General features: G+C 37.6%; 4 protein-coding genes and 1 pseudogene across 5 annotated transcripts in view; 2 read left to right on the top strand and 3 right to left on the bottom strand.

Annotated features, from left to right (window-relative positions):
• LOC144633913 (uncharacterized) overlaps positions 1-3,158 on the bottom strand; it is a 16,495-nt gene extending 13,337 nt beyond the window's left edge. Inside the window, exon 1 of the mRNA XM_078492842.1 lies at positions 3,104-3,158. The gene's annotated coding sequence lies outside the window, so the exon portion shown is untranslated. The remainder of the gene's footprint in view (positions 1-3,103) is intronic.
• LOC144633926 (uncharacterized) overlaps positions 1-22,329 on the top strand; it is a 22,773-nt gene extending 444 nt beyond the window's left edge. The window contains exons 1-6 of the mRNA XM_078492858.1: positions 1-17; positions 116-207; positions 20,608-20,667; positions 21,200-21,521; positions 21,672-21,746; positions 22,218-22,329. The exon at positions 1-17 is cut by the window's left edge and continues 444 nt beyond it. Coding sequence (XP_078348984.1) covers positions 20,641-20,667; positions 21,200-21,521; positions 21,672-21,721 — 399 coding nt within the window. The 5' untranslated portion in view covers positions 1-17; positions 116-207; positions 20,608-20,640 and the 3' untranslated portion in view covers positions 21,722-21,746; positions 22,218-22,329. The remainder of the gene's footprint in view (positions 18-115; positions 208-20,607; positions 20,668-21,199; positions 21,522-21,671; positions 21,747-22,217) is intronic.
• A 20,812-nt stretch (positions 22,330-43,141) lies between these two features.
• LOC144633057 (uncharacterized) lies at positions 43,142-46,636 on the top strand. Its single transcript, XM_078491830.1, has 5 exons — positions 43,142-43,254; positions 43,990-44,130; positions 44,456-44,665; positions 45,486-45,632; positions 45,969-46,636. The coding sequence occupies exons 1-5, from the start codon at positions 43,215-43,217 to the stop codon at positions 46,523-46,525; spliced, it is 1,095 nt and encodes a 364-aa protein (XP_078347956.1). The 5' UTR covers positions 43,142-43,214; the 3' UTR covers positions 46,526-46,636.
• An 8,040-nt stretch (positions 46,637-54,676) lies between these two features.
• LOC144633901 (uncharacterized) lies at positions 54,677-58,267 on the bottom strand. Its single transcript, XM_078492828.1, has 5 exons — positions 58,029-58,267; positions 57,720-57,940; positions 56,397-56,484; positions 56,105-56,254; positions 54,677-55,209 (listed from the first exon to the last, which is right to left on the bottom strand). Exons 1-5 carry the CDS (start codon positions 58,141-58,143, stop codon positions 54,677-54,679), a joined length of 1,107 nt encoding a protein of 368 aa, XP_078348954.1. The 5' UTR covers positions 58,144-58,267.
• Positions 58,268-62,007: 3,740 nt separating this feature from the next.
• LOC144633915 (uncharacterized) lies at positions 62,008-64,654 on the bottom strand (annotated as a pseudogene). Its single transcript, XR_013567118.1, has 5 exons — positions 64,543-64,654; positions 64,228-64,451; positions 63,724-63,811; positions 63,427-63,567; positions 62,008-62,533 (listed from the first exon to the last, which is right to left on the bottom strand). The product of XR_013567118.1 is annotated as an uncharacterized LOC144633915 (transcript).
• Positions 64,655-72,089: the final 7,435 nt, after the last annotated feature.

Below are 72,089 nucleotides of genomic sequence, written 5' to 3'. Positions count from 1 at the left end.
CTTGCAGCTAATTTTGGGTAAGTACGCGAAGATATTTAAAAAAATTCATGGCTGCGTAAAACATGATCTTGTTCAGATTCAAGAAAATGTAATTATAGATCGCAATTTTTTGTAGAGAATGAAATGTGGCATCTGTGAGTCTCCACTGTTTATAACTCAAACGCTCCTTTCACCGCTTTTACTGTATCTACCGCAGCAATATAAAAGGTAAGTGATCTTTTCAGTAGGGATAGAAAAGGAGTTCAAGTTTAATTTAGTGTTAAGCACAAATTTAAGGAAAACCAGAGTTTGCAGCTTTTATGCGAATGCGGCCGTTACATGTAACATGTCATCAAAACGGTGATATGCAAATTAGTTCAAATTTTAGTTAAATTACCCAGATTTCGATGGCGTTTTAAAACGCGCTCGCTTAAAAACCCGAACCAATTTTTATATGTAGATAAAGAAGAGTCTTTGGGCATTTTATAGCCATAAAATGAAGCCGATTAAGCCGATTAAGTAATGTTGTTATTATGAGATGAAACTGTATTTACTAAAGCAGTTATAAAATTGTTATCAAAGAGCGTTACTTTCGCTATGAAAAGTATAATCTAGAACCAAAACACAGGCATGTAAACATTGCTAAATACTTCTACTTTAAACATATGTTTCTAATTCTCGATGATATAACTTCTACTAATAACGCGAGAACGTTTTTGCGAATGCTTAATTTTGCTATTTAATTCGGCTATTTTTAGCCTTCAATAGTGCGAAATCGATTTTCTCAAATATTTCCGAAGAAAGTCGGCGGTATTTTGAAAAATAAACCTCGAAACCTTTAAAAACTTACTTAAACCTGTTTAAAAATTAAAAATAAAGGAGGGTTTTATTTTTGACCGTGGACAAGGTTTGCTTCAAAAATCTGTGCCTTCGCTCTTAAAATTTGGAACATCTGTTTAAAAAGAGGTGTTATATTTGCCGGTCTTTCTACTGCCCAAGTGAAGGCTTACTTAAGATGGATTGGACAAAACACCGATAAAAAGCTCAATCAAAAAACTTATGATGTTTGAATTTACAACACCGATGGTATCGAAAAGCCACTAATGGCTTTTCATTCACCTGAAACGGGTCACGTTTTGTCCTGTTGTCATTGAACCCGACAATAACAAATCTTCAAGAACCTTCTAAACAGTGCTATGTCGATCGGTTCCTTTAGAAGAAAAACATGGCAATATTCATTTTTTTTTACTGCCGGCCAATGCATACTTCCCCGAAATTAAAAAAAAAATGCTCATTTTTTTTTTAAATAAAGGCAGGGAACGTTTCAGCTTTAACGATTAATTGACTTCTAAGAGAATCGACCGAGCAAGACGGCTTACTGAGCCTGACTCTGGGAATTAATTGGAATATGAGGTCAGTATATCTATAATGTTGGTTATTCAGTTTTCGAAAGTTGATTGGTCACTTTTTTCAACCCGTTGCGAAGCGAGTGTCGTTTCTTTTAGACAATTCTCTAAAGGTGGATTTCCACTGACGCGTAATTTTTTACGTGCGTAAAAAAATTAGAGACAATGTATGAACGGCTTGCGTACACGTTTACGCAGGCCGTTCATACATTGTCTCTAATTTTTTTTCATGCACGTAAAAATTTACGCGTCAGTGGAAATCCACCATAATGGCCGATTTTTTAGTTTAGACCGGGAGACAAACGCACTGGTTAAATGTCTTTTTCTAGTTATTTTACAATTACTAAATGTTTACCAGAGTTGTATGCGTGGCTTTTATCCTGACTTCTGTTGATGAATAAACCAAATAGCAGAGTAAGTCGCAGGACCAAGCCTAAGAATTGTAAGTTTTATATTTTTTTTTTCGGGAAAGCGAGTCTATAACATCTGCTTACGTAAGTGAATAAATAAATAAATAATGTCATTTTACGAAAGATTTATTTTTACTCACGTTAATATCGATGTTCTTCCTGAATAGTACTGCAGTCGTATGGAAAAATACTGAAAATAGAAGGTTATATACCGATACAGTAGAACCCCGACAACTCGAACTCTGAAGGGAAACGAAAAATAGTTCAAGAAGATCAGCACACAGTATAGTGCAAATAAAACTTATCTCGTCAGAAACTCTCACACGATACATATTTTATGATAAGAGTGGAAAATGAGTGTCAGATACGTGATTTAATTAAAATCAAATTGCTGTAGTATTCGTTTTAGTGTTTAAATCCGATTACACGACAAGAAGAGCTATAAGATATCAATGGACTGATACGTGGCGAGTTGCAAGAACCATAATTCGAGTTATCGGGGTAAATTGGACCCAATTTTGTTCAAGGGAAACGAAATTTAGTTCGAGTTAGCGGGGTTTCGAGTTAATCGAGTAAAAATGACTGAAAAGTGGGTTCAAATCCAAGGGAAATGGAAGTTTGTTCGAGTTAGCGGGGTTGTTCGGGTTATCCGAGTTCGAGTTACCGGGGTTCTACTGTATTTGCATGTCTCAGTGTTTAATTTACCACCAGTGATATCTAAAAAGGTTACTAAATAAATGGATTTTTCCTTGAACGTTCTCATATTTCACAAGGATTGAGTTGAGTTTACTGGTACTCATTGTCTTCGAGTAAAGCCATTGTCTCAAAATCAGCCAAGGAAGAATAAATACCCTCTTCGTCAAGCGGAAATACTCCAGTTTATCATTGTTTTGGTTTAACACCTACCTTAGTGGTAGTATAATTTGTAGTCGCGTTGTTTTACATGCATGGAAACGCATACCGCGCAACCATTCTTCCCCGGATAGAGTGAAATATATATTTTGCCTTCGATGAGAATTACCCGACAATAAAATTTAATCATGTCCTGAAACAAGCCTTGTGGTCGCATTATATTCATGCCAGAATGTTCTGTGATACTGCACTCAGACGGCTAACAAGGTACAACATTGACGTAAAATATGGCCTTACACAGTTTCAAACTTTAGTCGAGGTAAATAAAAACTGCATTTCAAAAAAAAAAAAGAACGAACAATGGAAATTTTACCCCACAACCCAAAAGGAATAAATTTTTAGCCGTTACTGATTAAAAAGACTTGTATGTAGATAGAGACATGGATAATAACTTACCGTTTTTTGAGAACTGAGTCAACTTTTGCTGATGCTGGTAGATCGAAGGAACGCTTTGAAACTGTGGATCACTGAGGATCTCCAAAAAACATGATGTTTCATGTGGTAATACAATTAAGGACAATGCTTTATTTATTATTGACTAGTGGTAACCACAGGTTAGAAAGTGCGGGCCTAGATGCACCTTTCTTCACCTTTACCTTTCATGTGACAGAAGCCTCGATCTCAGTTGACAAACTTTTGTGATTGACACTTTCTTCGCATTCTAATCGTTATTTGTGGAGGAAAAAAACTCAACTTCCTGTTTGAACGACGCATTTTCGGATACTTTTGCATTGTAACTGTTCATGATGGAAGAACAAATAACTTAAGTCACCGCATTTTTACGGCAATTATTCCAACTGATCGCGAAAATTTCTCGGACGATGTAGACAGTTAAAGTAACGCGTCACGCAAGGAATGCACTGATTTAATCGAGCACGCGGTGTAATCGAGATGTGATCTTGCTCGGTCAGTGAACTCGTTATGTTGTTAGTGTTGTAAGAAATGTTTCGAGACTAACCGTTGGTGAAATTATTCGTTTTGCCTTGGTTTAACTGTGATACAATCACAGCAAATCTTCTCAAAAGCAACGCCTAGACAACGTCTGCAAAACGTAATGTTTCCAAGGAGCCTCGATGTGACAAACTGTTGAGATTGACACATTTTTTCGCATTCTAATCGTTCTTGAACAACAGATTTTCAATTTCCGGTGTTTCGACAAACTGTTGTGATTGACACATTTTTCGCGTTCTGATCGTTCTTGGTGAAAGAACAAAATTTTCAACTTCCGCTTTGCAGACGGTCTTCTATAACCGTGGCGCGCACTCCACCGCGGTCAAACGACAGAAATATGCAAAAAATAAGAAAAGTACTGCAAAGATAAGGTTTTAATTTTTACAGTTCAAAGTTCGATACATAACCGGTATCCTAATTTCGGGTTTACTAAGTTTTTTGGAGCTTTACTAAAAAAGTTTTACGTGTTTGAAAACAGCGATATGCGGACTTGTCGGCGCCATTTGTCAAAGCAGCTTTGGTTCGGATGCGAAACATTTAAAAAGTAAAAACACTGGTTTACCTGAGTGAATGGGATTATGCTTGACCTGTATCCTTGCTCGTAATCACTTCAATTTGAACAAAAAAAAAAACAGCGAAATGGAGAGAAAACCCGCCTGAGACGTTTGACCGCGGTGAAGGCGCGCACACGTTATATGCAATCAGCTGGTCGCTGTCAAGATTAGGGTTGCGGGTCCCTCTTACATACATACAAATTTTATTAACCCATCCCTGATGAGGCTTTTCAGAGTTAATATTGGGCCCGCACTAATAAGACAAGGAGTGTCGCAAACGGGGACAAGAAATGAAAACCATTTGGCTGTTGTTTAGGATTAAAAGTATTTATTTATTTTTTTTCATGTATTTATTTTACAAATTCGCCCTACGGCAGGTGAGCTCACGAAAGAACACTAAGTCCCCTACAAGGTGGACCCACCACCAAATCATCCCCCTAAAAAATCTAACCATAACCATATTAATAAACAGCACTCCCGACATGCAATATTATTTTATCAAAATGGCGGGTACCTACATACACCTACACCTAAAGCCCGTTGACACTTCCTTGTTTCTTCGCTTTACCCACGATTTCTCGTTTCTCCAATTCATACCTTTTGTTTCACATTTCGCTTTCAGTTATATCGCAAATACTTCGGGAAAAACTTTTTCTTCCCGGATCAGTGTATTGGAGAAGGATCCGAATGGATTTCTTAATGAAAAGCTAATGCAAAAGAAGTGCACCTCCCGGAAAGTATTTTCAAGGTTTTAAGGACTATAAACGAATGAGGTTATAGAACTGATGTTTCTTGCCCTCTAACAGGAGTAGCTGAGGGATAAAAACAGACTTATTAAGGCCTAAGTAGTATCCAAGCATATAACACACTGAAAACAGCAGATCGATGAAGATGACACAAAAGAGGGCTCCATAGTGGGAAAGGGCTCATAAACTGAGGGTTGTGAGGGTATGCGGAGTTCCCCGGCCGGTAGCGGTCGTCGATATTAGCGAGCATGGAATTGAGAGCGACCGAAAATAGTGTGCAGGAAGGAGACCTGTAGATTGTTATATGAATGTAGGCCGAACTCTTCCAACCAAAAGGGATATTATTTCTAGGAAAATACCAACGGGCCCTTTAAAAACCGAAATAATTAGTTGACCACATCTATTAGCAGTTTTAGACTAAATCGGCCTTTTTCGTCAGAGGAGCCACTAATGGCTTTCGCAAGACGCTGGGGTCAGTACCGTAAACACTCGCAGATAAATTGCATCCGCAAATAAGCTGCACCTTTAATTTAGCAACTAAAATTTAAGAAAAAAAGTTTTTCGAAAGAAATCAAAGAAATTCAAAGTAGAGTCTTTAGAAGTCTTCATCATCGAACGTAAACTCACTATAAACATTGAACTGGAAAATACTTCAAGTCTTTACCCAAAACTTTTAGCGCTTTATTATAATGAAAATTGTTTTCACCAGCTTTGAAATATGATTGATCTTTTTCTGGTATTTGTTAACAACTATTTCTTCGTTCAACTTAGTTTTTCCTTTGATTTTGCTCGACAACAAAAACATGTGTTTGTGGAACGTTCGTAGCTTAGTAACCAGGCATTAGATCGGACGCGAACTAACGGGGTTGGGACGTTTGATTTTGTATCTGCTGTTCGTGGCTATCATATTTAGAAATTAAAGAGGTCTGGAAGCCGTCTATCGGAGATAAACTTATCGCACGAAGATAGTTTCGTACTCAGTTCGACACATTTGCTATCAAAGTGCTAAACAGCGAAGAAACTGCGGGCCATCACCACGCAAACACTCCAGAATAGCGTAGTATTTTCTCGCCCGTGGAGGATCGATTGCTGTTGAAGTTCTAGACCGTCGTCGACGCTGCAAACAACTTTTTTGGGTGAATGGAAATGCCGTGCCGTAAGACGGTAACCTGTTCAAGAAATTTAAGCGACCATAAGCCGATTAAAGGACCTGTTAACGAAGAAGGTTTATATTATTTAGCGGCGAGAAGTGTAATCTCAATAATAAACTTTCGGCTACCGATCAACAAAAGCTCTTTTAGGAGCCAACAGACTTGCAAAAGCAATGACCAGGACTCTCTTGCTTGTAGTTTTTGTGATATTTATTTGCGTGGCTTTTCATTAAATTGTCAATTCACGGAAATTTGCGGCACTTTTTCTTAATGTTCCCGCAGATAAGCCACATTGCCCTGTTTTTGAGCGAGGTACTCGATCACTATATTCTTTTTCGACTAACATTGTCTTGAGTTCATTTATACCAACCTGCTGTAGTGAAAAAGGCACCAGCGCTCTACAAGCACTTAACTAATTAACTAATTGACTCGTTGTTCTGTCGGTTAATAATCCAAATTAACAACAGCAGATCAACCAGGGAAGGATGGAAGTAGTTTAAACGGAAAGCTAAGAGGAGAAGCGGCCACTGCATTGCTTCTGTTAATTCAGACCTCGACAGCCATTTGACAGTTGATAAGGCGAATAACGGAAGCTGTGATACATAACCGGTCTCTGATCGCGCTTCCAGTCAAAATACTAGCACCTGCGGTACCTGCATAGCTGTAGTAAATGTAAATTTTGTTAAATTTAGTTTGATAAATCGTTAAGCTCTGTAGCTTAGGGGAAACGTAATAGGATATAATAAATAAAGCTTTCGTCTACGTTTGTGGATTTGTTCACTAAGCCGTTAAAGTCACTTATGTTCCACTCAGTTCTCCGCCTGCTAATTTTCTCTGACCTTCCCTACAGGCCATGGATTTTCACCTCCATCAGTCTGTTTTTAGGAAGGGTTTGGTGTTTCGGATATACCAACTCTGAGAAACATTGACCCTTTAACCCTCGGACGTACAAGGGGGGGGGGGGGGTGGATGCCACCCCCCCATAAGGTTTTTTCCAAATTTTGAGAAAACGATTTACTCTACAGTACTGAAATTTTCAGTAGCTGTTCATTCATCCTTTGCCGAAATTTTGATATGTCAACCATGTGTCCATGATATTTGACGTTGTCATGGCAACGTCATAAATACAGGCAGGTCTTGCCAATAATCGTCATTTTTAACATTTTTCTTTATTTTTTCCAGTTTTTTGAAACAGATTTGCACGATTTGTTTATTTTAACATTCCATAAGTATTCTGACTTGATTTTGCATCAATTTCTGTTATTTTGTGACTTTCTAAGAAAATGTTGAAATCCAAGATGGCGGATCCAAGATGGCGGCTCTGATGACGTCACGTTACGTCATATGACGTCACAGCCAATTAAAATTATGCCATCTTGTAGAGTAAGCTACGGGCTTTCTTCTGAGAGCAAAATAATTTCGCTACGCCTTAATATAACGAAAACTCCGGGGAGGGGTTCCATCCACCCCCCCCCTTGTACGATGGTGGGGGTATGAGTTTGCTTATACGTCCGAGGGTTAAAGCATAAATTATGAACGATAAGTCCGAAAGGGATTCTGATTCGCATTGATCGCGACGTTTCGACTGTAATACTCTGCTATTAATACTCTGCTAGTTTTCATCAGACGACTAAGGTCGATGTTTGCGTGTCGCTATTTGTAGCATATTGGTTCGCTGCCGTTGATACTTTACAGCATTTACATGGAATCTCATACGTCACCGTCTTGTTTACTTGGTTCTATGGCGTCTTTTAGTCGAATTAAATTAGACCTAAGAGTTGTATCTTGTTTGAAAACGGCGCGTACGCCTTGTTATTATAAAAAGCGGCAAAGAACTTCTGATACACCTTTAATGTAGGGCAATTATAAAACCGCAGTAGAATTAAATTCCTGCGTGGGTTCTGTGTTGGCTGTGGGTCTTGATGTCTTTTTGAGTTTTCGTATGAACAAAACTGCGCCAAATTTTAATACACAGGCTGACTCTAAACGTGCTAAACTCTTTGACATTTTTCCTGTTACTTCACAACTTTTATCAATTAATTTCTATGGTCTATTTTTTGTATTTATACCTCTTATCACATGTTTTTATCGAGTACACCAATATCGTATGAAAAACTACCCCAAAAATTGGATTTGTAAAAGAGGGTTAATTACCTACTTTTTCTTATATATATGACGTGCCTGATCAATTTACCACCAATGCCGGTACCTTTAGTGCGTCGATCTCTCACCTGGGAGGAGAGAGATCGAGGCCCTATGGATATCTTGCCTAAGAACCCAACGCAGTGACCCAGGCCTTGGCTCGAACCTGGATCGCTAGAAGCGGAGTGAAGCGCGCTATTAAAGCATTAGGTTACCGCGCCTCCCACGTGGAGGTCTTGAACGAAAACTGTGTGAAACAATTGCTAAATTATATTGTCAAATTTAGCTAATCATATTCGTGCTGTTGATATAGGCAGCGAATTTGGAGAGCTAACTTTTCGAGCGTAAAAGTTAACTATTACCTCTCATTTCCTAAGAAAATGAAAGTTAAAATATCTTGTTCATCAAACTTCATGATATATACTGTGATCTTTTTTTTTTTTTTTACGGTAACAATACTTCTTAAATTACAAGACAACATGGTTGTTAAAATACAATACAGTGACATTATTTACAGTAGAATTACTTAATAATATACTGTGATCTTAGCCTCAGCATGATGCCGAGAAAAATTATATTAAACTCAGAAAATACAAGAAACGTACATTAACACCAACGGGTTAACTGATGAACCATTTTTTTGTATGCTAGATGATCACACTCGAATAAATTCCGTTATTACTTTTTGAAGGAAATAACCTTCATGTATTTTGCTTTATTTAAGACATGCAGTTTTTGTTATTTTTACTAAGCCTTTCCTAGTAAGAAAACAAATGGTTTTCAGAATGCGCTTTTGTTATAAAATATGCTGCTTTCCTCTGAATAATTACGCAAACTGATAATTTTCATTAAAATTGTGACGTGTTTGAAAAAATAACAGACAGCTCTGTACAGATGTCATATTATTCAACATCATAAAGTCGCCATTTAAATTCAAAGCATGATCAAGTTTAAGCTTATGAGTTGCTGGGTGGATCTTGACGAAACGTCTGTTGTTAAAGCTACAAATGTCCACATTCTAAAATAATGACCGAAACTAAACTTTACCGGAGGGGAAAAGCACACTCAACCCGTTGCACAAATGCGATGTTCGCCTGGCTAGTCAGGTGGAATACACGAAGAGTTAATATACCTTTCAGCATTTAACATTTTTTATCCATTACTGCATTTCTTGGCAATACAGTGATCCTTGTGGCCCTTCGCAAGTATTCTTCCCTTCATCCTCCTTCTAAGCTCTTGTTTCGCTGCCTGGCAACAACTGATCTCTGTGTTGGTCTTATTGCTGAACCTTTAATTGTGACCCATTGGATGTCTCTGGTTCACGTAGAATGGAATCTTAGTCTGTACGCAAGCCTCGTATGTTATTGTAGGCTATGCTTTAGTTTCAGTATCTTTGCTTACAGTGACTGCAATAAGCGTGGACAGACTTCTCTCCCTGTTGTTAGGGCTGAGATACAGACACGTTGTTTAACTTTAAAGCGAACATATGTGATTGTAGTAATATTTTGGATTGTATCTATCGTCGTCTGGACATCGTGCTTTATAAATCACTTTATAACCTGTTGGTACGGCTATTTTGGTATACCGTTAGGGTAATTAGCCTCCATCGTCTCGTACTCTAAGATTTTTCATCATCAATTAAAGTAGTCTGTCCTTTACGGGGAGAGAAAACATCTCCCCTCCATGAAATGGTGAAGTCCTTCCGGCTGAAATACCAAAACTTCTTTAGATGGCAGCACACTTAGGATTTGATTTCTCAGAAGGGAAGTCATTTCAAGATATGTATTTACCCAATTGCGGTTCGGTACCACTATCATGCTTGCATTCGACTATGGGGCAACCAAAAGCAATAATTTAGTCCTGAAGTAGTGATCTTAGGTCCTAACGACTTGAGAGTGAATGTCGGTGAGAACAGAAGACTGCACGGTCTAAATCGGTAGTATCTCAAATCGTGCGGTGTTTTGAAAACGTAGATAAACCAGTATAGCTAAATCCAAATAAAAGTAAACTGTTGGCAAGACTGACATAATTGCCAGCCTTTCCTTAAAATGACGGCAAAATTCATGTGGACATGACCTAAAGCAATTTTGCGTTTCTACTTCATTCGTCGGGGTAAGAGGGCAAGTCAATTTGTTCTGCACGAAAGTGAACAGTCAAGTAGCTCGAGAAGCCAATCACGGCGCGCGAAATATACTATACGCTAGATTGGTATAGTAGATGCATTGGGTAGGAAAAGAAAAGAAAAGGTAATGAAACAAATGAAAAAAGGAATAAATGAAAGGAAGGAAGTATTAACCACATAGCTGCACAGATAGCGCCCTTAGACATCCGTTTTTTTTATTTTATTTTCAAACACAAACAAAAAAAATTCGTTTGATCTATTATCAACCTTTTATTCCATATGATGAATACATAATGCTTTCTTTAACATATTAGCTCCTTAAATCCACTTGGTATTTGTTTCTCTTAACCTGTCTGGAGGATTGAAACCGGTATCTGATGAGGCAAATAAAATTAAAAGCGTTATCTTCTCAACTCCTATATACACAATGATATCGCTGGATTCAAGTTAAATATTTTTCCTAATCTCTGATAACTTGCTTCATTACCTGGTAACATAATTGATTGAATAGTTAATTGGTGGATCACTTGCTCGGACTGATCGATTGATTGATTAATTAACGGATCAGTTGATTGAATGATTGATAGATGATGAATTAATGGTCTGACTGACTGACTGACTGACTGACTGACTGACTGACTGACTGACTGACTGACTGACTGTCTGACTGACTGACTGACTGACTGACTGTCTGACTGACTGACTGTCAGACTGATTGACTGACTGACTGACTGACTGACTGTCTGACTGACTGATTGACTGACTGTCTGACTGTCTGACTGTCTGACTGACTGACTGACTGTCTGACTGACTGACTGACTGACTGACTGACTGACTGACTAACTGACTAACTGACTGACTGACTGACTGACTGACTGACTGACTAACAGTAACAGTAAATCTTTATTGTGCCTTACACTCCAAAGGGAGGTATTGGTCTAGTTACAATAAAGGTGTTATAGCAACTATGCTAACAAATTACTTAATAACAAACAATGAAATTACAATGCAAACGTTTACGGTAATTATTGGATTATTAATTATACAACTATTTATTGATATGACTTTCAATTTAAAATTTCTTTTCTTTTTTGAAACATTAGGAAGATATATTTAGCTATGATTCTAGAGGTAGCATAATTATCTAGTTTAAGAAGGTACTTTATTTTTTCATGATCAGTTAAATCTACAAAGCGAGGATCAGTTTGTGACACGATTGAATGAAGCTCTTTTCTAATATCATTATACCCTTTGCAATACATTAAAAAATGCTGTTCGTCCTCTATGTGGTTTTCCTTACATACCAAGCACTTTCTTTCTTCAATTGGTATGGATGCTCCTGAATTTTCATATTTTCCAGTCTGTATGCGTAGGGAATGTACCCCTAATCTTAGTTTAGTTATTTTTATTCGATGCGCTGGATTTTTAACTGTAGTGAGATACTCTTCTAATTGGTAATCTTTTTTATCTTCTTTGTGAGTGAATTTTTCTCTAGAGCTAACTGACGCGCAATTTCGGACCTTTGACCAATTTTGGAAATAATTTTTCCTTAACCTATGTTTACTTTTAGAGCAAGAATTCGTTGAAAGTTGTGGGGCTGATGTGTCATTATCGGAGAGAATTCCTAATGCTTCATCATCATTTAATAAACTAACAGATTTAGTATGTTTTTTGGCGTAAAGAAATGCATCATTTAATATGGGATTGGTTATCTTATGTTCTAATCTTTGAAAATAGCATAAGATAGATGCTTTAATGTCTATTGCTAAAGGGTATCGACCTAGTTCTGCTCTACATGCTACGTTTTCTGCATACCATGGTACATTTAATGCTTGTTTGCAAAACCGGATGTGAACTTGTTCAATTGTACTTTTATCGAAATGTGTTTTGTAGGATAAAAGTTCGGGTCCCCATATTTCACAACCATATAAAAGTATGGGTTTAACTAAAGCATCAAAAAGTTTATTTCGTATCACAATTGTTGATGAATCAATGTTGGATAGAAATCGTTTAATGATGGAAATAATTTTGGTAGCCTTTTTGCTAATTATTTCTCTTGCATAGGTGTAACGACCAGAAGATGTCATTTCTATGCCTAGATATGTTTGTTTGTCGACAATATTTAAAGTTTCATTGTCGTATTTAAGACGGATTCCGCTGAAAGTTCGAGCAATGAGTGCAAAAATAAAGTACCAAAAATCTACTCATTGCACGGCAACAGTTTGTATACTATTTAAAAGATCTCATCGAAATTCATTTGTCTTAGTGACCCCGCAATTAAATTCTAAAGCATTCTCGAGAAAATTAAAGTCAAACCTCGAAAAAATGTATAAAACGAGCGCCATTTTGTTTTGAACTGGCACAAAACGTCCGTTTTAACTGAAATAAAGACAACTTCAAATCCATTTTTCTCTCGCGGGGTCAGCTTGAGTGCTAAATTTTTGGCAGGTTTTTGTTAGCTGTACTAAAACTGTTGCCATGCTAAGAGGTCTTTCTGGTAACTTTATTTTTGCCTGTATTGCTCGAAAATTGTGCGGAAACCATCTTAAAATCTTTTTTGTGTTTGTTCTGACCGTTACCACTAAATACAATGATGTTTGATTTTTTGGTGTTTACTTTTAGTTTCCGTTCTTGAGCGTGCTTATGAATAACGTCAAGTGATTGTTGCAATCCTTCTGGAGAATCGCTTAATATTAATAGATCATCTGCGTACATTAGGCAATTAAGTAATTGATTGTTTAATACTACCCCTTTGCATTTGTTGACTCTAAAGTAATCTGGTAAATCATTCATAAACAAAGAAAACAGAACTGGACTTAATCCATCACCTTGCCTTATGCCTTTTTTGCATGAAAACAGATCCGTTGTTGTGCTTTTATTTATGCGAACACAACTCTTAATCGAAGAATACATGGACTTAATGACATTTAGGAATTTGCCTTAGATACCGTAACGTTGCAAAAACGTTACTGACTGACTGACTAACTGACTGACTGACTGACTGACTGTCTGACTGACTGACTGACTGACTGACTGACTGACTGACCGACTAGTTTGTTGGTTGACTGACTGACTGAGTTCTTGATTTTTTGTTCTACTCACATGTAATTTTTGATAAGACTAGAAAACAGCCTTCCTTCTCCATTATGTCCAGTCCCATGGCAGTGCGTTTTTCAACTGCGAGAAGAAATTTCAAAGACGTTTGAAATTAGATAGCAATCAAAACCGTTTGATCAGAAGAGATTAAGTAAAGCATATATATATGCGAAAATTATTGGAAGCAGTCGACGTTTCGGCATCATCTTGACACCATTCTCAAGACTAAGGATTGGTCAAGGATCGGTCGCACCTTGCGGATAAAAGCACTCCGTGGACGATCACAATGTTTAAATGCCTGCGTCTTTGTTAAATCAATCTCACGGACTTGCAAAGTGTAAGAACAAAATGGATTGCCTAATCAAAAGAGATGCTTTTCATCCGTAAGCTGCGACCAATCCCTAACTGATAGTGCAAACTGACTCTGTCCGTGCAAAAGTATTTATCTAGGATTTTTTATGCAAATTTAGTAACTCTTTCACGACATCGCAAACTTTATTTTATTTTAGTCTTGAAAATGGCGTCAAGATGATGCCGAAATGTCGACTGCTGACGATTATTTTCGTATGTACATGTATATGCTTTAAAAATCTGCACTTTTTTGCAAGGTTTAAACTTTTTTCTTCCTTTCTTTATTGTGGCGGCAGTTTAACATATTCCCTTTCCTCCTTATCTGGTGCGTTGCAGTAATCACTGTCACAACAGCTCGACAAACAATCTTTAAAGGTATAGCCGCGAGTTTCAAAGATTGCTCTCGCCCTCTCACAAGCCACCGCCTCGTCGCAATCCAGAGCCGACCTGGTGCAGTTTGCTACCAAAACTTTGGAGGAGGAATGCAATGTAAAGGTTAAAATACCACATTTATCGTAGTCTTCGCCTTGAAAAATCCACCACTTCATCATCTGCGACCAAGTCGCTATAAAATGTCTTGTGGTAGCACCTTATGCTGTAACCTGGTGGAATAACAACGAGAAAACCACAAAGAAGGCATACGGCCTGCAACGAAAATAAGGTCATCTATTTAACCCACTGGAGATTTTTGTAAAAAAAAAAAAAAAAAAATTTGGACAGATTTGACATTTTTTTGTTCAGATAAGCGCTAAATTTGTTCCAAACTACTAAAAACGGTATTCGTTTGCAACATGCATGGAAAGCTGCCTTTCTCTCCGCTAGCATCGCATTTTATATTTTTGTTCGGGCTAACACACAAATCAAAACTTTAATGCCTTTTTGGTCATTTTTAGTCGAAGATGATGACGTCAGTGGTGGAAAAAAGGCAATGTTTGTCACGGCCAGTTTTGGTTGTCGAAGGCGCCCACTGGTTAAAGAATTGAAATCAATGGGAAATAATCGATCATGACAAGTGGGCTTGGTAGATAATATGGTTGCGGGACAAAGGAGTCTGCCTATTGCAAATAAAAATCAACAGATTGTTAGCATGGGTATACTATATTAAGTAGATAAATCGGAAAAAAAAATAAAAACAGAAGTAATTAATCAGATGCTAATAAGATCATTTCTAACACGATGAAAGAAACCTTCCCAGCCATTATAACACCTATGGCCTGTAAAACACTGAAATTAAAGTAAATTGATTATTATTATAGCAAAGATGCAAACAACGAGACACTCCGCAGAGAGGCACTATTTTTTAAATAAGAGGGAGAAAAAGATTGATAGTTTCATCAAATCACTGCGAGGCTGGAACTTATAGCTGCGACTAATTGTTTTGCTCCGTTATTTTTCCCCATCTTTTACCATGCTTTTAAGGTCGGGACACATTAGACGACAAGTCGCTGCAACATCTCGCGGCGAGAGGTTGCTGCGACATGTTGCCTCGTGTGACATGGTGCATTTCTGCATCAATCTTTGTCGCTGCGACAGAATTTTGTCGCTGCGATTAGTCGTACGAATTACAATAATAGTTTTTTTTAATCTCTTTGCAGTTAAAAGAAACTGGATTATCGAGTGACACTTACATTAAATGAAAAGTCTACTATTTACAATAAAAAATCTATCAAAAAAGGACTAATTACAAAAAGTATCGAAATGTGAAAAAGCTTTCAGCTCTCTTTGTCCTACATGTTATGGCATTATTATACAGGTAAAACTTTGGCGCTTTCTGCCTTACATTATACTTAGACTCTATCAGTGCTGGTCTCGGTAGCAGATGGTGAATAGGATGTTCATCTGACTTCATTTGATACCGCATAAGTCTTCTCTTCTAGTGTCCATTCTTAATAATTGAGCAAGCTGTAAGGCATGAGCATATGATTCGGCTTCAGGATAAATGATGTGAAGCGCCCATTTTTGTATCCGCTCTATTGCATCGGAGAGGTAGCCAGGGATGGCCTGCCAGACTGGGGCAGCATACTCTAAAACAGGCCGGACTTATTTGACGTGTGTGCTTAGTTTGTAATTTAACTGTTTGTATTTATTTAACGTTATTTTCCTTATTATTTTGTCTTGACTGTAACTGTGCTCACATCGTGAGTGGTTCCTTCTAAAATATTCTGCAATTAGCAGAGGATTTAATAGAGCCGAAACCAATTTTGGAATTGCTCGTATTTTTGGCATCTTACTGATGAACGGTTACGGCAATTAGATATTTTCAGGAGCGCCATTACGTTCATGGTATGTTCCCTTAGAATGATTTTCGAACACTTTCAATGTCTGAAGTTAAAATCAGCTGTAATTTTTTGCAAGTAATGTACTCGCAAAGCTTCAGCTTGAAGCAGAATTTCAGTATTATACATGTATCAGTATTGGAATTAAAATAAAACTCAATTATTCCTCACCTCGGATTTTATTGAACGTTAGATGTAGTACACTGCAGAATTTTTCTGTCAACCAATTAGCAAAACTTCGAAGACGATGTTGAATCTCCACATACACCTGATTGAAGAAACGTTGACCCGTGAAAAGCCTGAACGATAAACGATGCGACCCAAATGTTTACTGGGAAATCGGAAAAAGTAATCGTCTTCTCTGACAGAATGAACATAACCATACGACAGGTTGCATAAATCATGCTTTTAAAGAAAAATTGAAAATATTACCTTGATTATAAATAAATGGAATACTACTAAGCTTACCAATGCTGTCTACCCATAATACTATTCGGTCTTATCGTTCATAGTTTGAGCTTTTCACGGGTCAACGTTTCTTCGATCAGGTATATATAGACTGTTCTTTTTGTGCAAAATAATTAATCATACCTAGTGATTGTTGCTGAGCTACTGTGGACTAGCGACAACAATTTACCATTGAATAACAAATGATTGTTATTTTCCCTGCTGTAAAATGTGTCTTTTGTAAAAGGAATTGAGAAATGGTTTGATAGCCATTTAATTAACTGGGTCCGCCCAAGCTAAAAAAATGTTTTTCACATTTAATGTGTTAAAATAAATGAAGCTCAATCAAAATAAAATTCAAATAAAAAGTAAAAACTAGATTGATTTGGATTTTCCTTTATTTCATATTTATTACCATAATCCTTAAACAAAGAAAAATAGAAGGCAAACTAGTTAAAAAATAACTTATATTTGACAATATATTTTTAACTACAACCTATAAAAAGAAATATTTTTACAAGTGACACCACATTTTTAAAAATAAAAAGCTTTTGTAATTCAATGGTAAATTATTGTCGTAAGTCCACAGTAGCTCAGCAACCGTCACTAAGTATGATTAATTAGCGATCAGTTTCTGTTGATAAAACAGTTTATTTTGCACTAAAACTGAAAACAGTGTATGCGGAGATTCAACATCGCCTTTTAATTTTTGCTAATTGGTTGTCAGAAAAATTCTACAGTGTACTGCATCTAACGTTAAACAAAACGAGGCGAGGGATGTTTGGGTTTTATTTTAATTCCAATACATAATATAAAATTCAGGTACGTTATCGACCAGTTCATCGGCTACCTCTTCAAGCTTAGACTTCGGGAGTAGTATACACTTGTTAGGAAAGTAGAAATAGTCGTTTTCATTTCCAAACATGCGTGTTCACGGCGATGATAGGGGCCATGTGCCGACCGAGTCGAAGTAGATGTCATAGATTCATGTCTTAAGAAACCTCTGATTAATTTTTTTTAAAACACAACAAAGGTTATGGAGTGGGCTTGTCCAAAGTACAATTAAGGTAATACTGTGCTAAGAAAGTCATGTTTTGCGCAATTTCTCCTTACATGTTTTAATCCTTACTGCGCCCAGTCGAGTGCCAATTTGAAAACCAAATAACTGAAAGCATGGCACAAGATGGCAAAAACTAACTGAGCAAAATTGTAAGTCGCTGCTACTACGTTCCAACGTCGAGTCGTAAACGATTTAAATATGGCTGGAAAATTAAGTGTTTTTGATGGAATTATATGAACTTTCGAGAAAAGAGTATAAAACCAAATAAGGTAAAAGAACACATAGCCAAAATATGATAAAATATTTTAGGACAGAACAGTTTCCATCAAAAAATCTGCCTTTAACGTTTCCACAAGGGAACATTATCTTGTTTCGTTTTACAGTACTTTTTTTTTCGTGTCATGGTGAATTTCATTAGCCTGCTAGTGTCTCTCAAATTCCAAGTGTTTTTGCCTGTTGGTAAGTTGCAACCAAACATTATACAGTGCGAAAACAAGAATATGTATCATTTTTCTTGGTCAAATCTTTATAATAGACTGGAGTGGCGATATTAAATTAGAGTGAGCACAGGGAAATGTCATTTTTTAACGTTTGTTGCGTTCACGGCACAAGAGTTAAACTGCTTTGACTTTTCAAAATGTTTTAAGTTACAAGCTCTTTATTTAGAACTGAAAGAAGCTCATCGCGCAGCTATTCGTTAAAATTCTGGTGAATTTTTTCACCGTCGTAAAAGTAACATGCGCTCATGTGATCGTTCATTGAATTTTGGTCAGGCAGGTTCGATAATCGGACTATTGTGTTTTATTTTGGTCTCTAGTATCATTTGTTGCACATTCGCGTTGTCTTTGTAAAAGTCGAGTGAGTTTTTTTTTCATGCTTTCTTCATGCAGACAATTTCTATACAAGCTGGTTCTGTTTATTTAAGCGGAGGTTTGAAGTACCTACGGTTGAAGTCTTTTGCAATCCCTTTTGCAACCATTACTGAAATTAACAAAAACAACAACAACGACAGCAGTTACATGCATACGGCATTAAACAAATAAATAACTTTTATTGGTTGAAGTTACAAATAATTTTTCAAACAAAGTTATTTTTAACTTGTTTGCTTTGTACTTTTCTTTGTTAAGGTTCATAATCATTTTGACATGAACGTCATTTACTTTAACACATATCACCATATGTGATAAAAATATTTTTAGCTAGGACGGACCCATTTAATTAAATGGCTTTCAAACCATTTCTCAATGCCTTTTACAAAAGACACTGCATTTGAAAGCCGGGTGAATAACAATCTTTTGTATTTCAATAGTAAATTCTTGCCGATAGACCACAGAAACTCAGCAACCATCACTAGGTATTATTAATTACCGGTTTGGTTTTGTGTATAATTATAAAACAGTTTATTTTACGCGAAAAGAACAGTCTATGCATGTGAAGATTCAAGATCGACTTCGAAGTTTTGCTAATTGGTTGACAGAAAAATTCTGCAGTGTACTGCATCTAACGTTCAACAAAATCCGAGGTGAGGAATATTTGAGTTTTATTTTAATTCTAGTACATAAAATAAATGTTGGTACTTTACCGACCACTCCATCATGAGCCTACATACCCGGGCTACGATCTCTAGCTGAGGCTTAGTTTGCGAGTACATTACCTGCAAAATAAATTTCGGGCTGTTTTAGGACATTGAAAGCGTCCATTTTTTTAAGTACAAAACTTTCAAGATGCGCATGCTCTTTCTTGGGAAGTTTTGATCACATGTATTTAAGGAGAATCAAGCTTTATCTGTTCTTTTTATTGTCGATCACTGGAAAGGAACATTTTGTTGTTTTATGAAAAACTTTATGCAGATAAATGCCGATTCACTCGCTGGCTTGTTGGTTTGTACGACCGCCTCCAAATTACACCTCGTCGGTGTATCTGTTTAACCTTGAGTGTGCAGTAAAATTATTATTTTTAGTTATTTTTTTTTTTCAAAAATAGCTCCTTAGTCATCGCAGGGGACGATGTAGTGTTCGGAGTATGTTTGTTTATCAAACCAATCAGGTTTAACGTGCTATCAGAACCAAACAAATTGCAGTTTATAAAGGGGGAAGTTATCTGACGAAAATAATCTGAGGCAGTTGTAGCGGGCGATTTCGTTCAAAGTTTTTAGATTTGTTGGAATTGGTGAGTTGTGAATCAACCCTGGATTTCAAACGTATTTTTCGCAACGCTTGCGTGCTTACAACGCATACGCCGTCAGCAAAATGTCCGGCACTAAATTGTTATTCGTGTGTTCGTTTTAGACGGGCTGGTTTTCCAGTGCAAAACAATGAGTCGCAGCTATGACGTTCCAGCTTCGAGATATAAAAGATTAAAATATCGCAATGAGAACACTGTTTGATGGAACTATGAATTTTCTTCGCTTCGCCTACGCATATCCCCTCCCAGTCCATGTTTTCCGCAGCATTTTCATGTCATTGGCAATATAATATTGATGGAAATATGTTAACACCACAGTCGATTTGTCAGGAAGGTCTCAAAGCAGAGGGATGGATTATGATTAGGAAACAAACAAACACTGCCGCAAATCCAAAAATGAAACTTCGGTCCTGACAGTAATGTTCGATAATGTCTCACTGTCTAAATGGTTGTCGGCGGCTAGACTGGTCAACGTTATGTGAAATTTAATGTGACTAAGACACTTCGTTTTCCTTGCTTTTAGACGCCACTGACCAGTCCAGCTCGTAGCGTTTGCCGTTTGCCTTGATGCGCCAGCTATCTATTTTACCGATAAGGAGGCCTCGACCGCAAATTAACGAGTCCCGTTTTTAAGGCTAAAACTGAAAACTGGCTTGAGAATATTGATACTGAATTACACTATAATTACTGAACCGAAATTAAACTACCTTCGAAATTTTAATTTTAATGAATCAAGGGAATCTTATTCAAAAAATGATACATTTCTGCGTCTGGTGTGGTGTCCATCTTTGCCATAATAATCTTTTTACTTTAATTTCAGTGTTTTACAGGCCAGGGATTTAAAAGTGTTTTAATGGCTGGAAAGGTTTCTTTCATCGTGGTAAGAAATGATCTTACTAGCATCTGAAAAATTGCTTTTGTTTCTTTTTTTAAATTTATCTACTTACTATAAATATTTCCATGTCCTAACAATCTGCTGATTTTTGTTTGTTATATAGGCACATTCATTTGTCCCGCAACCCCTTCATCTACTCGGCCCACTTCTCATAATAAGATCGATCATCCCCGTCAAGTGCAATTATTTGACCAATTGGCGCCTTTTTCGGCCAAAACCGGCCGTGACAAACATTGCCCTTTGTTCAAACTCTGTCGTCATCATCTTTAAGCAAAAATAACTAAAAAGGCATCTCGAAGTTTTGATTTGTGTGCATGCCCGAACAAAAATATTTTAAAATGCGATGATGAAAAGAAAGGCAGCTATTCATGTTGCAAATGAATGCCGTTTTAAGTAGTTTGGAGCAGAATTAGCTCATATCTGACCAGAAAAAGTCAAATCTCTCCAAAAAATGCTTTTTTGTAAAAATGTCCAGACGCTGAATGGGTTAAAAAGATGATCTTATTTTTCGTTGCAGGCTGTGAGCCTTCTTTGTGGTTTTCTCGCTGTTATTCCACCAGGTTACAGCATCAGTTGCCTTCACAAGACCACTTATAAGGACTACTTGGTCATAGATGATGAAACGGTGGATTGTGAAGGCGACTACGATAAATGTGGTATTTTAGCCTTCACATTGGATACCTCCTCCAACATTGTGGTAGCGAACTGCACAAGGTCGACTGTCGATTGTGACGAGGCGGTGGCTTGTGAGAGGGCGAGAGCAATCTTTGAAACTCGCGGCTATACCTTTACGGATTGTTCCCAGAGCTGCTGTGACAGTGATTACTGTAACGCACCAGGTAAGAAGGATGGGGAAATATGTTATATTGCCGCCACAAAAGAAAGAAACGAAGAAAAAAGTTTAGAAGGTTTGATAAAAAAACATTGAAATTTTAATTTTAAATTAACGTCTTTGAAACTTTCTTCTTTCCATTCTTGCTTTCTCGCAGCTGAAAAACGCACTGCAATGGGACTGGACATATTGCAGAAGGAAAACTGATTTTCAGTCTTATCAAAAATCACGTGTGAGTAGAACCAAAAATCAAGAATTCATTCAGCCAGTCAGTCAGTCAGTCAGTCAGTCAGTCAGTCAGTCAGTCAGTCAGTCAGTCAGTCAGTCAGTCAGTCAGACAGTCGGTAGGTCAGTCAGTCAGTCAGTCAATCGGTCAGTCAGTTAGTCAGTCCGTCAATCGGTCAGTCAGTCAGTCAGTCAGTCAGTCAGTCAGTCAGTCAGTCAGTCAGTCAGTCAGTCAGTCAACTGACCATTAATCCATCTACTATCAATCAGTTAATCAGATCAATCCAATCAGTTAAAGAATCGATCGGTCCGAACAAGCGATCCACCGATCAACCAATCAATCAAGTTACCACTGAGGTAATGAAGCAAGCCATCAGAAATCAGGAAAAATATTTAAATTTTTGAATCAAGTGGTAGCATTGTGTCGTGCACAATACAAGTTGAGAAGATAACGCTTTTAATTTTATTGCCTCATCAGATATGGATTTCAATTCTCTGGACAGGTTAAGGGAGACAAGATACCAAGGGGATTCAATGGGCTAATATATTAAAGAAAGCATTATGCATTGTCCATATGGGAAAATGTGTTCGTAAACGAAATATCTTTGTTTGAATTTGAATTAAAATAAACAAAGACGAATTTCTACGAGTGCTCTGTGTTATGTTGTTAATACTTTCTTCATTTCTTTGATTTCTTTTTTTCTTTTTGTTTTTTCTTCTCTTTTCTTTTCCTACCCAATGCATCTACCAATCTAGCGTATAGTATATTTCGCCAGACGTGATTGGATTGTCGAGCTACCTGACTATTCACTTCCGCGCAAAACAAATTGACTTTCCGTCTTACTCCGAGGAATGAAGTAGAAGCGCTAAATTGCTTCATGGGTTTCTGATTGCTTTAAGTGCATGTCCATAAGAACTTGTCTGTCATTTTAATGAAAAACTAGCATTTATTTCGGTCACGCCAACAGCTAACGTTAATTTGCATTTAGCTCTACCGGTCTTGTACACCATTAACACTGAAGCTAAAGCTAAATTTAAAAAGCACGTTAAAAGCTGCTTTGTTAAACACAGTTTATAATCATTGTTCTTTTTCTTAGAAGTTGGTGGCTGATGTATTGTCTTTCAATTTAGCACGATGAAAGGACAAGCTGTAGGAACTACTCGAACCCAATGTAGAAAATTCAGTCTTTTAATTTCCTGTTCTTGATTTTTATTTTGTTAAACTTGATAATTCTAAAGATGTTTTACTGGTATGGAGTACTAGTTTCGTTACAGACCAGGTCAAATTCTGGCAAATCCCAAAGGTGTCTGATCAGTGTTTACTTGCAAGGCCAAATTTGAGAAGAAGTAAAAGTATTTCTTCGGCGTTCATGTTAAAGATTTACAAGATCATACTATAATGAAAATAAAACCTTGATGAAGTATATGTATAAAGTCTCTTTTGTCAAAACATCGCACGATATGAGATACTACCGACCACTACCGGATTGGACCGTGTTGACGCAATTTTTTCTTTGATTGTTACCGACATTTACTCTCAAGTCGTTAGAATGACCTAACTCCACGATCACTACTTCAGGACTAAATTTAATTAAAGCTTTTGGTTGCCCACAGCCGAATGCAAGCATGGTTATATTGGAGTTTCCTGTACATGTCGAGAGTGTAAGAAATCGCAATTGATTAGATATGGAGACTTTATATGCTGTAGCTAAAATTAATTTTTTAAGTCAAAATATTTTAAACTGGTTTGCCTTGCAGTTTTCTTTGTTTAAAACATGGTAGTAAAAAAAAAAAGAGAAAATACAGATCAAACTAGTTTAAAATCATTTTGACCTGAACTTCATTTGCTTTAATAGATATAATATTTACCAAATGTAATAAAGACGTTTTTGCAAAGACGAACCTAGTTAAAAAAAATGACTTTTTTGCTGTTGCGAAAGTGATATGCGGTCGATCCATTGGATTCAGGTCGGACAGGTTCGGTAATAGACTATTGTGTTTATTTTTGGTCTCTGAGGTCATTTTTCGCATGTTCTCGTTGTCGTTGAAAAGGTCTTTGCTCCTGACGTTTTCTTCAGTGTTACTTTCTGTAGAAGCTGGTTCTTTTTATGTTGGTATTTAAAGTACCTACGGTTGAAGTCACTTGTGATCCCGCTTGCAACCATCACTGAGATTTTGTGCAATTACTGCCCAAACAAATTATTTCTTTTATGAAATGTTGTGGTTTTAATTAAGTTTCAATTAAAAATTGTTTTTAACTAGTTTGCCTTGTATTTTCCTTTGTTTAAGGATTATGATAGTAAATATGAAATGAAAGAAAAAGGAAATCAAACTAGTTAATAATCATTTTGATGTGAAATTCATTTACTTTAACATATATATTTCCAATTGTGATAAATACTTTCTTGCTTGGACGGACCTAGTTAATTAAATGGCTTTCAAACCATTTTTAATGCCTTTAACAAAATTCACTGCATTTGAAAGCCAGGAAAATTACAATCGTCTGTATTTCAATAGTGAATTCTTGCTGGTAGACCAGAGTAGCTCCGCAACCATCACTTATGGTATGATCAATTACCGGTCAGTTCTTGTTGATAACACAGTTTAATCTGCACGAATGGAACAGTCTGTGTGAAGATTCAACATCGACTCCAAATTTTCTAATTTTTTGTTGAGACAAAAAGATTCTACAGTGTACTGTATTTAACGTTCAAAAATATTTGAGGTGAGGAATATTTGGGTTTAAGTTCACTTCCAATAGAAAATAATATATAGATTTAGGCAAGCCTAAAAGCGGAGCTCCCCGGTTATATGCCCTTTACATTTTTTTTAGAATGATTTTTTATTCGTGTTATTTTCTTTATATATATTATGTATTGTTTTTCACCATGAACAACAGCACCAAATAAAAGTAAAAATAGTCGATCAATCAAAAGAGGATGATCATCTAGCAGTTTGTGCATAACCTCCCAAAGATATATAAACTCTCAAAGAGAAACTAGAACAAAGAAAGCGTTGCTCTAGAAAATATCCATACACCCACCATAACTGGTATGTTATAGCTGTACATATGCATACAACTGGAAAGTTTTGCATGTAGCTTGTCCCACCCCCCCCCCCCCCCTCCCCTCAAACGGGGGCCCTATTGGAACAGTGACAGTATTATTTCCCGATACTATAAATAACAACAAATAACTAATCTGTGAGACACACCCACAAAACAAAACAGCTGTGTTTAATGTTTTATTATTTAATGACTGAGTTCGGTTTTGGTGAAGTAAAAATTTGCCTATGAACAACATATATTTTATCAGTTATTATTGTATTGCAACATGTGAGATTAATTTAGAGATTGATGAACTGTGTATCTCATTATCATGATTACTGTTCTTCACAGTGTGGGCACTGGGAATTAAATGTTTGGGTAGGTAAAGCCTGCTGTTGAGCCAAGTGGCTCATCAGGCTGGAGCGTAACCAGGTTTCTGCAGCATTATTAAGAGTGAAATTCTCTATTTTTTTAGAATTTTAAGTCACGACTATAAAATCGAGTTTTTTTTTATTATGCCAAAAAGACCCTTTGGGGGAACTATTTTCGAAAATATTATATAATACTTCCAGCGAGTTTTATTTTTTGAGTAAACGAGGAAAGTTTGTAATTCGAGCCCATGCTGTCTGTACGCCGAAAAAAACTAATTAATTGAGAGCAATTTTGTGGCATTTTTGATGCGCTCGTTCTCAAGTTCAGAAACTTGCCATGAGTTCATTTTCATATGAGTAATTAACCATCCTTAGGTCTTCCCTTTGAACAGAAAATCTTTATGAAATATATAACTGTTTACATCTTTTTACCCGTTTAAATATTCTACCGATCGCAATTTAATTTGCATACCAAATTTCACCTAACTTCAGAGGGCCAGAACTCCAAGGGTATACGTTTCTATCGGCAAAACATAGGTTCTTTGGAAAGGTTAATCCTTCCTTCTAATCATATTCGAAGCGTTAGGTTGGCCCGTAAAAAATGAGTGAGCTAGCACGTAAAATATATAGGCATTTTTGACATGCTTCCGCCATATTTATTCTGCAGCTAACCGGGTAACGACGAACTATACATGACTATATTGTAATTTGGTCTTATACTATCGCCCTTGTCAGTTTCAATGAGTTTACTTTTTTGTCACAAAACTACAATATCTTAATTTTTAATGTAAACGAATTGTTTTAATAAAAAAACAAGGCACTCAACAAACAAACACTCACCGTCGTGCCGCCGTTAATTTATGTGCGGAAGACTGCGTGGAAAGAGATTTGTCGCTGTTGACCGTTTCCGTTGATCTTATTTTTAGTTTTCATAATAACTCACTTTAGTTTGAATCAAGAGGACATCCAGGAAGTAATAAAATATCTTTCAAACGATGCATTCGTGTACAGGGCCCTTTTATCGTGCCATGTTAATTATTCTGATTATTCTCGTCACGCAAGAAAATTGCAATAGAGCGGAAAACAAGCTGGATCACGTGCACGGATGACCGGAAGGAAAGAACTTTGTTTTGAATTTGGATTCGTACTGTAAGTTTGTGCATGTTCTGTAAAAATTTGAGGGCCTAAATTTTTTACTGAAGCATTTGAAAAGCTTTCTTTACTTTTAAAATAAAATAATTTAATTTCAATGTTTGTCTCGTTTTCTTCGTAGCTATTTATAGTGCGTACTGTTTGAAGAAGTAGCGAGTTCTTGTCAATCAAAATGTCAATAAAATGCATTTAGAAAGAATAAGTAATATTTTTTTCGCTTTTTACGGGCCGACGAAATTTCTCTGGCGTTATGATTACTTAACATGGCATCCTGCAATTATTTGGCGTTATTGGAAAGCGTTTCAGGCTGTGGATCTAGTTTCAAAGATCCTCGCATTTGACGTCGTTGAAAATTGGACCAGATGAAGCAATTTGTGATGAATCTAAGTTGTTGCTGGCAAGGGCAGGTAACATTCTGATTTGTTTCATATTTAACACTTTGTATTTCATGGGACGACCGCATTTTATTTGTTCGTGACATTTACACTTACTTTTCTCAGGTATATTTAGAGTTGAAGAGCACCATTTGTCAATGATAATTTGTCCTCACCATCGAGAGAAATATGGCCTACGTTGGAGATGTGGAAAAGTGAGATGCGGCGTTCCATATCAATTAGCTGGTCACAAATCTTTGACAGCGAAGGGAGACCGCGGAATGAATAGTAGGGAATCGTCTTTCGTATTCATCGAAACTGGGGAACTTCATCCTGTTGGAACTCGTGAGTACATACACTTGTCTTCTAGTCTCCCTCTTAGCCGTTTTTAAGGTCGTCACAATTTATCAGAGACATAATAGCCACGAGGTTACCAACAAATAAGTATTTTGAAAACAGCCAAAACATCATGGTCCACTGCGTTTCATGTCTGTGTTTTATTTTTTTACGTTGACATAATCGACATGCCAATACCACTTGTGGGTGCAAGGCTTCCACCAATGGAGTATTTATATTTATCATTTTTTAAAGTAAATTTGCCCTCTTTTACTAACTTACAAAACCATACAAATATGTGACATTAAAAAAGGAAGCCTTGAGCCAAGCGGTCCATACTGCCAGAGTTTATCGCGGTTTCGGTTGCATTTATCGGCTGGGAATATTTCTACTCCCCCTGGATGGGATGCTAATCCATCCCAGGGTACCCTCCAGCATTATTTCGCCAGTACCCATTTATACACCTGGGAGTGTCTTGCCCAAGAACACAACACAGTGACCCCAGCCAGGGCTCGAACCAGGACCTTTCGATCCGAAATCCGGCGCGCTAACCAGTAGGCCACCGTGCCTCCCATCATGTGAGATAGCAGTGAAAAAATATCTTTCTCTTTCGTTTAGCAATTTGCAAGCGATGCAGGGAACATGTAAAAAGCCTCATTGACAATACTTCGACACTGGAACTGAGTTCAGACGCTACCTCCTTGGAGGCCTCTTCCTGCCTACTGGTACCTTCCACATCTGAAACTGAATATGACACAGACCATTCAGAAAGCAGTGAACTGGAATCAGCGCAGGTAATAATGACGTGGAATGACAAAAAGCTATTTCTTCCTTTTTTTCTAATGAAAAGATCCTAACTAACATTAAATCCATTAGTCTACTAGTGGTCCCTCAATTTTCTGTTTCAACCAACAGAGTTTCTTACAGTTACACAAATCATTCCTTTTTTAGTCGACTCGCAGCTTAAGTCCGCAAACAAGTGGTGCCAACAGAAGACGACATTTGTGCTGCTCAGGAAGAGTCCAATTTTTGCGAAGCACGACAGGAAATCCTTACGAGCATTCAGGCTGATCACCCCATAACATTTGACTAATATAACATCTGTGAAATGGTCAAAAACAATACCTTGAAAAAACTTAAGCTGGGCTTGTTGCAATTGCTTTGTGAAAAGTTCGAATTGGAGTTCCCAAGCACCGGTCAGAGGAAGAAGGCTCCATATATAGCTATGCTGGAGGAACTTGTGGCTGGTTGTTCTTGTGGCGGGCGCTCTGTTCTGGATTAGCGGTTGATAGTATCCTCGCACTTGAACTGTGTGTGAAATATTTGTGAGCGTGTTTCAATGCCAAGAAAACGTATGCGTAATTTTTGTAGTCGCGTATTGCGAACCGCTGGTCAAGGGGAACGTGAACACTGGAAGTGAAATCGGCGTTGAAGTAGCGCGCGCCTCCGTGTTGTAGCGCACGTTTGTGAAGTTCTAGCGGCAGATCCATTTCTTTGTACCCTAAAATGTGTTGCAGTTAAATTAATTAATAATTAGAACCACTGCAGCTAGTTTTTTGAGGACCTCACATGTTCTTTAAGGAAATATTACAGTGTATTGTCACAACTGAGTCTTACGGAAAGATTCAGTATTTGCCACGGCTTGTTTGGCGCAGTGCACATTGTGGTCATGCGGACGCAGATTAGGGACTTTAAGATACCTGGACGGCTGACCTCGAGGATGGCTGACCGGAAGTAACTATTCGCGTGTAGCCTATATTGCGCATGCCCGCTCCACGCACATTGCCGTCCAGCTCCGTCCAGCTGTTGTCGAGGACGTGAGAAGTAGAGTTTTGCCGTCCACCAGTGAACGTGACTGCTTTTTGTATGATTTCATTTAAAAATCTCGTTATTCCTAATTCTTTTACTTTGTTAGGTGGTTCTTTATGGTCTTCTTGGTTCAGTGGTACTGATAAAAAGTAAAGAAGATAAGTTTTATTTGCGGTTGCGAATATATTTGCTGTGCTTTTATAAATGCTGATGGCGAAGCCACGTGAGTGAATTATGAACTTTCTTGCTTGTGTTTCTACAAAAATTTCTCTTGGAATTTGTTCCCTGTGAATGAAAAAAGTGCTTTCTGGTCCCGGACTTTGGGCTAGAAGCGCCAAATGTTTTTTTCGCATGTTTTGGGCTAAGGAATTGTTGATCCACTAACGAAGCCGTCCTGCGTTCACACACGCCGGCTCTTAACGTTGACAGTTCCCACCAAGAACGCTGACATCGGCCCAGTCCTCTCCGCGAAATTCTACCGTCCTCGCACCGTTCACGAGGTCAGCCGTCCAGGTATCTTAAAGTCCCTATTATTACCTAATGGACGGACCATTAAAAATAGCTGGAGGGCAGTGCAGGGGTAAAAATATTCGGCCTACTTGTTTGCCGGATTTTATTCTAGGGCATAAGCTTTGCATGATGTTCAGTTTTTGCCTAAAGATACAGGCCTTTTTTGTAACGCATCTAAGATTTACGCAAGAATTATTATAAATATCATTAATGTAATTCATTCGGCTCGGGTTTGTTTTTGGATTAAGCGACATTTAGGGGCTCCTGGGACCGTTCAGTTTTTATGGGGTGGGGAGGGAGTTCTGGTAGATGGTGTCTGTTAAATATATTTCCCCGTTCTTAATCAGAAAGTTTTCCCCTGTTCCCCCCACAAAATCCATTATTTTTAATATGACCCCTAACCCCCCCCCCCCCCCCCCCCTCAAACTCCTCCTTTAAAAGATGACAACTGCTCGTTCTGGTTCTTTCTTTACCTTATGTTTTCCATCTTTGCCCTTTTAAAATATGCATATCACTTCCGTTTTTCTTGTAAGATTTGTTTTTGGAAAAAGTCACCACCCCTAGCCCTCCGGTTATTTCAATGGTCGTCCATATGTCACGTACGTAGGAAATAAACAACTTGAGTTGGAAATATGATATCAATTCTCTTGCGTGACGAGTATAATAAACACAAGCCGAACAAACGGCACATAGCACGAATTTGCTGTTTTGGTGGATATGATTACTTGCTAAACGTCAGGAATGTCGTCTTAATTCAGATCAAATTGCGAGCTAAGACGTGGACGGAAATGCTTCAGTGGAAATGAAAACAACAGAAGCGGCAAGTCTCTTTCCGCGCATAAATTAACGGCAACACGAGGTGAGTACGAGTGTCTTGTTTGTTATTTTATTTTACAGTTCGTTTACGTTAAAAATTAAGATATTGTAGTCTTGTGGCAAAAAAGTAAACTCATTGAAACTGATAAGGGCGATAGTATAAGACCAAATTACAATATAGTCATGTATAGTTCGTCGTTACCCGGTTAGCTGCAGAATAAATATGGCGGAAGCATGTCAAAATTGCATATATATTTTACGTGCTAGCTCACTCATTTTTTACGGGCCAACCTAACGCTTCGGATATGATTAGAAGGAAGGATTAACCTTTCCAAAGAACCCATGTTTTGCCGATAGAAACGTATACCCTTGGAGTTCTGGCCCTCTGAAGTTAGGTGAAATTTGGTATGCAAATTAAATTGCGATCGGTAGAATATTTAAACGGGTAAAAAGATGTAAACAGTTATATATTTCAAAAAGATTTTCTGTTCAAAATGAAGACCTAAGGATGGTTAATTATTCATGTGAAAATGAACTCGTGGCAAGTTTCTGAACTTGAGAACGAGCGCATTGAAAATGCCACAAAATTGCTCTCAATTAATTAGTTTTTTTCGGCGTACAGACAGCACGGGCTCGAATTACAAACTTTCCTCGTTTACTCCAAAAATAAAACTCGCTGGAAGTATTATATAATATTTTCGAAAATAGTTCCCCCAAAGGGTCTTTTTGGCATAATAAAAAAAATCTCGATTTTATAGTCGTGACTTAAAATTCTAAAAAAATAGAGAATTTCACTCTTAAGCGGCTAGGAGTATTTCTACTCCCCCTGGATGGGATGCTAGTCCATCGCAGGTTAACCCCCCCCCCCCCCCTCCCCCAGCAGTAAATAAGCCGGTACCCATTTATACACCTGGGTGAAGAGAAGAACTATGAGAGTAAAGTGTCTTGCCTAAGAACGCAACGTAGTGCCCGGGCCAGGTCTCGAACCCGGACCGCTCGATCCGGAGTCCAGCACAATAACCATTAGGTCACCAAACCTCCCACAAATGTTTGGGTAGCCGGATGATTTTTATATTGTGTTGTCAGAGATCCCTTAAGAAATACGTACATGGATGAGCCTTATCTGGCTCTATTTCATTAACTTTAAAATTACACCTGACCACATAAATTGTATTTCACACAGAGTACATAAGTATTAGTTGTACATGCAATGAAGAAATAATATATTCTGATTGTTCATTTATCTCTCTCTCTGTGTGTCTGCAACTCTCTGTGGAAATTCTGCTACTCGTGTTAACCCTGAAAAAGGGAAAATAACAGATACCATTTTGTTGATGATCATTGACATCAAATGAATATTTATAATTTTAATTGAATTTATTCAGAACATTATACAGATACATAAAAAAGAGAGTTATTTTTCCAATTTTTGCATGGGCCAGGGAATGTGTTGGGGGATACATGTATGTTTAGAACCAAAAAGTCCTTTCAGAGTGAGTGTGTCAGCAAAACCTTTTTTTTACCTACTGAAGACACTAATAGTGCTATCAAAAAGACCCGGCACATGGCGAGGCTTTGATGAATGTTTTGGGGTGTGAAACACCGGCTTAATTCAAGAGTTCCCTACAAAATGATGTGTCTTTTGAGACTCTTATAATTATTTATCTCTGACAGGTGCTGTTGAAAGTACTGTGATTAAGTCCAGGAAAGCTTACATATTCTCCCTAAAACTTTTATCAGGGATGTAGCTAAGAAAACACTTAGCCGGTTCATCAACAAGCCCAGCTGGCTTTTCTGGCCTAAACAGCTCTAAACTTTTACTAAGTCTTTGTGTTCACGTAAAATTTCAGCTGAGTTTAAGTTCTATTTCTACATTTGCCTGGTACCACAACAAGACAATTTATGTTAAGTTAGGGCTTGAGCTTATTAGCTATTAAGGTTTAATTAAGGTATTAACAAAAGGAATTCAAACACAACAGGTCAATTTGCACTTCTCCCACAAAATCATTACAAGTATTCCGGTATTTTGTCGGGTCAGGTAGCAGATCTTGTTGGTTCTTTGCCCTCATACCCCTCCTCCACGGTGGGGGAGGGGTGCATTGTATGAACAACGAAAACATTTTACTTGAACAATAAAAACATTTTATGTACATGTGCTGTTACATATAAATTGTGTATATTAAATTCCTCAATTGAACGAGGATTTTAGGGAAATATACAATGTAAACTTACCAAGGGGTTAAAACGCATACCATTTTTCACACCCAAAAGTTTTACACTTGAAAAACAAGTTTCATGCACTAATGTGTCATGGAGCTTCTTTAATATCTAGCTAAAGAAAGGTATAAGCTGACACTTATGTAATGATTACCTGCATCACCAATTTCACTAACTGCACCCCTTGACTGTTTTCCCTGCACTGAAAACAAAATTTATACATATCAAAAACCTGTAAAATTCTTAACTTGCATCCTGGCAAAAAGTATGGAAATCCTAACAGCAAGTTTTAGAAAGACAACAGATTTACCAAAATAAATGATAACTTCAAACTGCATCTTACCCCCTCCATAAAAACTTCTCACTGAAATTGACCTCAAAAAACTTGTTGTACATGTAAATAAATAATACATGTATGTATTATTTACTTTTAATTATATAATCCTCGAGTCATCGCAGACAGGCCCATTTTGAACTTATTTTTTTCACGATCAAAAACTAATCCTACTTCTCTTGTAGAAAAAAAATTGGCAAAAATATTTGATTTAGTCACTGCTTTAAGTTGGAAAACTTTGAAAGGCTTAAAGAATTGTACGAGTCATGTGCAACCTTCCAGAAAGCAATGCTCATAGCCACAGGGCTAAAAAAGTACCCTCTGATTATCTGGGGCAAGTAGATTTTTCTGTCAAGCAATTAATTTTTCGTGCCTGTTTGCGTAATTTAGGTTAAAAGGCCCAGGCAAGTCGTCTACATGTAAATTATACAGTCACAAGTTTACTAAGAAACATAATCATGCACAGTCCTAGGCAAGCAAAATTTGAGAGCTGCTTGTTAACCACAGGGCAATCTGGAATTTATTTTTTTCCAAGCCCTTATCCTACATTATAACTTCAGGATCAGCTTGGTTGTTATAACTTAAGAAAATTACATGATCTTTCGCATAACATTTTAGAATCTGTGCTACAGTATATTCTTTTATGTACCATATTTATTCGATTAAACGCCACGGCGTTTATTTAATTTTTCGTGATTCGAGTGCGGCGTTTATTAGAGGAAAGCGTTTATACGAGGGCGGCGTTCATTTAAAATTCAATTTATTTCTTGTAAGCAATAGTATGGTAACTGAACATTTAAATTTAAAAAAAAAAAAACAGAAACATGTTTTAGTGCATGCCTGAAAAGTCAATTTCAATACCTTAAAACCTTGTTACAATCAAGAAAAATATTTTTTTGGCCTGCTCAAGCTTGATTATTACTGCATTTGCTTTCCGAGTCTGTTATTCGAATGAATGCTGCATCATCATGATGCAGCGTTTATTTGAGGGCGACGTTTATTAATATTTCTGTTCTAATATGTAGCGCTCATTCGAGGGAGGCGTTTAATCGATTAAATACGGTAAGTTATAAAAATATGAAAAAACTAATCAATTTATTCTGAGAAAGGCTGTAAAATCAGATAAGAAATACAAAACTTTCACAAAACGTTTTCACTCATAACATTCATATGATAAAAATATAAAAACTAAAATAAGGAAGACTACGCAAAGTTCTCAGTGAAAAATAACAGAGGTCATGGAGAAACTATATTTCGCTAAGACTCTCAGCTAGCAATGTCCCCTATACAGTATGGGGCCCAGTTCTCGGCCGGGTCCAGTTCAGTTTTTCACGCCTCAGTTGAATTAAAACAAAAAGTTATTTACATCCAGCGATAGATTTACATTTGCGATAGACTGATTCTTGTGCTCTAAGTATCGTTAGTTTGATCCTTCAACACGCTATAGAAAGCTCACACGTCGAGTTTACGCGGAGGTAGGTTAATTTGTTTTCCCGAAATCTTGTTTGTTTACGGCTCCTTGAAATTCTTGGATGCAGTTAAATTCGTATTTTATCTGAAAGACCCAACCAAAAGAGCTAATTTTTTTGCATGTGAAACGTAAAATAATTCAGCTTTCTGCTTAAGTTAACTTTTCGTTGATTCTTTGTATTTTGTTGGTCTTAATTTACTTCGGAATTTTTCCGTGCGACTTTTGCGTATTTGCCAGTTCTCGGCCACCCTGCTCGCTATCACAGCTTAGCGCTTGGTTTTTAATATAATTTCATCTACTGCAGCCAGAATAAAAGAAAGAAATGTTTTAAAAATAAAGTTCAATTAAATCTCTAAGTTTTGAGCTAACTCTTGTCTTGTTTATTATTTCTACAACACCTAACTCTTTCAAGACCCTTCCACTGCAAAGTAAACCATCTAAATGCATTGGTCACACAACACAATTCTGCGGTTTTGCAAGAACCTGCAAAAAGCCTCATAAAAATAATTTGCGATCGATATAACATAAATAAGTTTACAGAGTGATTTTATGACTGTGAAAATTAATTGAGCCTTTTTATACGGAAATTACGCATAAGCTTTTTGGTGGCCGAGAACTGGGCCGCGTGGCCGAGAACTGGGCCCACAAAAGGAGATTTTATTTTTATTATTGTTCGGGATAATTAATTATTAACCGGTCGATAGCTTTACACCAAAAAGCTGAATAATGTAGAAAGCTCTGGGAGAAATTTCAAGTTTCTTTGGTTATTCTGAGAAAAGAAATACTAGTTTACGTCTATAGTGGCCGAGAACTGGGCCCCATACTGTATTGCATCTGACTCGACCACATTCTTACAAATTTTCATGTAAATTTTGTTCTCTACTTGTTCTGTACTCTTTCCAACGTTTAAAAGTGGTGTGTTCTTCCTACTTCGGTGATTTAACTACAGAATAAACAAATTAACGCGGATAGGAAAAACCAGAAGTAAGGTATGCTTTGAATACAACTCGTGTTTAAGACAAAACGAATTTCAGTTCATTAAGTCTATGTCCTTGTTTGACATACCGGTACACGACTGAGAGCTAGATAATATATTTGTAGTAGTATTAACTTTTATTCTAGGGGAGGGCCACAGGTTTTTCAGTTTTCAACTGTAATGTGTAACCCTCATTAAATAAAGTTGTTATTATTATTATTATAACCCAGCTTCGTTTAAAAATGATGTACAGTGTATTAGGTTGAATGCTGGTTAATCTAAATACCAAAGACTTTTCTAATCTGTTAAAAAATGAACATCAATAGCTCACCTTGTTTTCGTAAAGGAAGGAATGTTGTCTTTGACCGTCTTTGCTTCAAACTCACCAAGAAGCTTGGAAGATTTTCCATTTCGATCGGCCACAATCTTTACTTCTCTACTAACTATGGTTGTCATCGCGGGTGAAACGAGGAATATATCCAGAAATAATGTATCTGTAATAAACTGTCTTTAAAACTGAGTTCTTCGTGTGCTTTTCAATCGAGGAGTCTTCATGCTTAGTAGTGAACTCATGCGTACGCTTGGTAAATCGGCATGCTGTGAGATTGTTTCCTGACTTTTCACACAGCGGACTTCCTCAAGTTAGTCTCCCCTTCATGTAATTCTAACATTGTCAACAAGAGCTAAGAATGATTTTTTTTCCTCGCGTTTAAAACTTCCTACTATATAAAGCTTAGCTGAGTAGAAATCGTTTTTAAAAAACTTTTTTGCTAAGGCCTTGATAGTAATGATTTTTCCCGCCAAAAGACGCGGGTTGCCACCGGAGCCTAGCTCGTTCCCAGGCCTAATCCGTGCGTACGGACGTACGTACGCGACAACCAAAATTTCTCGGTTCGATAGGATACCATTTGCCCTGTCTGTTCCCTTGTACCCGCATGTTACCAATGGAGCTACGCTACGCGCCTTCGGCGCGTGGAGCTCCGCTATAAAATTCTTGTACTTTATTGATTAGTTTATCAAGAGCCTACCGGCTACCACTTCAGCTGAGAACATGATTTGCGAGAAGTGCCATTGCTAGAAACGAAAAAAAAAAAGAAAGGAGGGGAAGCAGAAAAATAATGAGTTGCCCTTTGTTGCGAAAGATACATGTTTATGGCGTTGAATTACAGATATATGCCGTCCAAGTCAGATAAGATCTAGATGAGATGCATGTCTTGAGTTCAGAACCCTGAGATTCGACTATCTTTTCGAACAACAGTTTTCGATAGCACAAATAATGGCCGAGTGGGCCGTGCGAAAATAATAATGTTTTGCGCCATGTGGAAACTGGAAGCGCAAATTTGTTGCGACAATATTTAAATCGGCCCGACAACCGATTTTAAAACCAAATAACTAAAAACATGACAAAAAAAAAAAAAAAAAAAAAAAAAAAAAAAAAAAACCAAAAAATGTAATATCCTCTAGTAATAGATGGAAAGAAAAAAAAACCTGAGCAAATTTATAAGTCGCTTCTACTGCGTTCTCGCGTCGAGCATAAAAGTTCAAACTATTTTTATGAATTTTTTTTTGATGGAATTGTGAACTGTTGATAAAAGAACATATAAGCAAACAACGTAAAAGAACACATAACCAAATGCATGTGATAAGGTATTTTAGGACAGCACAGTTTCCATCTAAAATATACCTTTAACATTTACTCCAGGGGACTTTATCTTAATTGTCTCGTTTTTTAGTATTTTTTTCTTTTCATGTTGAATTTCATTAGGCTGCTAGTGTCTCTCGGACTTAATTTGTCTTTGCCGTTTGGTGAGTTGCGACAATGCACTGGTATACAGTGAGGAAACAGGAATATGGATCATTCTTCTTAAGACTGGAGTTGCGATATTACATTAGAGTGAGCGCAGACAAATGACATTTTTTAACGTTTGTTGCGTTCACAGCACAAGACTTAAACTTCCTTTACGTTTTTTGAAATGTTTTAAGTTGCAAGCTCTTTAAAATCGATCGCGAATCTCGCAGCTATTCGTTTGGTGATTTGTTTTCCGTAATGGAAGTAATATGAGGTCATGTGATCTTTCATTGAATTTTGGTCGGATATATAGGCTCGATAAAATCGGACTATTGTGACTATCGGACTATTATATCTTTTTATAGGTTGTAATTTAAAATCTATTTTCAAAAAAAAGTTATTTTTTAACTAGTTTGCCTTGTATTTTTCGTATGAAATATGACATAAAGGAAAATCCAAATCAATCTAATTTATAATCATTTTGACCTGAACTTCATTTACCTTAACATATCTTTACCAAATGTGATAAAAATATATTTTAAGCCCGGACGGACCTAGTTAATTAAAAGGCTTTTAAACCATTTCTCAATGCCTGCAACAAAAGGCGATACATTTTGCAGCAGGGAAAGTAACGATCTTTTGTATTTCAATAGTACATTCTTGCCGATAGACCATAGTAGCTCAGCAACAAACACTAGGTATGATTAATTAGCGATCAGTTTCTGTTGATAAAACAGTTTATTTTGTACGAAAAGAACAGTCAATAATACATGTGAAGATTCAACATCCACTTCTAAGTTTTGCTAATTGGTTGACAGGAAAATTCTACAGTGTACTGCATCTAACGTTCAACGAAATCCGAGGTGAGGAATATTTGAGTTTATTTTTAATTCTAATACATAAAATAAATTTTGGTACTTAACCAACCAGTTTAACAACCAGCCTTCCGGCTACCACTTCAAGCTGAGGCTTTGCGAGTAGTACCATTTGTTAGAAAAGAAGACGGTAGTATTAGAAGAAGTGGTTACCCGTCATTACAAAAAGATAGTTGTTCAGGCGATGATAGGGGCCATATGGCCTATTTTTGTCGCCATCGCATATCTTCGCCATGTCTCCCTCAACTTTTCATGTTTACTAACTGTGAATGCCGAGAATATGTTGCAAACACCGCAGTAAGATTGACCGAAAGGTCTCCGCATAGCAATGGAAAGTTTAATGATTAGGAAATAACCAATGGAACTGCTGACAGGAATTCACTAAGACATTTTTTCTTGCATTTACCGCGCTTCGTGCAGTAAAGGCCAGTCCAGTATGTACCGTTTGCCGTTTGTACTGATCTGTCAATCAGTAATTCTATCGATTAAGTGGCCTCGATCGTGAAGGAGTCATGTTTTAGCACTTAAGCTTAACTTGTAACTGGCCTAAGATCACGGAGACTGAATTCATAAACAAACTAAACTGCTACATCTGGAATTTTAAAGAAATTAAGGGAATATATTTAAAAGTGATAATTTAGTGTTCCTTTCTGTAGCGTGTTTTGCTTGCATCTTTGCCTAAAGAACGCTAATCGTTTTACTTTAATTTCAGTGTTTTCCAGGCCGGAGATTAAAAAGTGTTTTAATGGCTTCGAACGTTTCTTTGATTGTGGTAAGCGTTAAAATATTTTTTTTAGCATTGGCGAATTGCTGCAGCAGCGCTTCTTCTTTTTTTCATAATAACATAAATATTTCTATTTCTTAGTAATCTGCTTATTTGTATTTCTAAAAGGCATACTTATTTTTCCCGCAGTCCCTTCCCTTATCTACTAAGCCAACATCTCATAATAGAATCGATTATTTTCGCCTTTGTTTCACTTTTTTAACTGAATATATGACCTAACTTTCGTTGCAGGTTGTGTGCCTCCTTTGTGGTTTTCTCGCTGTAGTGCCAACAGTTTACAGCATCAGGTGCTACCACAAAACAGTTTATGACAAACAAGTCATAAATGATGAAGTGGTGGATTGTAAAGAAAAAGGCTACGATAAATGTGGTACTTTAACCTTCAACTTGGATTCGTCCTCCTACAACGTTTTGATAAAAAACTGCACCAGGTCGGCTCTCGATTGCGACGAGGCGGTGGCTTGTGAGAGGGTGAGAGGAGTCTATAAAAAGTTCGGCTTAAGTGTTATGGACTGTTCGGCGAGCTGTTGTGACAGTGATAACTGTAACGCACCAGGTAAGAAAAATGGGGAAATATGTTATATTACCGCAACAAAAAAGAAAAGAAGACAAAAAAAATTAAAACTCCCAATTATATATATAAAAAAATGTTGTCTTATTTCAAACCTCTTTAAAACTTTTCCTTTTCTTTCCACTCTCCGCTTTTTTTTATAGTTAAAAGACGAACTGCCATGGGACTGAAAATAAAGGAGAAGCTGAGAAAGCTGATCACCAGGACGGATCTAAAATCACATGTGAGTAGAACAAAACATCAATTTTGACAACTTGAACATAGACCATGCATTAATCAATTTACTCATTTCATCCACCCCCCCCCCCCACCCCCCCCCCCCCCCCCCTCCTTTCCCTCCCTCACTCATACACGTAGCCACATCAATCAACCAAAAAATCAATCAACCAATCAACAGTCCTGTCGATCAATCCATCCATCCAGCCATCAATCCGTCAGTGAGCGAGTGAGTAAGTGAGTGGGTGAGTCAGTCAGTTAGTCAGTGAGTCAGTCAGTGAGTCAGTGAGTCAGTCAGTGAGTCAGTCAGTCAGTCAGTCAGTCAGTGAGTCAGTCAGTCAGTCGACTAACCAAATTGATCAATTAGTCAATCAATTGATCCATCAATTAATCGATTGATTGATCGAACGATCAAGACGAAGAATCGATCGGTTCTACAAGCGGTCAGTCGATAGCCTGCGAATAAAGCCGCCTCTTATTAGCTTTGCTCTTCGTAGCGAGAGCGAATGAGAGGCGGCTGTATTCGCAGGCTAGTCAATCGATATATCAATCAAGTGATCAATAAATGAAGCAAGCCATTAGCGATTGCGAAATATATATTTAAATGTTTCTTCAAACAGTATTAGCGTGCTTATTTTTTAAAGCCGGTGCACAATGGAAGTTAAGAATATAACATTTTTGCTTTGAATTTCCTTACCAGATGCGGATTGAATTATCTGGACAGAAGTAAAGAGGACAAACTATCAAGTAAATTTTAGAGCTCATATATTAACGAAAACATTACATTGGGAATTAATTAAAGCAACCTATGAGGAAAATATGTGCTTTTACGAAAGATCGTTGTTTAAATTGGAAATAAAATACGAATCAATGTCCAGGAGCGCTATATATGTGCTACGTGGTTAATACTACTTCTCATTTTTCTTTCATTTCTTGTCTTTTTCTTTTCCTACCCAACACATATACAAATCTAACGTAAAGTGCATTTCGCGTGTCCGTCATTGGCTACTCGAGCTACTCGACTATCCAATCCCGAGCAAAGCAAATTGGCTTCCCGTCCTTCCTCGAGTAAAATAGTACAAGCGCAAAATTACTTTAAGTACATGTTCACATGAATTCATCAGTCGCTTAAATGAAATGCTTGCAGTTATTCCCCCTCTCCTCAACAATTTAGTTTTGTATTTAGCTCTACTGGTCTTGGTCTCATTACACGTTAAGTATTCTGGAAATTCCACAGTTGTCAGAGCTTAAGTGAAAGGTGAAGACTGAGAGATTTTTTTTCGGCGCTCATGCTAAAGATTCACAAGATCCCATTAAAAATGAAAATGAAACCTTGGTAAGGTATGTTTAAAAGAGGGTCTCAATGGGGTGGTGGCTTTTAAGGTTCACAGTTAAAATTTTGGCTGCTTTACGGCTAACGGTTAATTTTTTTCCCATTACGGTTAACAGAAGTTAAAAATTAATTTCCATTGTTTTTAAAAGTTAAAAATTAGTTTCCATTATTGAAAAACATTAGGACCATTCTGGGACACTGAAGCGACCTAGTCTGTTTTATTTAAAACTACTGACCGATTTTTTTACGGTTAACATATTTTACGGCTAACGGTTTAAACTTTCCAACTTTTACGCCTAACGACTAAATTTTTGGCCGTTTTACGGCTAACGTTTAACGGTTAACGGTTATAGACTCTGTATAGACTTCGTTGACCCAGGAAATCGACACAAGGTTCCATTCCGGACTCACGAACAAATGGAAATGTTTAAAAAAGTAAAAGTAAGTCGTTGTCAGTCAGGGTAATATTATCGAACGTGTAGCTGCAATTGAGAAAGGCTCACTAATAAGTGAATCAGTAATAAAAAAAAAAAATAATTAAAAAACCAAAAAAAAAAAACACACCTCCTTATATCGATTTATTTCGAATTCTCTTTTGAGCAAACGAACAAATGATTAAATAAAAAGTAATGTACTCAACAGCATTGATATTTAGCAGAAATAAAAACGTGATTTAGGACAATTAAAACAACACAACTACTGCACGTATTGTGCGTCTGATCCCAGATTTCCCATTCACTGGGACTTACCAAAAATTTCACCGCGGGACTGGGATTTGAGCAAAAAAAGGGCTGGGAAAAGGGATTTTGGAAAAAATTTTAGCTGGGAAAGGGGATTCAGGACCCCCTAACTAGTCTTCCTCAGGTTTGATGTTAATATGATATTGTCAATATGGCGGATCGTTAATATAAGTTGTTTAGCTTGGTGACCTCACATTTAGGCATACGTGATCATTACACGACGTGTAAGTCATGTCAAAATGCGCGGGAAATGAAGACTAAGGCCCACCAGGTATACATGCATGCGCCCATCAGGTTTGTATGCATGCGATGACTTATTGTCTACTGTGGTATTTTTTAAAAAAAGGTGTTTAGGATTGGTTTCCATGCTTCAACGTGGTCAAAATTGTTAATCACTCTCATTCCGCCATGTTTCTCCGTAAGTGACTCAATTTCTTTAGAACCTTTCTTTTTTAACTTCTCTCTTTGGCTACGATCTGGAACGATCTGATACGGTAAATACGCGAAATTAGGTACCTGCGAAATTAAGGTACTCTTCAATAAACCTAAAGATACAACTCCTCTTTTATCCTTGTCGTTCTTATTTACTACAGACAGTAACCACATGTCCTCTTAGAGGGCTTTTATTGGTCCATGCAACACGAGCTAACATGAATTCCTGTAACATTTTGTCCATGCGACATGTTGCACGGAGTTCAACCTCGAAGGTTTCCCATTCACAGTTTAAAAAAAAAAAAGTTAAACATGTTTAAAAATGCTCTTCTTTGACGCAGGTAACAAAATCAAAATAGAAACCCCAAACAATGTTAAAATACTTCCAGCGTCACACTTTACGTAAACTGCATATTTAAACAAACGGAATTCTTTTGGAGTTCACTTAACCAAGGTCACTCAGTATGTCTCAAGGCCTGTTTATTAAAGACTTCAATACTTTAATTATAAAAAAAGACAAAGACAACTGGAGGTCTGTCGCTTTTCGAAATGCTTTGTTCATGCATGTTTAGTCATAAAGAAATAGAAGACTTGTATTCTTTGTCTTCATACATATAGCAAAGAGTCGAAATATTTGTTAAAGGTCGAAGTGAAGACTCGAAGCAGTTTTGGCAGCATTCGCCTAAGGCTCGATTTGTTAAACTTTTCTCAGTCAAATCTCAAACAAATATTCGTGCAAGCATAACTTTTCAGAAGACCTTTTCTGTAAGCTATAATTCCCTTTTGACATCATTGTGGTCTTGGAATTTTCTAGATCTGCAAACACTTCACTTCACTTCAAATAATACAAAGCGTACCATATGTTTCATTCTAGAGTAACTCTCAAAACAATGCTTTATAATTTTGAATAAATAAAAGAAAACGTATAAAGAAATCATTTTATTTATTTATGGTGCTTCTTGGAGATTCCTACTCTTCTAAATCAGTTTTTATATATATTTCTAAAAAAACATAGAAAATGATATCTGTTAGTTAAAACTGTTTTGAAAAATTAAGATCACACGTTCTTTGAAAAATGCAGTCTTTGGGAGTTGCCGTTAAAGTTAAGTTTATTTTGAATTAAAGTAGATTTACAGGAAAAAAAAACCCCTAGCTTTGTTAACTTATAGCTGCATGGAATTTGTTTTACAAAGCCCTCCTACGAGCTGATTGCACAATGCAAATAAAAGTTATCTTTTGCTCGAAAATATTTCATGAGGTGGAATTTAAGAAGTGAAGGAACTTGAATGAAGTTGGAAGAAATCTGTTATCTCTCGTCGAAAAATGGCCTGGGAAATTATACGCCGTTTCATCAAGGAAAAAGGTAAGATTTCTTAGTAGTAATTATTTATAAAATTCAATCTGTGCACTAGATGGAAAAGATTTAACAAATGCTTAACTGAAAACCCCCCTCCAAATAAACAGATTAAGTCGGTTTTAAAGATCAGTTTCGCCACCGTGAATGTTAGACGCTGTAGTACATTTGTGAGCAAAAATGGTCCATTTTAATTTGATTAAGATTAAGTAAACTTTTAAGCTGAAAAAAGGAAGATATGATAACATTTTATAAAAGGATGTTAAAGGATTTCACGAGTTTGAAATAACTACCTTTCTCGTTATCGATAACTATCATAGTATACGAACGTTTGCAAATTCCAAAAAATATTCCTTGGGTGTTGTAAGGTACACGTATGTTTTTGAGCTCTTAATAATTATGTCAAATGGAGATGACAGGGTAAAATCGATCACTTTTTAAATACATTATCAAAGTATAAACGCTTTGTTGATAATACTTCCGACTTATGGAAACAAGAATTTCTCTTCGCCAGGAAACGGTATATGTTAAGTCACTATCATGAAATCTTTGTTACAACAAGTTGTGGTGATATATAGCAAGGATTTGTTACCAGCATAACAGCACAACAGTTCTAAGTGTTTCTTTTTTTTATCGGTAAGATGTCAGAACTTTGACTCTATTAAGCTAGTTTTACCCAGGACACTTGAATCTTTTAACACCTGAGAAGGGCACAAGGGTAATTTTTTTTTATTCTATCACCAGGAGTGTACGTGATGATGCTGATAGGATTATGTCGGCCAGTGATTATTGCGATGATACTTCTTCCCTTCGTGGATAGTTTGGTATTCAAAACAGCATATTATTCGGGAAAGTACGCGAGACAGATTTTTGAAATTCACGAGGGTAAGTAATCTTGGTCCTCGAATTTAAAAAATATATTAAAGGTAAATCGGTTTCGGTTTTTTGTTTGTGAAAAGGTTTATGATGCTTCGACTTAAATTTGCCTTTTCTTTAATTCATTTCCATAAAATTTTATTCTTGTTAATAGCGTTATTCAGTTGACCTATGTTTCCTAAATTCCATGTAAAAAATAAAAGTCCCGTCCATATTTGTTTAATAAAATTTAGGATACAGACCAGTTTGATCTTGAAAGTCATCTCACGGCATTATTTGCGCCTTTAAAGAAAGATGCCATAACGTTTTATTATTTTATCTATTTTATCTTCAGATTTTAGGCTTGTTGGTCACATCATAGAAACCTTCATTACTGACGATTTCGAGTGTGGTTTGCGATGCATTAGGAACAAGAAATGTCAATCATATAACTGTCAATCTGACGGACATCATGGCAACAGAACTTGTCAACTGAACGACCAAACACGACACTCGAAGCCAACTGACTTAAAACCAACCAAGGGATTCACTTACTATGGAAAAGGTAGAGGAATAACCCTGGCTAGTCAATATTGCTACAATCTGAATTTTATAGCTTTGTCTGTCTGGTGATATCAACTTTGTGCTAGCCCTGTAATTTCCAAAGGTGGTCATCATCTGATTTCTCCCTAGGACTGTTAAAACTGGAAGATTTAATCCTATTGTAAAATGATTAAAAAATCGGGAAGCTTTGGTCTCTTTCTTTTCCTATGCTAGGAATACAGTTTCTCCCTACTGATAAGGCTGACGGGTTTTATTCTGTAGTTTGATCATCACTGGCCTAAGATTTGAAAGCTATACTGAGAAGCCTGGACTTATTTTCTACAGTATTTAAAATTGAAAGGTGAATGCGTTGTCGTGAAATACAAACATACATACATCATTTTTGGTTACCCTTGGATCTGCAGAGTAGCTTATACAGCTAATATCTCCGAGCATTTTACAGCACACAGCAAAATGTGCAAAGAATAGACCACAATACCGGGAACTCCATGTCCTACTCTTTACTATGAGTGTGTGGGTTCTTTTACGTCACCTGCTGAACAGATACATAAGACGGGGCCTACGGTTTATCGTCATTTTTCGTGAAGATTAGATTGCCTAACCATTTACAGATGTCATTGCAAAGACAGCATACTCACCTTAGTTTTTTGAAGACCCTGAGTATTTGCCGGTCTGGACTCAAAAACCCGAGACCTCCCGCATGTTCGTCCGGCACTCCACCAACTGAGCTAACCGGTTGGCGTTTATATATTACATATTACATATTTTTTGTATGATTACAGAAATATCTAAATTACTCTTTTTCCTTTATTTCATTTAAGAGAGACGAGGGTTTCATTCATCTAATCCTGGTCGTTCTTGTAAGGACATTGGGTTCAGTGAAATTCCGATGTATAGTGGCGAGTACTGGATCGACCCTGAGAACAATGGAAACCCACTTAAAGTCTACTGTGATATGTCGGCCGGAGGTAAAGAAGCCGAAGTCATTTTTGATATTTTTAAAGCACACCGTTATTCTATAAAACAGAGCAATTTGCGACTTAAGCATTTTTCTTCGTTAAAAATGCCAACCTATGTTTGTCGACTTAAAATTTAGCACACTGAAAACACAAGTTATAATTAGAACTTGCTTGAATCTTTTCGTTGAATCCAGTCTTTCATTTATCTGTTGCTGATTTCTAAGATTCTGTTTAACCTGTTGGTTTAGCTAAACACGCTTTTCTGGTTTGAATGGAGTATAAAATACCATTCCATGATATAATTTCTGGTCTTTTCTTGAATAAATTGCAATTTTCGATCTTTAGGAGGATGGCTTCTTGTTGCAAACTTTAAGATAGATGACTCAGGGCCCCCTTCAGATTGGACAGTTGAGACGACATACCGTGGAATAAGCAATTACCACAAAGAGAGAATGGGGATCTCAAGAAGTGCCATGAATGAGCTGAGAACACTCCATAAATTCACTCAGATCAGATTCCGCTGCCATAAACAACATGGTCGTACCATCGATCTGGTGACGGTCGCTAACAGTACTGGTGAAGCTGTAGTTCAGTACTTCAGCGGTCAGACGGATAAAGAACCCAGTTCATGTGGCTCGTTCGCACGAGTGAAAGGGGATAATTCTCGATTGGCCAAACAGTGCACCAGGTGGGGAACAAACAAAACGACAGGCCAACATTATGCCGGTTTGTGGAGCGGCACACGGAGTGGCGAAGAAGTAATGTATGACCATGCATTTTACGTTGCAAGGGAAAGTCACTGGACGATCGGCAGGTCAGGGGGGAGATGGGAATGCGATGATTTTGTAAATGTTAACTATACAGTGTCTGAAAACGACTTTTGGAGAGTATATGTCCGTTGACTATGTACTCGACCACCAGAAATTGTATTACGCAAGAAAATGCATTTAATAGCTGTGGGCACAAAGTGACCCAAAAACGCTCACTTTGATTCGTCTTTTTCGTTTTTTGAAACTGGCTACCTAAAATTTTGACTAAATACAAAATTCGTCATTCTGAAAAAACTTATGCTTTTTTTTGTTTTGAATATTTCTCATCTTCCTCATTACTTTCAATACTCGTTACTTAAAGGGTCACACGTCGTAAAAGTTAAGGGTTTCATAGCAATCACGCCTGTTTCATTACGATTGTCAATTCTTTTCATTATGAGGTTTTGATAAATGCACTAAATACGACTTAATAACATGGTCTTTGTAAGTAAGTAGGTAGACTTTGTTAGGTGCACCTAAAGTGCGCCTACACCTTCAAATATAAACATGTTGAAAAATAATTAGCACAAATTTGTGTAAGTGATTGAAGTACCGTATTTATTCGATTAAGCCTCCCTGGGCGCCTATTAAATTTTTGGACCTTGAGAGTGGGCGCTTTTTCTAGGTGGGCGCTTATTCGAGGCTGGGCGCTTATTTGAGGGTGGGCGCTTGTTGAATTTTCACCATTTTCAGCAAGTTGTAAGTTTATTTTGTAACAAAACAATAAATAATAACAGAACGCAAAGATGTACCAAGCAGAATTTTAACTTTTTATTGAAAGTTTCTGAAAAATACTAAGAAACCTCGGTCTTCGGGGAAGTCTCTTAGTAGTATTTTAGCAAATTTCAATCTCATTGTCACAAAGGTCAATTGCCAATTCCCTCTATGAGACACGCCTACAGGAATCATGGCAGTTGTATTCAGCATTGCTAAATCTTGCGCATGTTTTGCTGAATAAAACTACCATGATTCCCTGAAGGCGCGTCTCATAGAGGGGCCATAAGCGAACTCACTGGTGGTGCCTGGTACACATCAGTTTTTGGGGGGGCTGGGCGCTTATTTGAGGCTGGGCGCTTATTAACTTTTTTTCTACCTTCGGGGTGGGCGCTTATTCGAGGTTGGGCGCTTAATCGAATTAATACGGTAATTGAAGTCGCTTTAACATCAAAATTCGTTGCCATCGCGACGTTTATAATAGGTCAAATATAATCTTGCTTTTTTAACCCTTTGAGGCTTAATTATAACTGAAAAAGTTTCCGCTGAAAGCTTTCATTGTAAATATATATCGTTTTTAAAAAAAAAAACATTAAGAAACATTTTTGTAAATACGGAAAAAAACATCTTCGGTCGGGTCCAGAGCAACAGTGAAACCTCGAACTAACGAAGGGTCTACAGACTGGCAAAAAATGTTCGCTATAACGGGGTTTCATTATATCGGGGTTCTTTTCAATATATTGTACTATTACTGGGATGAATAATATCTTTTGTTATACCGAGGACGTCGTTATATAGAGGTTCATTAGATCGAGGTGCCACTGTACATTGTTGTTTTTGTTGTTGCTGTTGTTGTTGTTTTTTACTGGTGGATCTGAACCTAATAACATGTTTCTTTTAAAAGTTTCAAAAATATTTCTCTTACCGGTAATCAAATAGTATATCAAAAATACAAAACCTCAACTTAGTAGTTCATTAAGACGACACCATTAGAGAGGTGGAGTGCATAACATAAGTGTAAAAATGCTGCATCTTTTATTCAGAACTGAAATATCTGTATATAAATTGCAATGAACATTAAACTTGAAAAACGTTACCTGTTTATTTAATATTCACTCAATAAGCAACTTTTTTTAATTAAATCGCAAATTAAAGTTGCCTTTTCCTTTTTTCGACTTTTATCGCTATTGTTTTGTTTATCACACGAGAAGTAAATGGTGCTAGGGGCCACTGTTACGCTTCTTCGTGCTTTCCAAAATTCCCGCGTTCATTTCCCAACACGATGGACGTACGCTAAGCATGAAACAATTCTTTAATTCTTCCCATCGTCTCATTACCAATAAACTCTTGTAGTGTACATTGTTACCTAGGGTAAGACAAAAAAGTATGCGTTCGAGCTTAATGGTCCATTGCGTTGGCCATTTTCTCCGGTTTTATTTTCGTTGGAAGTCAAGTGTGTTGCTCAAAAACACTACACGATGACCCTTGGGCCAGGGATCACTCTTGATCGTTTGATCTCGAGTCCAGAGTACTAGCCAATGGGTCACCGCGCCGCGCTTCCCACTTGTCTCTCTCTTTGTTTCGGCGTCCATTTTTTTCTTAGATTTGAATAAGTTCTACACCATTGTGTTCTTCACTATCGATTTTTTCGTGTTTGACATACCTCTTTTAAAATTAAAATAAAATAATTATGCTTCTTCTGTCCGGAGTGCACAAAACATATTACCTTATTTTCCGACCAAAACGCCTCGAGAACCACACCCTTTGGCCCGTACATAACCGTATAGCCTATATAGGGGAGTACGCCGTGGGACCCTAGGCACATCTTTTTAAAAGTAGCGGCAGAACGTAGAAACAACGCCACCTTTTTTTTACAAAGCAACTTCAAATTCAGATTGACATCCTAACACAGGCGCTGTAACACTAGGCATTATTGCTTGTGGGGAGAGGGGAGGGGGGTGGGGGTGGGGGGAGGAGAGGTGAACCCATAGCGGGCTAGAATTTCTCCTGCGGAAATTTATATTTCACGTTTTAGAACTTAATTTAATTTTTTGGAGTACAGAAGTGTTTTTTGAGAATCATCTTCACCTTCACTTTTTGTTCGGTAGCACGACGTAAAATCAATTTATTTTCATATATTTTTTTTATTTTATTTTCAACTTTATAAACACTTTAATGATACTCAGGATGGTAGAATGTGCAAGCAACTATTGAGGAGGCTCTACTGAAACGGAGTCCCTAGCCTGTGACAAACTGTCCGTTGTGGAAGGAATGGGTGAAGAATAAACATTCTATGATGACGAACTAGCGTGCAATACAATACAATTTTTTTAACACTCCCCAAGGAGGCTTTTCAGTGCTAATTACCTATTAAAAACAAATAACAATACAATTATGATAAGATAACTTTAAAATACCAAATTGATCACTATAAAAATAACAATAAAATACAAAAAAAATTACAATATACTAAGAAGAACTACGTCTCGAGACATCAAAATTCAAGTTACACACTTTTAAGTGATTTATTGCAAGCCAGTATACTACAATGTCAATCAAAAGCTTCCATTTTTCTACTTATTCTTTGTCAATTCTACCTACTCTGCCTTCTTTATACAAAACAATACCTACTCTATGCAGTAGAGGACTGCAGGATATAGCGATTATCGTAGCAATATAAATTATGTACAAAGCTTAAAAGGAAATGATGTCTAACTATATCTTAAGTTGGAGTTGTTCGATACCAAGAAGAAATGATCGATATAACTTACGAAACAACGATTTCAACGTTCAAATATTCAACACAGCAAGATTCAGGAAGCATTCTGTAAAATACCTTTGACCTCGATCACATATGGTCGAGACGATGAAAGGAACAAACCTAGTACAATTTCAGTTATTAATAATATTAGGACTAGGACGTCGAGTCAAAGTCGGAGATAACTGCGTCACTTTCAAACTAAGTTTTGAGTGATATGATTTAGTTGTACTATATAGATTGTTGTAGGCGTAGATAACTGTACACCTGGCCCTTTTTTAAACTAGTAAAATTGTTTAACTTTCAAATTTGTACATAATGATTTTTATTTTTTAGTATGTGTCTACAATTAGTCTGTCAAAAGACTTAATTCATTCACTCGTTAATAACAATTTTACTTATTTCTTACTGACTTGTTTCATTTGCCGGAAAAGTCTAACAAACATGGATGTCTGTTTTATTACTAAAATGAATTACGGAAATGAAAAATTCAGCGATACCCTTTTTTTTAACCTAAGATTACCCTGATTGAGTCGTCTCAAAAATCCTAAATCAAAATAATTATATGTTATTTAATTAGAAGCGTAGCTTTCATGCCCTATAAGTCCCGTTGGCCCCCAATTTTCAGCCCACTCATAAGCATCAAGCGAATGATTTAAACTGACCAAGCCACTGAGTCTTCCAGGCCAGCAGGGTAACGGACAATATGTTAAAGTGTGTTTATTTTAAAATGAGTGAAAAATAATTGAACCATTCTTTATCACGCAATATTTAAATATTTAAGTGCTGTCGAAATACATTTAAATAACGAGGAAGTGAAGATTTTCGGTGATCTTCGTCTCGAAACTTTCACGAAATTAGATACTGCGGACCGGACGGCAACTCTGAAAAGGCTGGCTATGCCTACGGCGTAACCGCTACAACTAATACTTAATAATGTCTATATACGCATTAATAAACATATATAAGTTTTACCTGTTCATAAAGCAGAGGACGTAGAAAGAGACAAGTACTTGTGGTTCTCAGGTACATTGGTAATTGGTGATAGGGCAATAATGATAAACTAGGTCAAATTGTAAAATCCAAAAAAGTCCTGAGAGGCTTAAAAATAGCCCGTAACGCAGCCAAAAACGCCTCTCTTGTCTTCTGCTCAGAGTTGCCCTGACGAAGCAAGTCAGTGAACAATGTCAGTACAGTAAAGTTATAGCGACAATTGTTTTGTCCCAGACGCGCACGGCTTGTGAAGTGCGGTATGTAATTCTGTTTTGACGTAAAATTATACACAAAAGGTGGATTTTTGGCAGCTTCTCTGATTCTTATAAATATCATTATTAGAGACTTCTCGCCCTCGTTACCAATGAGCGATAGTAAGGTCGCGAAAGAGATGATGATAGTACTGAGCTGTCCCTGTTTGACTACTTCGGTCCAGCGGCTCACTAGTGGTAAAACGTGCAAACTGATTGGCTCCATAATTATAGATGCCGTCTATCGATCGCTCTCTGAGACGGCTCCTGGAGAGCGCGCTTGGCTTTTTGTTGAATCTTATCAATCAAAAACATTCAATACTGAATCAATCCTAGCGATATTCTGTGTTTAACAGATGAGCCACTGGGTCATGCTTAAACAATTAGACGGCTCGCTCTTGGTTTCTATCGACTTTGATGGCTGACTTGGGGTTTTGTTCCGGCTCGACAGCTATCAACCAATAGAAACCTGTAAAGGGAAAACAAGGGCGAGTAGTATAATTGCTAAATAGAAGAACGTTTTTGTGCGTGCTTTCTAAAATGGTGTTTTCTAATATATTAAACACTTAAAATAGAACCTCAAACTATTGCAACAAATAGACTCATTATTACACTTGAGTTGTAGCTACGATAATTTTCTCTGGATTGGATTTCTCTGGGATACGCGAAGTTATTATTGATTAAAGCAAATTTATATGTAATATAAATGCCAATTTACATGTAATATAAATTAAAGTTAATGTGACAACCATGAAAGGAGTTCAGAGAAGTCATAAGATCACTCTATTCAAATACGCAGATCTGTCACGCAATATGCTGCAAGACTATCACTCTTGCGTTACATTCAAAGGTCAAACTCACTTCTGAGTGTGATGCGCTATTCGGGCTGGCCAACCACATCGCCCCTTTTCTAATATGTCAATCAAGACCATGCGGTTTTATCTAGACTTGAGTAATTTTACTTCAAATTCTCTGAGCTCCCTAAAAGAGTTTTCACAATAATTATTATTGCTGTGATATTCTTCGATTGGTTTTCGCTTCAACATCGCTCCATCAGTACTTTATGAGTTATCCTGGTATCTGCCCACGAACTACGTTCCGGTTTTACACATTTTATTCTGTCGTTCGAAGATAAATGTGCGGACGATCTGTCGAAGGCCTCGCACTACTGAACAGGTATTCGGTCCAGCAACCCAGGAACTTGATATGCACACACAGAACAGATTACCTCTACCGGAATATGGCCACTCTACCGACTCGGCTTCAAGGTCCTGTAGTCTCCAAACCGCGGCTAAACCAGACACTACAGCAAAAAGCATGAACCTCACAAAAACATTATTTGTATGGTGGAGACAACATGCCTTCGTTTGCCCGAGATTATGTAAGCTTAATGTGAATGAACGACTTATAAAGAACAAGACGATTTCTTCAACTAGAATATACTATTCTCTTGTCAAGCCGGAGAACAGTCAACAAGGGTCAAGGCCGTCGCGAATGTCTTTCAAGCCTCGTCTAGCGCGTTCTCTCCCGCCGAAAGTGGTCAGTAAAAAATTGGACAAGCAATCCGGATTTCCCTAGGGTGCATCTTGGCCAAGTGGAGCTTGCTAAAAGCTAAGTATAAATATTTATAAGCTGATTCTATTTTGCGTTATATTAGACCGGCGTTAAATGAGATTTCAATATGAAAACAAACGAAACTTAGAGCAATTTGCAGGCTGCCGTTTCCACCAGCCGTCGAAAAGCCTAAAGGGCTGGAAATTACAAGATACCGGTGGAATTCGCTATTGTTATCTTCTGTAATGTTCGAAGTCATGTCTCAATACCTGAGTAGACGAGACCCTTTATAATTTGGCTGCTCAAAGTTGAGGAAGAGCGACATAAACTTAGCTTTGCTGGAGGCTAGGGTGGTGAATTCTCGTCCCTTGTCACTAAAGTAAAAATAGGACAAATAACAACTCAAAGCAACGAAAGTTCTCAGCTTATAAAATACTTTATGAAGATTCTAAAAATGTAAACAGTTTTTACATTTAATGCAAGAAATTTGAGGTATTTAAAGGTGCCATTGTCACTGCCATTTTAACAAAAAATAGGTTATAACTCAAGGGGAAATTGAACAATAATATTATTGTAGCAAGAATTTGATCCAAGACATACAGGGGGGTACCTGCCTTTACTACCACTAAAATTGCCTAGGAACGGCCCTGACATAAAATACAATAACAGGACTTTCTACGGGAGTATGTCACAGGAAATACAAAAGTGAGGATTCTAGGATCAAAACATACAATTTTGCTTTGTAGTGAATACATTACTTTGTTCATGCAGAAGCATTGAACCATTTCAAGCCTGCCAAGTTTAGTGGCACAAGGATAAATCCAACAGGAGCTACTCTATCTACAATGAATGCATGTCTGTGTAGCAAGTGTCTTAATTGTTCAAATACGCCTTATTTTTCGCACCTTCTACCCTGATTGATTCTTGTGTGAGTTCGGCCTTCCTGCCATGTTTCTTAGGTCAGCAATGTATAATTCCAGTGGTGAATAACAAACTTTTGCTCTGTATAAGGTCTTTTATTCCCGTTTTTCCCAGCACTCATTGAATTTGTGCTGTATCATTCAAAGGGAAACCATGAATAGGGCATTTTAGTATTAACAGTCTTGAATTTATATATCTACTCCTTTACGTGTATGAAATGGCTAGGTCACACTTTACGGATGCCTTCCTGTACCATCAAAAGGCAAGCTTTGACCTGAAATCTTCAAGGGAGTCAAAAGAGAGGTCGACTATTAAACACCTGGAGACGTTCGCTAAAAGCAGAGATCGAGTCCATGGGCAAGAGTTGGTACCAGCTAGAGAAGGATGCACAGGACAGGATGCTATGACGAGAGACTGTTGATAGTCTATACTCCTGAAAAGGAGTCGAGTGAAGGGCTACTACTACTTATTTACATGTTAACTTAAACCTATTTTATATTAATTTTTCGTGCTATTCGTCTATGGGGAATACACTTCGTGTATTTGTGGGGATGAAGTGCTCTGTACCATTCGCCCTTTTGCCCCATAGCCTCACAGGGTCAGCTTTCCCCTTATAGTGGGGCCCCGCAGTGTTGCTGTTGTTGGTTGTTGTGATTGTTCCCAAGGGTCCTAGAGATTAGGACCCCAGTTTCTTGGGAACCAGGGCATGTGGTTGTGTTTGTTCCCAAGGGTCCTAGAGATTAGGACCCCAGTTTCTTGGGAACGTTCCCAAGGGTCCTAGAGATTAGGACCCCAGTTTCTTGGGAACCAGGGCATGTGGTTGTGTTTGTTCCCAAGGGTCCTAGAGATTAGGACCCCAGTTTCTTGGGAACTAGGGCTTCCTGAAAGGAAGGAGAGGATTCCAGTCTCTCGTTACCAACCAACTAACCTGTGATACATGTACCCTGCATGATTTCTATTGATGATTCTGATTGGCAACTCGAGCACTTCATCCCTTACCCCTTTTCTCCCACTGAACTTGTTGTCTTGTTTTGACTTCATGGGTTGGGAACATTAACGAACGTAAATCTTCCAGAAGTCTCCAGGTAATACAGCAGAATCAAAGTCGTCACATTCCCATCTGTTCGAAACTGGAGAAGTGACCCAGTGATAAAAGTTGACAATAAATGCGGGAAATTCATACAATTCACGAAGTCCTCCATGCCCCCATTTAGCAACTTCATAGACGCCACTTTCTGCTCCCCAACTACCGCAATCACTTGCAAGTTTCGAGTTGTCTCCATGCAGTCTTGTAAAAGATCCACAGGCGTACGGAATGGCATCCGTCTGACGGCTGAAGTACTGGACTACAGCTTCACCAGTGATGTTAGCGGCCGTGGTCACGTGGAACGTGCGTCCCTCCTGTTTGCGGCAATGGAATCTAAGCTGGGTGAAAGACAAGTGTGTTCTCAGCTGATTCAAGGCGCTAGTCGCGAGAATCATGTTGTTGTTGTTATAATGGCTGATTCCACGGTATGATGTCTCAACACCCAAGGTGGTAGGGAGGTCACCGTCAATCAAAATGTTGTATATTAGAAGCCAACCTCCTGAAATACCCAGTAATATGCGTCGTTATTTCTATACAACGCGTGATTAAAAAAGAAAAAAAAACACTTCGAAAAAGAAACAATTGCCTCAGAGTTGCTTAAAAATGAAATAGTCCTTAAAATGCTGATGTAGTGTAATGCGTGTAGCCTTGGGTATGGGGCGCCTTCATATAAAAGTGACTGGAGTGATTACTGCCACTGTTTGGGTATCCAAACGTAAAATGCAAATGCGTTTTCTGGTACCTTCTTGTGTATTATGCCGAAACTAAACAGGGCAGATTAGAATTGGCACCCCGTAGGATGGCGATTAATTTTAGCCAGGCCCACAAAACATTAGTAAAGTAACTTTTAGGTGTTCCTTTCAATCTTTTCGATGAGAACTCAGAAGTAAATGGGTCGCACATATCTAAAAAGTCAATCCCTTAACACTCCCCCTTAAATCGGAGAATTACGGGAAATTTTGCACAAAATTGTAGTAGCACTCGATACTCCAAGGTCTAAAGGGTTTAGGGAGCTCCTCAGTTAATTTACAATATTAATGAACTTTATTTATTTAATTAATTCTGAATTTGCGCGATGATTACATAGCATTATTAGTAATGAGAGAGATGACGTTGAACTTAACGTTATTCTGTTTATCTTTATTCCGTTTGTTTGTTTTCCAGAAGTAAACGATTTGAACCCTGGATTATTGGTGATTTGTCTTGTGTGATCGTTTGGCTGAGGACAGGTCTGAAAAGAACAACTGTTGGTGATGCCAAGAACTCTTGACTTCAACGAAACCTACAACAGTTGTTTTCAGAACTACCCCGCTCACCTGACGATAACATTGACGAAATATTTTGGACATCTACCCAACTTTTTTTTTAATTTTATTAAACACTGTAGAACGTACCTCCGTCAGTCGTCATGTCACAGAAGACTTGTAAGGGGTTCCCATTATCCTCAGGGTCAATCCAGTACTCCCCGTTTCGAATAAAGTCTCCAATTTTCCGGATTTCCTTGCATGAACGTGCAGGATAATTGTGATGTGAACCTTTCATCACTACAATCAAAAAGTCAAAATAGCTGAATAATCACTTTTCTTAGACTTTCCTTTATTATTTTCGAAAAAAATTGTTTCAGCGAAACGCTCATTTTCTTAGAAGCTAAGTAAACACAGCTGCCTAGTGGGAAATGCCACGCACCTGAACATCTTTTTCCAGCGTATCCCGGATGACACTGACGGTTCTGTGCTCGTTTACTGTTAACATGGGAACCATCAATACAGGAGACCTGTGCAAATTAAAGTAGATACGTAGCAGTCAAAACATCAAGATTTTTATTTTTCTATTTTTTCTTTCCGTTTTAATTTCTCGCCCCGTCCAACTGCCGCTGGGTCTCAGAGGAATGACATTGTTTTGACTGAAACTATAACTACATTAGGCATAAGTTAATGCACTGCTTATTTAGTTGGCTGAACCATACAGGGAATAAAACCAAAAACAGTTGGATTTTTCACTTATCAGCGATGGCTTCTGAAAATACGTAAAAAACTTAAAGTAAACAAAGAGTTAATGTGGTGCAAATCCTCGGTGCCGTAAAAAAAAATGGGCGTTTGTTCAACCACATTTAAAATACGACAAAGTTGCAATTTGTGCTACGTTTTAACCCGCGCACATGAGTAGCAATCTGTTTATCATCTCTTCGGGGAGCGCCTTCGGCACTCGCGTCGCTGCCCCAGAAGGGCGTACGTTGCTTTCGAAGAGAGAGCCTGCTCGCAGGCTATTTATCATTCAGTGTATGGCAGTTTTGTGTGGGCATACTAAGAGCAGTAATTATACAATTGTAGTATAATTTCAGGGGTCATTATAAGAATCAGGCATTCTGATTGGTCGACATCGTGAAGCTCGTCTTATGACGAGATAATCACGCCGCGATACCATGCCAATTTTGACATCCAGACAAGTAAACGTGGCGCGCGGACAGTTGCTCAATGAAATTTGAAAGAAACCACTTCATGTCCGTGAGGTTCAAAATATTGGGAACTTTGAAAATTGGCTACAATTATTTTTGGACGGAAAAAATCTCCAATAAATGGTGCTCAAGGCATTGGAATTGATCGTAAACACGGTGGTTTTATCGATCGCATGCGGCCAAAGCAGATCGATTGACGAAAAATTACTTAACCGGTTTCCTTCAGACCGAAGCTTCTCGATTGAACAAAGGTGTTTCGAAGTGTTTGTTTTGTTCCGTTTTGTTGCCTAAACTAATAAGTGGAAGTTTCGTTTTGCAATCGATCAATTAAACTGGTTTACACGTTTGCAAGCGAGCATTTGCGTTAACGTTTTTGTTTTCATGTTCTCTGTCATTATTTTGCAGTTCTTGCTATTGAATTCACCTCTGAATATCAGCTCTGACTTCGTCTCGGGGATTATTCAACAATGATCACTGGGCCTGAATAATTATTTAATATAACTGGGGGATATTGGGGAGATATTTCCGAAAATCCGATAACGCGTTCAGCTAACCTGTACAGAGCCGTAGTACGTAGATCCCATTTTCCACTTGAAATAATCTGGTTTCGTCTGTCGCGATTTGTTATTCAGCTCACAAGTAAATGTCTGGTCTGCATTTCCATCAGGAAAAAGATTTAATGACTTGCAGCTATTATTTCCGAGGCATTTTAGCTGACATTCAAACTCATCAACAACAGAGGCCGTGTCCATGACGTGACCAGTTAAGACATAGTCTATAAGGAGACAGAAATGAAAGCTCTGTTAAGATAAACGGTCTGAACAAAAGGAAAGAGGAACGCTAAGATTGCCACGTTTACTTACCGACTTGAGTTTCGAAAACACTGCCGCAAAAGTTTGTGTTTGCCATCACAAATAAAACAACCAGGAAAATGTTAAAGGTCACCAAGGCTAACCGATTCAACCATAAAATAGCCATTGAGCGTGAAGTCCGTTCTACTTCGTGGTGTTTGAAGTAAGCAGTTTAAAATATTCTTCAGTATAGAAGGTACAAAACGAAATTGCTTTATCGTCGTTCCATTCATTATTTACAGCTAACTGACGCATTTGGTGGTACAATGCAATTAATTATTTTTGTTTTATTTTGAAACAGTTATTTTTTTTTTTAACAAAACTGGCAAGTCTTATTTTCTCGAGCTCGATTTATTATCTTTGCTTTTAGTGCATGCATGGTAACGTTGTCATAATTCGCTAGCTTTCTCCACTTTGCTGTTTTTTTCTAAATTCATGTACTAGAATTCTCATATAGTCCCGTGCCAATTTCCATCCTGAGGAGAGTATACATTAATAAAAAAGTGTCATGCGGATTTTTTTTGCAAGCTGACTTGATACTGCCCTGGGGATAATAAATTATGTATCTCATCTAGATTGATTAGCAATGCTCCTATGGACAGTCACGACATCTGAATAAAACCAACTGTCTCGTATAACGTCTCGACTTGGAACAGATTTAAAAAAATTTAGGTTAATGTATGGCAAATAACTAACTAATTTTATTTTGAAGCAAAAATATAAACATTACAGTCCTCATTCCGTACAAAACGTAGCAGACTTCTTTGGCACACTATGAATACAGCCACCCACGCGCCGAGAATGTGTAAACCTTTGACATCCATGCCCTGACTGATTGGTGCTGTGGGGATAATAAGCAGCCCATTATATTGAGTAGCAAATCTTCCTATGGTCACTCACGTCACTGAAATTGGACTTTCGCACCGGTCTCGATTGAAGTCTTAACACTAGACCTGGAACAGATGCCAAATAGTCAAATAGTTAACTTGCTTAATTTTCTTCCAAAATTTGCAAGACATTACAAGTCCTCAGTCAGCACAAACTTCAGCAGATTTTCTTGGTACACTATAAATACGGCCACCTGAGCGCTTACTGAGGATGTATATAAGTTGGCACCCTTTCAACAAACAGTGATAAAATTTAATAAAGATAAATGATAAAGGTTCGTGTAAATTTTCATTGTGGTGTAAAAATACTCGTATGGTATAATATTACTACGCCGTGATTTTACCTGTCTGGATATAATTTGACTTACTTACTTACCTTATCCCAATCTTTGAAGCTATTTAGAATTTGGCTTTACAAAATGCAAATTATCAGAGACATTGCGCTCAGACTCTTAGCCCGGACTTCTTCTTCCCCGTTGGGAGTTCTAAAATTCGCTGCCTAAATTAATATTTCAGACCAAAATGTGCGATTTTCCCTTCAAAAATAAATCGTTTATCTATTTCAAATTCAAATTCAAATTCAAAACAAATGCAAACATTTGATATTACATTATTTAATTTCAGAATGTAAAAGTGTTTCAGAGAATCGTGTCGATTATTACAAGTTTTTTTATTTGTTAATAAACTTTTAAAAGACAGTCATATGAATGGAGTCTCTAGCCTCTGCAAAACTGTCTTGTATAAAGGAAAGTAGCATGCAATTGCCCTACGTTTAGTCTACTTGAAAAAAAAAAAATGATTTATTGAAAGTCAATACAATGGAATGCTTCTATTATGCTACTATTCCTTTTTACACTCCTGTTCATCTGCTGGAGTAAAGGATCGACAGTTAGGTCTGAGTTCAAAACTCAGGGGATTTTTTTACACAATAATGGAAAAAACACACAATTCACACTAAGCTGGAAAATGATGGGCCATGCTATCACATATTCCAACAAAACAAAACAAAACGATGTAATCTGTGCACGGGGGTATGCCTCACAGAAAAGTTTTAAATCTAGTAGCTCAAAAACTCTTTTACAACTGCGGATTATTTTCCCAACTAACATATTTTGTTTTTAATTTAATTTTCGGCAAAAAGCTAGACGAAGCAAGTGCTTCGTCTTGCCTCTTGCTAGTTACGTTCCTGTGTCATACGAAAGACCATTGTACTAGCCTTATTTAGTAAAACTGTGGCATTTTATACAACATCATCATTCATTAACAAATAAGCATCTCAATTAAATCTCGACAATGCAACTGCCTATAAGTATTGTAATGAACACAGTCGGGGAAATATTCACAGAATAATACGATTGAATGATTGAATTACAGTCCCTGCTTATAAGCATTATATGTATTGACCAGGGAAAAGGTTTTTAAATAAAATCAGGTAGGTTGGTACCATATGCTCTTGTCAAAGAACAGGAGTTTTCAGTTGATAACATTTAAAAGTACAAACGTTTTTGAGCCACGAACAGCAACCAAAAGTGGAGTGTTCTTGTCTTTGGCACGTAATAGCGACTTTCCCTTCATAAATTCAATTTGTAATTGCTTAAACGAAGGCTCTCTAACAATTTTTTGGATGTAAAAGTTTGCCAACAACTTAAACTTTGCCTTCCGTTTGTCATCCGCTCCAAAAAACGTCAATGCCTCAATAAGCTCTATTCTGAAAAAAGAAAACGCAGGGATAGTCGGGATTTGCCTATAATTAATTAGTCAGCCGTAAGACAGAAGCGAAGGTATTAAGTTTCAATTGGGGAATAAAAAAAAGCGTATTTTTTCATACAACAATAATACCTCTGGCGTGACGAGGTTACTCCCTATAGTAGACTGTACGAGAAAGCTCCGCCCGAAAGAGTACCTTTTCAAGCTGTAGGCATATAAAAGATACGAATTTCACGAGTTGTAGTAGAGAAAAGGATAGTGTCATTATAGACATTATAATCCGGGCCTTTCCAGATACCGGTATCCCGAACAAACCCTTCGAACGGTTTATCTAGCTAACTATTTTTAAGGGGTTATTAAAGTGAAAAGTTCAGGAAAGAGATAAAATATTACTGCACGTCTGTGGAAGGGGATGCATTAAATAAAGAAAAGGTTACCCTTTCTGACAAAAAATGGTGTGTAAAATGGTAAGGATTGAAATTGGGGCGGAGGCTCAACGTAAAAGTGATATCTTCCAGTAATTCTCCCCTCTCATGATATAACTCTAATGCGTGAAATACCTGTAGGTATCTTTTAAGATACATCATTATTTTGATCCTTTCGATTTAATTTTGGCCATTGGAATACAAACACCTTTGATGTATTTAGCTTGATAAAGAGGTTCATTGTTTAAAAAGGATAAATAGAGTCAGTTGCTTTCCTTTGAATATGCGAGACGTGTTATTTGTCTTCCATCAATAAAGGCTGTTGTTTGTAGTAATGACGCTACCATGCAAAGGCTTGATAAAGCAACGATCTGGTGGTAGTCGAGTGTAGAGTTAACGGACATAAATTCTCCAGAAGTCATTTGGAGATACTGGGCTGCCAAAATCATCACATTCCCACCTTTCCAACCTTCCAACTATCCAGTGGCTTTCAAATGCAGCACAACATGCATGGTTATACATCACATCATATTCAAAACTTTCCCAATACAGTCAACTCTCTCTAAGACGGACACCGTCGGGACCGGCCCCAACTGTCCGTCTTAGAGAGGTGTCCGCCTTATAGAGAGTCGAGGTAACGTGACACCAGAAATTTTGAGATGATAAAGCTAAACGGCTATGCTCAACGAATACACGTCTGTTTTAAGTTGCTTACTTCAGCAAAACCTATAAAGTGGAACAAAAATAATATCAGAAATTCGACTCGTTTGTTCATTACAAACGGTAATACCGTAAGTAGAAACTTACTTCTTTGGTGCCCATACGCAGAGAAGTCATACGTTAAAGCGGATTGTTTTTGGTAAGTTTGGTATTCTAAAAGCACTGACTTGCTATGCTATATGTCAATACCAAGTAATAAAGTATTATTCACTAAAAAAAATAACTTTTTGTGCGTGTCCGTTGGCGGTTTCAAAGTGTCCGTTGTCCGTCTTAAAGAGGTGTCCGTCTTACAGAGAGTTTTGTTACAGTAAAATGACTGAAAAACGGCAGGGACCAACAACAGGTGTCCGTCTTATAGAGGTGTCCGTTAAGAGAGAGTTGACTGTAGCCCCATTTACTGGCGTAAAATTCGTCTGTCGATTCGTCATATCCCCACTCGGGGCATTCTTCTGCTAATCGAGAATTGTCGTTTTCCATTCGTACAAAAGAGCCACAAGAGGCGGGCTTTACATCCGTTTGACCGGTAAAATACTGGACTACAGCTTCACCGGCACTGTTAGAAACCGTGGTCACGTGAAACGTACGTCCCTGTTGTTTGCTGCAGTGGAATCTTAGTTGATTGTAGAACAGGTGGTCACGCAGGTCATTCATGGCGTTCCTTGATATACCCATTGCGTTGTTGTTGTAGTTACTTATCCCGCGGTATGTTGGTTCAAGGGGCCAATCCGAGGGAGGAATGTTGTTCATTATCTCAAGTTAGCAACAAGAAGCCAACCACCTGAACACACAAAAGCACATAAAATTGTAGCAAAAAGTATTTAGCTGCTAAAAGTTTGTTTGAATGTACTTTATTGAGAATAGCATCTGTGATTCCGCGTTTCTTCTATCTATTTTTGGTAGTAAACGAGTTTGACTATATGATTTTAGGAACTTGTAAGATATATATTAACGCGAAAAGCAACCTACCAAATAAGCTCTAGAATTATGTTTAAAAACATGAAATGTTAGTAAAAAAACACAAATTTAATAGTAGAATTTAACGAAAAAAGGCCGGAAATAAACATGAAGCGAATGCAAATGCATCACGCAGCTGTAAAATAAAGACGTGTAGATTTTTTTCCACCGATATGAACTACTCAAATGAGTACCTACACGATACCATTCGGTCTCTTCACGCAGGCTTATCGCTTATATCCGGCAACATTTCTTGAAATATGCCTATTCATTGTTTCTCTTGTAGCCATCACGCTGAATCAAAGTTAGTGAACTTTATACTTCGAACCAAGGCGCCTTGCTTCAAACAAGCAACGGTGAACACTACCCATAATACCTTTCAGGATTGTCTCGTGCACTTTTGTACTTTGCTTCCCGACAACCTTTCTCGAAAAAGCTGTACTTGCACGCCGAAGCTCCAGCAATATATTTTGAACATATAGTAAATGGTTTGAACGAAAGAGTATCGGTAGTTTGTCTAGTGTGATCATCTGGTTTATGGCAGGTCTGAAAACAAGTGTTGCTGGTGACACTAAGGATTCTTGACGTCAATGACACCCACAGCAGTTCTTTTTCAGAACTACCCACACTCGGACGATCACATCAGACGATTTTACCACTATAGATATATTTTGAATATCTACCCAATTTTCTTAAATGAAGCATTGTAGAACGTACATCTGTCAGTTGTCATGTCACAGTAGACTTTTAAAGGGTCTCCGTTGTTTTCAGGGTCGATCCAGTACTCCCCGTCTCGATTAGAGCCTCCAAACTCACGGATATCCTTGCAAGAATGTGCAGGATAATTGGGATGTGAACCTCTTATCAATATAATTAATAAAAAAATCAAAATAGCTAAATGATTACTTTTCTTAGACTTTCCTCAGTTAATTATTTAAAAAAATCGTGTCAGCGAAACGCTAATTTTCTTAGAGGCTAAATAAACACAGATGCCTTGTTGAACATGCCACGCACCTGAGCACTTTTTTCCAGTGTATCCCGGATGACATTGACGGTTCTGGGTTCGTTTACTGTGAACTTGGGAACCATCAGTGCACAAGACCTTCGTAAGTTGAGGTAGATATACGTAACAGTCAGAACAACGCAACTGTTTTCTCGCCGATTTGACTTTTTCTCGCCCACACTAACTGCCTCTGGGTCATAAAAGGTAGGGCAGTTTTGTATCTATAACAACATTAGGAATTCAGCAATGGCATGCTAGGAATACAAAGAGTAATTGTGAGGCAGATGTGCCGTAATAAAAATAAAATTCGGCGTTTACCACATCCTTACGACAAAGTTCTAATTTGCTACGTTTTAACACGCGGACATGTGTAGCAATATGTTCATCGTTAAGTGTATGGCAGTTTTGTTTGAGCGTCTCGCACATATTGAGAACGGCTAACTCTGCAATTTTGTAACTTGAGGAGTATCGGGGAGCAAAATGAAAGAGAAGTCTGTAAAATCTTTTCAGCTAACCTGTACAGAGCCGTGTTATGTTGATCCCTTTTTCCACTTAAAATAATTTGGTTCCATCTGTCGTGATTTGTTGTTAAGCTCGCAAATCAAGATATTATTTGCATTATTGCCATCGGGATGAAGATTAAATGATTTGCAACTGTTATTTCCGAGGCATTTTAGCTGACATTCAAACTCATCAACAACAGTAGCCGTGCCCATGACTTGACCAGTTAAGACATAGTCTAAAAGGAGAAAGAAAAGGAGGTTTTTTCAAGATAAACAGCCTCAAAAGGAAGAAGAAGAGGAAGGCTTAGTTTGCATACGATTTCTTACCGACTTGAGTTTCGAAAATACTACCGCAAAAGTCTGTGTTCGCCATCACAAATAAAACTATCAGGAATATGTTTAAGGTCACCAAGCCCAAATGAGCCAGCCAAAAACGAGCCATTGATCGAGAAGTGCGTTCTTCTTTGTAGTGTTTGAAGCAAGCAGTTTAAACAATTCTTCAGTATAGCAGGTACAAGAGTGAATTTTGCCAAATCGTCTCTTCATGATCATTTATTATTTATAGTTAAACTGTCGCATTGGGTGGTGAGAATGCAATTAATTATTTTCTGGTTTATTTTGAACCAAGTATTTTCATCTTTTTAAATCAAAACTTGATTGATTACCAGCTACCGGTAGCTTGAACATAAAGTCTGTTAAATTCTTATTATCTATGCCGTAATCATTGTAAAAAATATAGTTTAGCAATATTCGTTTGAAGTGCGTTATCACGATGAGTTCTTCTTACTTTGCTTGGCTAGGCTTTTTTTCCTGCGTTCTTGCCCTGGCATCTTTGGAAATACACTAAATTAGCTCTCAATACCCCTTCCTGTTTCCATTTAGGTGTACAAGTTAAAAATGTGTCATTCGACGTTTTTGGCTACTTGAATTGATGCTGCCCTGCGGATAATATGCAGCCCATCTAGACTTATAGCAATGCCCCTTTGGTCACTTACGGCATTGAAATTGGACCTACGGAACGGCCTCGACTGACGATTCGTCGACCTGGAAAGACGGGGAAGGGCATGGTAAATAATTAACAAGAACATTGAGAAGCTTGAGAAGCTTAAAATCGGGCGCTTTGCCTTGAAAGGCAGGGTTCAGTACAGCAGAAACCACGAAGCAGTTACTTAAGTAGCACTCAGTCCGACTGTGTTTGTGTAAGTCACAGGGCTTGCATGAGCTGTATTAGTGTGCATAATATAATATCTAGAACGTTGTCGAGATTGCATTATTACTTAATGACATGATGGTTTCAATTTATAAATGTATCTCACAAAATACAAATAAACGATTGAAGTAGACGACTAGACAATGTAAAGTTTTAAGACTTAGCAAAGTGCAGTGTATTGGTAATACTGTAAGGTGCGGTTTCACCTGAAGGTCGTGTGCTTTTCGGTATTTTCCAGGCATTGCACTTTGATGGGACAGTACTACAACTGTTTACCGGGGAACTACTATTGTCAAGAAAATGATCACAACTTGTTGATGAATGATTGAACATTTGTTTCATACCATTACTGTAATAGCAATTGATGAAGGCTTTTAGTCCTGAACCAAAGTATAAGGACTGGGAAATACTGAAACCCATTATCAGCCACCTTAAACGGAAATATCTTGTTGGTGTTTCAAGGAATCCAAGGAAACTTCACTCATCCCATGTATCTATGTATTTCGGTATTTTGTAATTTTTTGAGTGATTTTTGGGGATGTTTGGCAGGTGATAGTTTTTTTTAAAAGAATTAGTAAAATTTAGACAACTAAGAAATATTGAAAATTTAATGTGAATTTAACATTGGAATTTGAAGTTAGAAATTGGCAGACGGACACCAAACAGTCCCGTGACATCCTGGAGTGTTTTTGCATGGGGGTCAACTGTGTGATGATGTTTCCATTTTTTTCTTCAATCCCCACTGATAAAGAACTGTTGTTGGTGTTATGTTGGTGTTATCACATGTCAAGCCTTTAACAAGGTATGAAAGAACACAAGGATTTAAATTATTCTGGTGCTCAATTTTTGCGTAACTAAAATTAATGTTACTCAAATTCCTGATGGATTCTGTCTTAAACTGTTACGAGCTTAGTATTTCCAAATTATTGCATGTCAATGTAAGGCAAGACAAGACATGCCTTGGTTCTTATGTAATTCTTTAAAAAACACATAAGATATTGACTATAATTTTGTCTGTGCTATGGCAATTCACAGTGGGGTGGTCTTGATGTGTCTTTAACTTGTAGACTGGACTGGACTAGTAAAACGCGGACTAGTAAAACGCGGACTTGTAAAACGCCTCTAGACACTTCGAATTCCTTGGCCACAATCATCTTACGGCTCTCTTCAATACATAATGTCTCAAAAAAACAGTAACCTCAGAAAGAAGTCAGAAGCAAATAAGGTCGAAAGACCGAATTTGAACATATAACGGCAAATGTTCTAATGTCACGAACGTAGGAGTCGTGTAGGCCCGTCACCTTTATTTACCACATACTGCCCCCAAATTAAAACAGTACCCTCAGAAAGAAGTCAGAAGCAAGTAAGGTCGAAAGACCGAATTTAAACATTTAACGGCAAATATTCTAATGTCACGAACGTAGGAGTCGTGTAGGCCAGTCACCTTTATTTACGATTGACTGTTGATTTCTGGACGGGCCCCGTTCTACCTCGTGCGAGCAATACAAACGACTGCACTCAACAGACGTCAAGTAGTGGAAAGAAAGAAACATATGCACACAACTCATAGCATCAATCCCGTTGTTTTAGTAGGGGTTTGCAGAACGAACATGTGCTATACTGCAAAAACATCTCCACGCTAAAACAGACCATAGAGTGCTCAAAAAAGCTAGAAATATGCCGTCGAAGAAACACACAAGAGCTTCAAACACAAATTGTTTCGCTCGCTAAACCGTTTAGTTTTATCCGATTTACAAGCGCTTGTTTTACAAGTCCGCGTTCTACAAGTCCGTGCTTAACAAGCCCTCGTTTTACAAGTCCGCGTTTTACAAGTCCGCGTTTTACTAGTCCTCGTTTTACAAGTCCGCGTTTTACTAGTCCGCGTTTTACTAGTCCGCCTTTTACAAGTCCGCGTTTTACCTGAGTCCGCGTTTTACTAATCCGCGTTTTACAAGTCCGCGTTTTACTAGTCCGCGTTATACTAGTCCGCGTTTTACAAGTCCGCGTTTTACTAGTCCGCGTTTTACTAGTCCAGTCCAGTCCTCGAAATACAGTATGCCAAAACTCCCCGCCCTCTAAAGATAAGTCCTTGACGGTTCTTGTCGTTTTTCGGTGCCTATTCATCTTCGGCATCTTTCTCATCCACCTCTCGTTCTGTCCTGTGTCTTTCATCACACGAAAGAAAAGCTGATTCTCAAAAAATCTGCCACAAAAGGAAATTGACAAAAACAATATGAAAACCATATATCGAAAGTTTCTTATTCTAAAATTTTATCATACGTCTTAATTCAGAGCTACAAAGAAGTTCCTCCTTTTGAGTTATTGATACTGTTCTTACAGTACCCTCTTTCCACTAGCGAAATTTTACAAAATTCCTTCGCGGCGAAAAGGTAGCGCGAATCCAGAACAGACTCCAATCGAGAGTGGGTTAATTCTAGATTACTATTAATTAACTATTACAACATTCATTTTTAAAATAGTTTCCCAAGCCGACTAAGCTAACTAAACGTCGAGTGTATCTTTCAGTAAACAAAACATGCCGTTATGACGCCGGAAATCCAGCTCACGCATACTATACCCCGTGACTCACGCAAACCTCCGACTTACGTGCTACTACAGTCATTCCTTTCTAAACATTTTTTTTTTACCACCACCGTACCTTTCTACCCAAAAAACTCATGAAACCGCCCGGTTTTAACCTGTTTTAACCTTTCAAAAATTAGAGCGTTCGAAACTAAATAAGATCCGTAATCACAAACAACATACAGCCGTTTACCAGCACTCTTTAAAACTCCTGAAACCCTTCAAAATCAGGCAAAATAAATCTTTGAAATAACCTTCATCAATGTTTCTTATTTTTTATTCAGTTCTATAAAATGCCTTTCATACACTACTGTCAAACAAAAATTTCAATTTCCTCAAAGTTTCAAGACAAAAGAATAACAAATATTTCGTGCACAATGTAATTTGATTAAGCCAATATTATCACGTCTAAAAATACTTCAAGCAATTCAGTGAAAACCCGTTTTTTTTTCGTATCAACGAAAACCACTTTCGAATAATCAATACATGAAAATAAAAATAAGATCAAAAGGAAGAAAGGAACCTTTCTAATTATTTGAAGACTTTCAAAGCCGTGATATTATGCATCCAATCCGCGATAAAATTTAATTACAACAAAATCCAAGCCTCATTTTGAATTCCATTTTTTTCAGTTGATACCTTTATCCAACTTGTGAAAAATTCCATTCAAGTTCCTATTAATACTGTACATTCCCAATGTTTTGCTCAGGTCTTCAGAAGCGTCTTACTAACCGAATCTAAAATAATTCCAAAACATGCTGTACAAACATTCTACTCTTTGTGACAAACGACTTGACGACCAATTGTTCAGAAATGAAAATCGACACAGTTCTTGCTAAATAAAAAAAAAGTTTTACGGCGGAGTCAGGCTCAAAAAATATACCGCAAGATCACACCCCCATTCATAGTCAGAAACCAGCAAACCATCTAGTTTGCTAAAAAAAACACTGCGTGACATCAATGACGTTACCTTTTTCATTTACAAAAATAACTTTTACTTGTCAAAGTAAGTGCAATTTCACAATGGTGAATATCAGTACAGTATGGGGCCCAGTTCTCGGCCGGGTCCAGTTCTCGGCCACTTTGTGTTTAACGCGTTTTTCATACTCCAGTTGAATCAAAAGAAAAAGGTATTTCCTTCAAACGATAGACTGATTCATGAGCTTTAAGTATCTTCAGTTTGATCGTTCAATTCGATATAGAAAGCTCACACGTCGAGTTTACGCGGAGGTAGGTGAATTTGCATTCCCGAAAAAGTTGTTTGTTTACGGCTCCAAATTCATGGATGTAGTTAAATTCGTATTTTATCCAAAAGCCCCCACCATACGAGCTAATTTTTGGCATGTGAAACGTAGAATAATTCAGCTTTCTGCTTTAGTTAACTTTTCGTTGAACCGTTGTATTTTTTGGTCTTAATTTACTTCGAAATTTTTTCTTGCGACGTTTGCGTATTTGCCAGTTCTCGGCCACCCTGCTCGCTATCACAGCTTAGCGCTTGGTTTTTAATATAATTTCATCTGCTGCTGCCAGAATGAAAGAAATAAATGTTTTAAAAATAAAGTTCAATCTTATCTCTAAGTTTTGAGCTGACTCTTGTCTTGTCTATTATTTCTACAACACCTAAATCTTTCAAGACCTTTTCACTGCAAAATAAACCATCTAAATGCACGGGTCACACAATGCGGTTTTGCCAGAACCTGCACATAGGCAACTAGGCGCGTTAAAATCCTTCTTTTCTAAAGTAAAACAAAGCATCATAAAAATAATTTGGGATCGATATAGTATAAATAGGTTTACAGAGTGATTTTATGACTGTGAAAATTAATTGAGCATTTTTTTTACAGATAATTACGCACAAGCTTTTTAGTGGCCGAGAACTGGGCCAAGGTGGCCGAGAACTGGGCCCACAAATGGAGCTTTTATTTTTATTATTGCTCGGGCAAATTAATTTTTGACCGGTCGATAGCTTTACACCAAAAAGCTGAATAATGTAGCTAGCTCTGGGAGAAATTTCAAGTTCCTGCGGTTCTTCTGAGGTAAGAAATACAAGTTTACGTCAAAAGTGGCCGAGAACTGGGCCAAGGTGGCCGAGAACTGGGCCCACAAATGGAGCTTTTATTTTTATTATTGCTCGGGCAAATTAATTTTTGACCGGTCGATAGCTTTACACCAAAAAGCTGAATAATGTAGCTAGCTCTGGGAGAAATTTCAAGTTCCTGCGGTTCTTCTGAGGTAAGAAATACAAGTTTACGTCAAAAGTGGCCGAGAACTGGGCCCCATACTGTACTTTGCCCCGTAAGCTTTTTTCTCTGTCCTTCCGCCGAAGCAAAAAAACACAACCTGATTACACATTAACCCAAAAGTCGACCAAGTGTGCCTGCAACGATTTCCTGTCAAAACTAAAATGAAAACCATTGCGGTATGCGTCACCCGTAGCGGTTTTGTAGCAACCCCGAGCTATCCCCGTCTTTTTGGCCGCGCCAGGAGACTACGCTCTAGGACGACCAAAGGGTAAACCTTAAATCGGCCACGCCCGATTAACTAGTTTAATTTATTTTCTACCAAAAATGGCAAGAAACCAAAAATTGCATGACATTTCTTGGCCCCAGATTGTTCGACTTACGCAGGTTTCTTGGGTACCCTTAACTATGAATACGGCCACCCGAGCGCTAACTGAGAATGTTATACGGTTTTAACAACCAATGATGAGTAATATTTAATAAAAGCAACTTTAAATTAATTGTCGGTGTGGTGTAGAAATATATATATGATATAAGTTAGGTATCGCCGTGAATTTTATGTGGTGTATTGTTTAACATAGAATTATTCGACTAGTTCTGTTGTTGGCCAAACATCTCGCTAAGTCGGGACACACTAGGCGACAAATCGCAGCGACAGGTCTCTGCGACAAGTCGCTCCGTGTGTACTACTTCAAAACAAGTCGCTGCGACAAAGCGCTTGTTCGTTGCGCACACAGCGAATTTTGAGAGTGGGAATGTGACTAGTTTGCCAATTCAATATAACAAAAATACCTGACGCTTTTCATTAGTTAATTTATATTTTGTCTCAGCGACTTGTCGCAGACTTGTACACACGCTGTATTGCTCATTTAGTCGCTGCGATGTGTCGCACGAATTCAAACTGGTTTGAATTCGTGCGACACATCGCGGCGACAAAATTTTGTCGCAGCGACATAGATTGTCGCACGACTGCACCATGTCACATGAGGCGACATGTCGCAGCATCTTGTCGCCGCGACGTGTTGCAGCGAGTTGTCGCCTAGTGTTTCCCGACCTTTATGTGGCAATAATATACGACTGTTTTGCCCATAAGATGCCAATACCACTGAGTAACACCTAAAGTGTTTTCATAAGGTGCTCATTATATACATTTGGTGAAATAAACTCGAGAATAAACTAACTTAGTTGATTAAGGAATACAATGTCAGTGATGATATTTTTTTCAGGAAGGCAACCGTTGTTAAATTTTAAAGTTAAGCCATTCAGTGTTTGCTCTAACAAGAAAGTCTGGATCTGTTGGAGGCTTTTCATTTTGACCTGATAGAGTGATTTCATTTAACCCGTGAAACAATATCTACCAGTTTGTGCGTAATAGTCAAAAGAAAACAAAAGAAAACAATGGAATTTGTGTGTATCAGTATCTAAAAGTGTAATAACTATTTCACGGGTTTACTGAAATCACTCTAAGCCATTGGGGATTAGGATATATTTGTGCGAGATTCTGATTGCCTGAAAAGTTTCTTTTTTAGTGTGAGCCCGGAAGATGACTGCATAAGCTACTGTTATTTTATTACCCATAGCTATTCCAAGCGTTTGTGAGAAATGATCATGAGGCATAATTTGCCACTAACTTTGACCAGAGTTAATATCCCTCTATTAACTCTGCTTTGACAGAGCTTTTTTAGGAATAATCTCAATACTGAATTTCGGCTGAATTTCAGCTGTCGTCTCTGGTAGAAGAGAAGCATGTAAGAGCGAGACAGTATTAATATACCATTTTAATTTAACAAACAGCCAAGTTTGTACGTGCAGATTTTATTTCGAAGAAACGGTACATGTAC

Source organism: Oculina patagonica, chromosome 12, assembly GCF_052425735.1.
Source record: "Oculina patagonica isolate OP01 chromosome 12, crgOcupat, whole genome shotgun sequence".
Classification (NCBI taxonomy): Eukaryota; Metazoa; Cnidaria; class Anthozoa; order Scleractinia; family Oculinidae; genus Oculina; species Oculina patagonica.
This window is presented reverse-complemented; position numbering and strand designations above follow the sequence as displayed.

Bases quoted from the DNA above. Each gene is read 5' to 3' on its own strand.
- LOC144633057 (XM_078491830.1), top strand. From the start codon at position 43,215: ATGGCCTGGGAAATTATACGCCGTTTCATCAAGGAAAAAG. The intron at 43,255-43,989 runs GTAAGATTTCTT...TTCTATCACCAG, and splicing joins CCGTTTCATCAAGGAAAAAG to GAGTGTACGTGATGATGCTG. The intron at 44,666-45,485 runs GTAGAGGAATAA...ATTTCATTTAAG, and splicing joins ATTCACTTACTATGGAAAAG to AGAGACGAGGGTTTCATTCA.
- LOC144633901 (XM_078492828.1), bottom strand. From the start codon at position 58,143: ATGGCTATTTTATGGTTGAATCGGTTAGCCTTGGTGACCTTTAACATT. The intron at 57,941-58,028 runs GTAAGTAAACGT...GTCTCCTTATAG, and splicing joins TGTTTTCGAAACTCAAGTCG to ACTATGTCTTAACTGGTCAC. The intron at 56,255-56,396 runs GTGCGTGGCATT...TTTTGATTGTAG, and splicing joins CGCTGGAAAAAGATGTTCAG to TGATGAAAGGTTCACATCAC.